The following is a 72,089-nucleotide window of genomic DNA, read 5'->3' on the forward strand; positions in this document are numbered from 1 at the left end:
CTAAAGCCTCTTTTCTGTGTTGCCGGCTCTCCTGATTAGAAACTTCTTGGCAGCCTCCCATTATCTTTTCCAGATGTTCCTTGAACCGCAAATCTGCTTTGCCTAAATTGTCGATTCAACGCTGAAATGCTAAACGGCGTATGCGAATGTGTTTATCTGCTCTCACTGCTGAAAAAATGTTTTTCTAACTTAGTTTTTGTCTTGTTTCTGGTGCAAAAATTAAAAAATTCTTAAATAAAGAAGCGGTTTCTAAAAATATTGTCTTGTTCTTGAAAATAATGTCAAAACTAAGTGAGTTTTTTCTTGGACGGATGGACGGATGGATGGAAATAATATATATAGTAAGGACTGAACAAAACGATGGATGGATGGATGGATGGATGGATGGATGGATGGATGGATGGATGGATGGATGGATGGATGGATGGATGGATGGATGGATGGATGGATGGATGGATGGATGGATGGATGGATGGATGGATGGATGGATGGATGGATGGATGGATGGATGAAGAGAGATGGACGGATGGATGGATGGATATATATAGAAAGGACTAAACAAAACGATGGATGGATGGATGGATGGATGGATGGATGGATGGATGGAAAAATATATATAGAAAGGACTGAACAAAACCATGGATGGATGGGTGGATGGATGGATGAATGGAACGGAAATAATATATATAGAAAGGACTGAACAAAACAATGGATGGATGGATGGATGGATGCATGGATGAATGGATGGATGGATGCATGGATGGATGGATGGATGGATAGATGGAAATAATATATATAGAAATGACTGAACAAAACGATGGATGGATGGATGGAAATAATATATATAGAAAGGACTGAACAAAACAATGGATGAATGGATGGATGGATGGAAATAATATATATAGAAAGGACTGAACAAAACAATGGATGGATGGATGGATGGATGGATGGATGGAAATAATATATATAGAAAGGACTGAACAAAACGATGGATGGATAGATGGATGGATGAATGGATGGACGGAAATAATATATATATAGAAAGGACTGAACAAAACGATGGATGGATGGATGGATGGATGGATGGATGGATGGAGATAATATATATAGAAGGGACTGAACAAAACGATGGATGGATGGATGGATGGATGGATGGATGGATGGATGGATGGAAATAATATATATAGAAAAGACTGAACAAAGCGATGGATGGATGGATGGATGGATGGATGGATGGATGGATGGATGGATGGATGGATGGATGGATGGATGGATGGATGGATGGATGGATGGATGGATGGATGGATGGATGGATGGATGGATGGAAATAATATATATAGAAAATACTGAACAAAACGATGGATGGATGGATGGATGGATGGATGGATGGAAATAATATATATAGAAAATACTGAACAAAACGATGGATGGATGGATGGATGGATGGAAATAATATATATAGAAGGGACTGAACAAAACGATAGATGGATGGATGGATGGATGGATGGATGGATGGATGAAAATAATATATATAGAAAAGACTGAACAAAACGATGAATGGATGGATGGATGGATGGATGGATGGATGGATGGATGGATGGATGGATGGATGGATGGATGGATGGATGGATGGATGGATGGAAATAATATATATAGAAAAGACTGAACAAAACGATGGATGGATGGATGGATGGATGGATGGATGGATGGATGGATGGATGGATGGACAAAAATAATATATATAGAAAGGACTGAACAAAATGATGGATGGATGGATGGATGGATCTATTTGAGCTAGTGTTTTGTTTTGTCTTTATCAAAGTGATGCCCCTCACCCCAGTTCTACAAAATGAATAACAGGAAATTATGCAGCCCAAGGGCAATGCAAACAAACACAGGTGTTTCTCAGCAATCTTGACAATGTAGGTGAACCTCTGCTGTTATCCACATCTGGTGAGCTAGACTACAAGAAAACTGTTGTTAGGCTAATGCTTCGTTAACCATGAAGACTTTCATATTTATTTATTTTGCTCAGTCAATTATCCCTTTCCTCAAAATCTGGCTGCAGTAGTTGGCAAAAACACTGATCCAAATGACTAAACACAGCAATATAAATAGACAAAAAATGATAACATTATTCTGAATGTCATTGGAAACAACGTAAATGTACTGAAATAATATGTCTGTGCATAAATACAATCAATGTGCACATGAGTTGTGCATCAAGCTAAACAAAACTTCATCAAAACTTCAATAGCGAGACATTGATTTGTTTTAAGGCTGCACAATATTGAAAAAACATGACTATATACTTATATATATTGCAATATGAATACAATTTCACCAGATAGCTTGAATAGCTCTATTTGGAAAGAATGCCTTAATTTAGATTGATTGGGATGATTTTGCGTGGAAGTGAATGACGCATAAAATAAAATAGACAAAATAAAAACATTGTTAAAAAAGTAGGTCGAAAACAAAAGTGAAATAGACAGAGCTTTATGTTTTTTACTGGAAGTCTAAAAACATTCAAGTAGAGAAATAATCAAGTATAATAATTAATAATAATCAAGTGTAAAAACACTGTGGTGTCTTCATTGTGAAAAATAATTCAATACAATTAACCTTTATTAAAGACACAAATGGTACAATTTGTTGTGCCTAAATGTTTACGCTTTATATAACATGCAACTGATAAACTTTCCAAAAACCGTATGTGTTCTAAACTGTGGCTCCTGGTCAACTATAATCCCAACATATAAACTAGATCCAGATCTTGCAATGCTATTGCTGATGCACACATAGTGATTTTGCTGCTAAAACAGTATATTGTGCTGCCCTGGTTTGTTTTATTCAGGTGAGAAAAGTAGTTTCCATAAACTTGGAGAGATGTTTTGACTTTCTGTTCTATAATGCAAAAGGGCTCACTCTCTTTAGTAGCAATCACATAATGAGACAGCACTTATTTCAAAGAAAATCACATACAGGTACTGTGATGAACAATACACTGAAAACTGGCTGAAAATTACAATTCTCTCAGAGGACTATGATGAAATCAGTCTGGTTTTCTTTACATTGGAGCGGTTTTGGAGTGACTATTTGAATGCATCTACTTGCAGGATTATTGCACCAAAAGCATTTCTGCATTTTACCATTTCTGAATGGTATCCAAAATTAGTACACCAAAATTTATATGCTAGGAAAAAATATTAAATAAGAAAAAGAAACGAAATATGTATCAAATTTGGTTGAAATTTTGAAGTTTCTAATTTTTTTTTTATTCAATATTTAACATGAATTCAAATTTTCATTCTATTTCTAAACATCTTTGGTGACTAAAACATTCATTTTAATAATAATACTTTATATTTAATAAATCTGTTTTGTTCAAATGCAGCAAAATATATTACTTATATTAACTTAAAAAAGTATAAAATATTAACTTTAAAAATAGGGTGTACTCATTTATGTTGAGCACTGTATATTAAAATTAGTGCATGATAATGAATTAATTTATCAATCATTATAGCAAATTGTACGATATTTCCATTCACAGCATCTGTATTTTAACAATACTCTACAATAAAATTGTAAAATATTTAATTAGATCTCATCACAACGATGTGGAAACGGCGTGTAGCAAAAGCTCTATGATTGGTCGGCTTGGTACGGGTGATGAAAATGGGCAGTGCTGCGAGCCCAAAGCGAGTGTTTACAAGTGTGGAGTCCCATGAAGGAGCTCCAGATGGAAACTTTTGTTGTGTGTTTATCTTATGATTAACGCCTATACACATTCGCCGGTTCCTGCCTCTGAATGAGCGAGTTTTAGCTACTTGTAGCATTCAGGAAAAAAACAAAATACTCGTGAATAAACTCAGACACAGAGGAAGCCAGCAAGCGTTTCAGAAGTGTTATTGCAAGGCAACACAAACAGCATGCAGAACTATAAATGCACGACTACATGCAAGGCAGGCACCGTGGGTCACGCCGATCACTTGATGCAGAGGTATAAAACGCAGCCTTTAAAGGGATTTACGTTGACCTATTCATGAAAGCTAAAAACCACTGTATTAAAAACAAATACTATGGTAGTCAATAGGTTCCAGCTTTCTTCAAACTATCTTCTTTTGTGTTTAACAGAAGATAGAAAGTCCAACAGGTTTGGAACACATGTAGGGTGAGTAAATGATGGCAGAACTCTCCGTTTTGGGTGAACAATCCCTTTGACCAGTTTTTTAACATTTTAATGTAGCATTTTGTTTTATGCGTTTAATTTTGGATTCATTCCACTGTTTATTACAAAATTCTAAATACATAGATTGGCATTGTTATGGCCAGCTCGCTCCCGACCGTACCATAAAAAGAATCAGATACACAAAAAGGTATATAATGAAATAAACATTTATTAAAGGGAATAACAAAGTATAACAAACTGTCTAAGGATTTGGAATAAATAAGAAATAAGCGGAAATTCTCTCAACAAAATACAAAACAAAACATAAGACGGCAACACAAAAGAGTTGGAGCAAAATGACCTCTCTGGAATAACAAACACAATCTCACGCCAATTCGTAACTTTTTCATTTAGTGGCTAATTTGTATGAATTCGTACGATCTAATTCGTACAATTTAGTACGATTTGCTTATCCCCCAATGACGGTTGGGGTTAGGGGTGGGGTTAGGTGCCACGCCTCCTTTTTAAAATCGTATCATTTCGTACGACTGAAATCGTACGAATTCGTACGAATTAGCCACTAAACTGGCAAAACGTAAAATACTTACGTTTTCTCGTGAGATCAGGCTGGAATAACGGTCCACCAGAGGAAGCGCCGTTCTTCACAAAAAATTCAAATATATACATTCTCCACCCATAAATTAACTAATTAACGGTGACGTCACATTGCGAGGCCACCGAAAGGTAAGAAAGAGAAGACAGCCTCGTAACAGCATGTAGACTGCCAAATTCAAGATTCACCCACAATGATCTCCCCTATACAAGAACCTTTTAGATCCATTCAGCCAAAAGACGCTATAGAGAACAATTTTCTCCCAGTGTGTCTTTTACTCATTGGTAAGAGCTCCTCTTCTGCCGCTGCACTTAAACTCTCGGTCTCAGCAAGCAGCACTCAGTCTCATCTGTTGTAGTGCATTGTCAGCTTACCCGCTTCCATTTGGAAACATGTCAATACAGCCGAGAACAGGCCTGGCAAGGCACGCAGTCCATTTGGAGCAATTCCTAAGCCATAAACAGTGGGGGGAAAAAATCAAAATGAAAAACAGACAAATTCTACTGAAACATGAAGGCAAGGCAGCAGGCCCTGCCATTTCTGTCAGCTTGGCTGAAGTGATATGACTAAAAGTGTGAAACGACAATAAGTGCAATATTTCTGCTTGGCCCATATTGGTAAGCGAAGCAGTAAACATGAGACTGTGAAAGTAGTCATTCATTTTGAACTCAAGAGCAGATTGTTAATCTTGTAAGTACTTAAAGAAGGATGTAAGGCCATGAATGTGGCAAATAACATTTACTCAGACACACAAAATCACTCACAAACATGAAGCTTTGGCTCAAGGGCCAGATTGCAGCTTTTAGACTGTGTTAAGGACAGTGTCATGGATGTGGGCTTGCCTGGATTAAGGCCTGAAGCTGGACAGAATGTCCTTATGAGAGAAAGCTCATGGGTTTCCAAACCGATCAATACTCAAAAGACAGCGTGCCGAAGAATGTCTAAGTGTAGTTTGGGAAATTGGGCTTGCATCCAGCTGGCAGGAACAGCCACAGTAATTTCAAGACTTTTTTTTCTTGCACTGAAAGTGGCAATTTCATACAGACCCAGGGGATCTGAAGCTCCTGGGAGAACCCAAATTTTACACCAGCTTTTGCTGTTTTCAGCTTCAGTGAAAATATGTACAGCGAGTCGATCAATAGAGTAAATCTTACCTCAGGCAAATAAAATATCCACTGCCATTCAGGAGGGAGGTCAGATGTTTCCTATTGTGCAGTTGCAGTGATTAATCACAGCCACATATAATGCATCTCTTCATGCAAGTGAGTGTGTGCAAAGTCAAAGCATTAGAAATGCACACAGATATGTCTCATTTTCAGACCAAGTAAACCCTAGAGATGGTTGTACATAAAGTTCCCAGTAGATCAAGCCACATTTGTAGTGACTTAAATCACCTTTCTTACTCATTCCGATGCTTAGTTTGAAGTTTGGTAGGCCGTCTTGACCACATTAACAAGACTGAATGCAATGAGTTGTGATTGACTATTCAGATTTTTGCATTAACAATGAGACAAGATCAGATGAACCGGTATATCTAATAAAGTGGCCTCTTAGCCTATATTTGGACTGTTGACATAAAGGCAATCCATATGGTCTTATCTTGATATTTAGAGCATAACAGAATGATTTCTGAAGAATCACAGGACTGGATAACGCTGAAAACTCTTTGCAAATTTTAAATTAACTCAATTAAGACAACTATTTTAAGTTGTAATACAGAAAAATGTATTTTGATTAAAAAGGCAGCTTTGGTAAACAAAGTGTTTTATCTATCAGGAACTCACGCAATCAGCTCAGTGAATTTCTGGCTGGTTGGATGCATGCATTTGTCCTGAGTTTTTGAATGGTGTCCACTGAGAGTTGCTGAAGTGAGCTGTGGAGTTCATTAACTGTACTGATGGAGCTGTCCACCATTCTAGTGCTGAACTAGGAGCTGTATTGAGCTACATGTGGGAACAAATGAAGGAGGAGAAGATTTTACAACAGCCTCTACAGACCAATTTGAATTCTTCTTAGAAGATTTCAGGTCCTCCATATCAGGACACACAGATCAATAGTTAGGACTGATTTTCAACTTATTAATTTATTGTATTAATATTATTGTTTTTTTTTTTTTTTTAAATTAAGGCCTGTTTAAACTGAGAAAACCAATGGCACTTTTTACACCTTGTGTAAACATACATTTCAGTAAACCAGCTTTTCTCAATCCTGGACCCCCCCCCCCCCCCCCCTCTTCACTGTTTATGGACCCTTTTCACGTGATGTCAAGTGGTTTTTGGTTTGACTCGACAAATGATTGCATTTATGAACAACATACTTACCAGGTAATATGAGATGATTTACTAAAGAAATGTACTTGTGCTGGAACATAAATTCATTATTGTGGAAATAAACTGAAATAAGAAGTGAAAACTTTGCAAATATATATACTTTCCATAATAAACAATAGCTTACTCCTATTCTTAATAACTTAATCATTTTTTAAACTCAGAAAGCAGTTCATTATTAAAAGAGAAACCTTGGACACATGCCCAATAATTAAATAGTCTTAAATAACAATGTTTTTCAATGATATTTTCAGTTGTAAATTTTCCAGAGAAGTACCTCATTCATTTAACGGTAAACCAGAACTACCAATACACTGTGTTGCAGAAATGAAGTAACATCATTGTGAAAAGGGTCTATTTTCTATATCTTGTTTAACACACCTGATTTAGTAAACCAGCTCATTGGAAGAGAGCCTCATGAATAGCAGCGAGAACTAGAATTGAGGTAAACCAAGCACCAGTGATCAACAAAGATGCATTACCAGTCCCATATAGTATGGACATGCTCAAATTCAGCTCCTGTGGCCACTTGTGTTCAATTCTCATTCTCATTAAAAAGCTTTCATCCTCTCATTGGAGCTCCCAGTACAACCCAAGAGTACTACTGAATGAAATAACCCATGTAATGTGACTTTTGAATAAGCAGAAAACTACGTGAACAACAATTTTGATAGTAATCTGGATGTACTGGGACAAGTTAGAATAGTATAAATACCTTGTTTTGTGTTTTATCACAACATGTCCCATATCGATTCTTTGGTAGATCACTAGGCAGAGAGTGAGTCTTTATTGGATGTTTGAATGCATTTAACCACATGAATGTTTAAAAAGATGGAAAAACAGGCTGATGTTGTGTATTCTGAACCTGGCATACATATAAACTGACCCATGAAGAAACAGCAATGCGACATCTGTTTGAGTTGGCAGTGGCCATAATTTTTCCTCAGTACCCATTACCAATGCCAGAACCAAATTTTCCATCTTCTCCTTGGCATTATTTTGCTAGGCAAACTGGCAGCAATTAGGCAGGTAATGTGTGCAGAAACCAGCTTTTTTTGTACTCTGGCACTTGTTGCTTGTTTGTCGGTAGGATCTCAGCAATGCAGCAAGTGACTTCAAGCATTCCAAGAAGAATTAACTGTGCAGCGATAGATTAATATCAGAACAGAACGTTTTGCCTGAGGCAGAATACCTCATGCATGCTGGGATAAGTAAGTGGAAATAGATGGAAGCGATTTAAATACACCATGAAAGATGCAGGAACTGGTGCTGCAGCACAACTATCTGTTTAAAGAAATAAAGCCCCTAAGAGCTGATAAACAATACCTGTATTTGTTTAGTGCTCTTGCTATCCGTGCCAATATATCAAGTGATCTGATTGCATTTCAAGTGGTATATGTTCTCGGATCCTGCCAATAAAAAGAGCTGAGAGAGAGAGAGTTCTCCATCTCGCCATGATGCACCGTCTGGGAATCTCAGTAGGAGGTTAATGGTCCATCAGTTTCGATCCACATCCATCTACTATGAGTCAGATCCAGGGAGGGAAGCGGAATTCCGTGTCTGAGTCTAGACATCATCCAAACATCCAGCTATAGATCCCCCTCGTGACTGGCTGAAGGAGAGTTTACACTAGGAAGAGTGTTAGTGATCCATAAAATGCCAAGCTTTTAATAAAACATACAGGCTTTGTTGATTAATAGCCAGAGTTAGTTGGTCTTAAGGGCTCTGTCACAACAAGCACGCTTAACAGCATACGGTACAGAAGGGAATATAAGGCCTCTGCTTGTCATTTCCTTTCTGTTATTTCTGTACGCTAATTAGTTGTGTGGAAAAAAATAAAATCTTTGTGGTCTGGAAATTGGCTGCTGCTTAAAGGTGTCAGGTCGCAGCATCATTACAGAGAAAACAGCAAACAGCAGTGACAGAGCGGCATGGAAGAAAAAAAAAAACTGAATTAAAAATCCGTTCAATATTTCATGCACATTTGTGCCAAGCATAATTTGTCCAACACTTCACAAGCTAAAAGTTCACCAAAAGTACTCAAACCCTTGTCATTCCTAATCTCTATGCTGTTATTTGTTTCAGGAAAACACAAAGAGGCATTTTTTTAAAGAGTCTGCACTACAGACAAGAAAATATTTTAATAAAAGCACCATTAGAAGTCAGAATAATTTAGTTCAAGATGTTTAAAATTTCAGACATCATTAGTTAAGGAAAAGGAGGACATTTTTAATTGTTAAAATCACAGAAAATATTCTTGGCTATGAAGCGCATAACTAATTAGGTAAGAGGATCTGTAAGATTTTATTTTTAATGTTTTAAAAACATCTTCTTTTAGCAAGTTTCAGCATTTACTGAACTTTAGGATTGACTGTGAAAAAAACAGTTAAAACAATTCAAAACAATTAACAAAAAATTATATAATTTCAATTCATTAGTGTGCTAATCAATAAAAATAATCACTGAAGCATAACAAATCAATGTTGAAAGCAATTTTTTTTCAGAAATCATTGATAAAAAGGAAACATTAAAAAGGAACATTATATTTTTATTAAGTTTCTAAAACAGCAAAAACTAAGCCCAATTAGGTGTGGGCCAGTATAAGATTCTGACAGTATGACAATCTTGGATAAAAACATCACTGTATCACGCTATTGTGATTACTGCTCTAAAATAAGTTATTTTTAAATGTCTTAGTAAAAAACTACTTTTTTTTAATCAAACTCAATATATTTCATTTTAAGAAACTTTTATATTATTTTGGAACAGCAAACATGTCAAGCTAAATAATTAAAATAAACCATTGACTTCTGGTATCTTCATTAGTTTCAAAAACAACACATAAACTTTTACATACAGTAAACCCTTAGGAACGGTATAGAACATTCTTGCTGTTTTAATACCTTGACTTTTCCCAACTGTGGTAAACATTGATTCGGTTATCATACCATGCCTAAGTCCAATGTCAATGGGTTTGATAATTTAATTATTTATTCTTCTGGACTCCATTTTGAATATAACCATTGCTTCATATCCCACCCACATTTTAGCAGTCCACATTTTTATTACTCCAAAAAGCCCAATTTCACGTGAAAATCTGTAAAATCATGCAGCGTGACTTGGAGCATAGGACGTGCTTAATTTATTGAAGTGTGCAAGATTTATTTATATTTTTAAAACCCTCTTTTGTTAAGTAATAACAAATAATAAATACACTTTGGTCACATGACCAGCTTATCATTGTAGATTGGACATGAGTGTGTATGAATGTTTCCCAGAATTGGGTTGCAAGATGGAAGGAAATCTACTGTTTAAAACATATGCAGGAATACTTGGTGGGTTGTTCTGCTGTGATGACCCTTGATGAATAAATGGACTGAGCCGAAGGAAAATGAATGAATGAATGAATGAATGAATGAATGAATGAATGAATGAACTCTCATATGATAATAGCTTTTCTAAAATAAATAGATTTTAAATTATTTACCCCAAACAGTCAAATTCCACAACATTCTGATACAGGGTCCAATCCACCTCATTTTTCAACACCAAAGTAACCCTTTTCCAAGAATATCCAAAACTTCAGGTTCATTGGTAGCTATTGTCAATAATGAAGAGAATGACAAAGTGCAGTAAACAGAAGGTTTGTGCTCCACAGCAAGTTAACAACTAAGGCACTGCATTAAACTGTATGCTAAGAACTACCACTTTGCAATATCAAGCAGCATAATGAGCTGTTTTGCACAGCTAAAAATAACTGGAACCGGATGACACCAGACACATTATTGTGAGTCTTCTGATTAAAGTGTGCTGGCTTTAAACATGGAGGAAGCTAAGCTGAGAAAGTCACATCTGGGGAATCACTTCTAATCAGAATCAGTCACGCTGTACGCCACGGTTGTTCTCCATTTGTTTTCCCGCCTTGCTTTAAATAAGAAGCGTGCCTTCAAGACCCTGTGTGACTTACAGCCCCATGCAGTGAAGTGTGGCCTGTTTCTCCTCCCTCTGGCCCTCTCTGAACCCCCATATCCAGCCACTGAACCCTCTGCCCTGCTCTCTAACAGGCATAGCGTTTGCTCGCCGTGGCTTTATTTCCACTCTTGCCCACCCAGGCCTCAAGGGAAAATCCCTTTAAGGGCTTAGTGAAGGTGGGATCCCAAATTCCAACAATAGCGTTATCTGGCGAGCTGAGCCTGTGCATGACCCGCAGCACAACGCACAAACACACACAAAAATAAACATGTAAATAAATCATGCATTCTCCACGCACGCCGGCTAAGCTGCTTTTCAGATACTCTTCTGAGGGAATACAATAGGAGAGCTACAAAAAGTTACACACACACACACACACACACACACACACACACACATATATAAAAGCGAAGTGACATCTGCAGCAGCATTTAAAAGGAAAAAACAAGCGTACACGATAAACAGAGCGCCGCAATTCAACACACTATAGCACAATATGGCTTTTTGTGCCCTGCAAATGAGCATTTTCATCATGTGTGAATGAGCTGAGCGAACTCGAGCATCGTCACGTAACCTTACAAACATGAACTCGTGGTGAGAGGCAGTCGGGGGAGCGTTTCATGCCAATGCAGGATAAATCTGATTAATCATTTATTGCTTCTTGCTGCAGCAGATTACTGTAATTTGAGCTTTGTTTGTCTGTACAAACAGAGCACTGAAAACCGCAAATCACAGGAGCTGGCGGTGTGGAAATGAAGGCTGACATGTTTGTATTATTTAGTTCTGTCTGATAGACAGTTTGTATGAGATGATTATTACAGGTTTATGGAGCTTGATGTGATAATGTATGGAGAATGAGCAAACCTGGTAATATAGCTAAAATAGTGTGGTTCGCATATACAGTACACTGGAACACAAGTATTTTCAATATTTTAATTGGTTCCAATTAATTTTTCTAAGGTCCTACACAACAATTTGACTTAAATATACACTACCTGACAGAAGTGGTCACCAATCCAAGTTTAAGGAACAGCAAATAATAACTTGACTTCTAGTTGATCATTTGGTGTCAGAAATGGAAGGCAAACACCTCTAGATTACACATATTTTACCAAAATAAAATATGATCAAGTCTTGATTTTTTTTTTTTTTTATTAGGACCGTAAAATCTGACTTTGACAAAAGTCTTGTCACTCAACAGAAATAATGTACAGTATAGAATATAAAGTCATGCTGCAGTGGAAAAAGAATTAATATTGTGCATGACTCCCATGAGCTTGGAGGACTGCATCCAACCATCTCTGCAATGACTCTAATAACTTATTAATAAAGTAAACTGAAATGGCAAAGAAAGTGTTCTTGCAGGACTCCCAGAGTTCATTAAGATTCTTTGGATTCATCTTCAGTACCTCTTTTTTCATCGTACCTCAGACATGCTTAATAATGTTCATGTCTGGTGACTGGGCTGGCCAATCCTGAAGCACTTTGATCTTCTCTGCTTTCAGGAACTGTGATGTGGAGGCAGAAGTATGAAAAGCAGCACTATCCTGCTGAAAAAATTGCCCTCTATTGTGGTTTGTAATGTAATGGACAGCACAAATGTCTTGATACCTCAGGCTGTTGATGTTTTCATCCCCTCTGCAGATCTCTCACACACCCCCATACTGAATGTAACCCCAAACCACGATTTTTCCTTCACCAAACTTGAATGATTGCTGTGAAAATCTTGGGTCCATGCAGGTTCCAAAAGGTCTTCTGGAGTATGTGTGGTGATTGGGATGCAGTTCAACTGATAATTCATCAGAAAAATCTACCTTCTGTCACTTTTCTAAATGATCAACTAGAAGTCAAGTTATTATTTTTTGCCTTATAACTGGTATCGAGGACAAGACTTTTGTCAGGTAGTATACTAATTGGTACTGCAATTTTAAAAAGTGTCCATTTCCTGCTAACATTTGAGCATTGTAAACATCGCTGATTGGCTATTGTGTTTATGTGCTCAACAGAAATGACTGTGATTGGCCGTAAAAGTCATCAGTTCACCACTCTCCAATGCTTTTCACCAAGAACCAACAGAGATACAGGCAAGCATGTCACAATAATCAATATATCAACTTATCGCACAACACATGGACATGACCTCAATCAATTTTGGTGATGCAATATATATAACACAAACATAAAAAAAACTCTATTGGAGGTGTCAGTGTCAGTATGGTTAAAAAAAAACAATAGAAGTCGGCCAATCAACAATCGAATGGGCCAATCAAAGTCCTTTCTATATTCTTCATATGCATCATTCAGCACATTTTTTATTTATTTATGCAAACACTTGATGTCTGCTTGCACCATTGAAAATAACAATATATTACAAACTATCAGACACCCGAAAAATTGGCCATGAAATTGAAATAAAGGTTGTCCTTTTTCCTCTATCATGACGTTTACTTGAAGCAGTCCTGAAATTAAAATAAAATGTAAGGCGGTGCATGATGGCGTGGTTTAAAAACAGATAAATTGTTGGAAGATACTGTAGGTGTTGCTAATTTTTTTTTTAAAATAAATCAATAAAATGACGAATGGATGAAAAAGGCAACTTGGTGGCTCAGTGGTCGCCTCACAGCAAGGCAAAGCAAGGCAAGGCAAGTTTATTTATATAGCACATTTCATGCACAGTGGCAATTCAAAGTGCTTTACATAAACAAGAATGAAAAAAGACAAGTATAAGAAAATAAAAAAAATAAATAATAATGATTAAAAACAGATTAAAATATGTTAAAACAGGTTATAAAAGAATGAAAAAGCACAGAAGGTTGCTGGCAGCAAGAAGATTACTGGTTCGAACCCTGGCTGGACCAGATGGTGATTCTGTGTGGAGTTTGCATGTTCTCCCAGTGTTGGCGTGAGTTTCCTCTGGGTGCTCCGATTTCTCCCACTGTCCAAACACATGCGCTATAGGTGAATTGAATAAACTAAATTGGCCCTAGTGTATGTGTGTAAATGAGTGTTTATGGATGTTCCCCAGTACAGGGTTGCAGCTGGAAGGGCATTCACAGTGTAAAACATATGCTGATAAGTTGGCGGTTCATTCCACTGTGGTGACCCCTGATGATTAAAGGGACTAAGTCGAAGGAAAATGAATGAATGAATGAATGAATGAATGAATGAATGAATGAATGAAGGTAAGGGCAAAAACAACCTCAGTTGTCCTGATAGCCCATCCCAAATGCAATCCATGTAATAAGAAGTGAAAAGTCTTTTTGAAGCAGAAGTTGATGATATTTGGTTAAAGATTCTAAGAGCAAATTCATTTTTACAAAAATAATGAAGTGCACAGATACATCACTACTACTGTATTTGCATATATAAACAAGAAGTGTAAATGTCATCATAACTTTAAATCACAAGCACACAATTCTATCATGTTTGGGACACAGAGACCGAGCTACAAGCATGTACAATGTGTTTTTTGCTCAGGTCAAACTGTTCCCAAACAGATCTAACCTTTCCACACAAGAAACAGTCATCTTGACAAAAATTGAAGAGCACTTTTAATTTAGGGTGCAATTGTGGAGCTTTGATTACTTCTGAATAAAAAAAAAAGTGAAATGTATTATTGTTTACACACAAAGGTCTCTGAGACCCAGAAAAAAAATTAAACAAAAACGCTCAAGTACATTTCAACACAAGGATCAACTTCAACATCAGTGCTTGAAAGGAACTATATCCACACTGCTCAAGATTACATTTGTTTATGGCATACTAATGCATTTCACAAAGCCAATGCCAACTGCACACTCCCCAACCTCGCGTGTCCACTCTAAAAAACACATCTTGCATCAGGCCTACAGCCTCTGGACTCCTTTCACTCTCCATTACTTCAAACTTCTGTGTGACAGCCTCCAGACTCCAGTAACAAAGCAATTTAGGCTGAGAGGAAGAATGCGGCTCTGAAGATGTAATTGGTGCACTGGGCTCTTGGATCTCTAAAGCACATTGGTGGGGATATTAGCTTTGAGTGTCTGCCCCTCGCAGGCAGGCCTCGTGGTGATGGATTTAGAAGTAATGTGTCCATTCACCTGTGAAATGCAACCAGCCGGTTTACACTGGACCTGCAGATATGACATATTGAGCTGGGATATACAAACAGCCTGACTCCAGAGAAACAGACTTGCAGGCAGAGTGCTTGCAGTAAGAGGCATTAGATAAATGCTGTGTGGGTCAAAATTACCAACTGAGAGTAAAACACAGGAGGGACATTTATTTTTTATAATGTGTAATATAAGTCTCTGGTGTACCCCATATTGTTCCACTCAAAATATTTCATGGACAAATGCAGCCTTGTGTTTTTTGTCTTAGTTTTTATATATATTTGAGCAATATCACACGAGTAGCAGTGCAATATGGCTGTATATTCACACTGGTGGGAGGCGTGCGTTGGCTCAAGGCCGCAGGCTGAGTGCCTTAGTGTCCTACCGAATTGCTACGAGTGTGATACTGTGTTTATACAACAGTTCGACGGCATAATCATGTATATAAAACAGAGAATCAAACACAGAGTGTACAAATCCTTTTGTATGAGGTACTACTTTCTTCAGTATATTTCAGTGCAATATCGTGCAACAAAAAAAAAATATCGTGACGGACATGAAGTGATTCATAGCTGTGCAGATCATTGGATCACTTGTATGTCAGCTCATAGAGAGACCAGCTGATCTCTGTGAATTTAAAACTAAAGCTGGGCCGATAAACGATATTATATCGACTTGCAATAAAATTTGTGTCAATAACAATGATAAGCTCTGAACTTTATTGGCCGAAAATATGCTATGCAATTTAATAGATGCTCCAATTTTTGTGGTTTCAGTCATTGTTTAAGTACTCTTTTAAATCTGGAAGAATTAGCAACTTATATTGAAATATATATTGCCATATCGCACTGCTACGAGTGTGATATTGTTTATACAACAGTTTGTTGACATACTCGCGCATATAAAAAATGCAGAGTCTAAAAATCCTATTGTATGAGGAACTACTTTCTTCTGCCATTCATACACATCTGCAGAGGACATCAGAACAGCAGAAAATGTTGATAATTCACCAACATTACTTTAGAGCTAGTGTTTGAATGATTCTCTAGCTTAATATCTAAAGTGATGACAAAACAGGTGATATTGCTCACATTTTAAGATTATAAGGCTGAACGGCATTAAGTGCCATCAGTCTAGAGACATTTCCCAGTATTTCTCTGTTGGGTCTAATTAGGATATCACAATAATTAACCCTGAAAAAGGTAAAGCAAAGCAAACAGTACCAGATTATTATGGCATAAATACAGCACTTCAACATCGAAATGAGAGAGATCGACTTAGAAAGTCATTTACCTGTTTTATAATGTTTTGATTTTTTAAATTATGCAGTGTTTTTCTCCGGTAAGGTCTTATTATGCAGTTTCTGCCGCCATCTCGTGGTGGAATGTCATCCATCTTTGCTCTGCTCAGTATGACAGGCTGATGGATGCAAACATGTTGTATCACCGAAATTATAGAAATAGTAAACACTTAAATATTCCATTCAAAAAATAGATTTATTTATTTTTTTTGCATGGTGACATGAAGTGCATTTAAAGATTTAGTTTAGACCCCATTACCTCCCTGTTTCCAAACCTATGAGTTTCTTCTGTTAAAATAAAAGTAGATATAGTGAAAAATGTTCCAACATTCTTCAAATTATCTTCTTGAGCATGGTTGAATTGTTCCAATAAACCTTTTTTTTTCTTTAGTTCTTGTTATTTGTTTAAACGTTTTTAATGTTAATGCTGATTTTATAACAACATAAAAGCTTTTTAATAAAAATCAAGTTTTAAATGTATATTTTTTATGAAAATATGTGAGTGTATGCACCATAATCCTTATTTACATATGAATTTACAAATGAATTACATAGGATTGAATTACATATAAATTACGTATGAATTTCCAATTTTTATCTGAGATGCATACATTTTTTTACCAGTATCATAAATAATATATACATGACTTCCGACAGCCTGATCTAACCAGCCGTTCTTTTACAAAAAGATCAAAATATCCAATATTTTAAGATTCTCGACAGACGAGGGCCTGCACTGCAGGCGTCCTCTCTATGGTGTAATTTCCTGTTTAATGTTTTTTCTTTCAGCATGTTTTTTTTTATTTCCATTTAATCACCCTGTGGTGGTGTTGAGAGTTTATGTACTTCATATACTACAAATCACCATTCAGTCATGAGTTTGCAAGAGCTGCAGATGTCTGGTCGGACGTTTTAGTGTGATTGCTGTAAACTTCCTCACTTCACGCAAATCTCTTAGCTACTTGAATCATTTCTCATTACAGCTGCACAAACCTTTAGACAAACATGAACTGCTCGCTCACACATGCACTCCAACACAAAAATCACATGCGTATAGACTACAATAAACACATAAATCACAAGTCGTCACATTTGTCTGTCCTCCCAAGACACTGTTCAACACTATTTATCATGTGTTTCGTTTTTGGGTACAAATCAGATGTGGCAAATTGCCACAGTTAGAATTCTGTGCTAACTTGCTCTGGGTCGAGTCGCAGAATTAATAAATCATATTTGTTCATACATAAATAAAACTGGATGCAAATAAGCGGGTCTGGGATCTTTGTAAACCAGCAAGAGATTTGCCCCATCAATATTTCAGCAGCTCATACACATCAGTCAGACTGAGAAGCTGTGATAGAGTTTGTCGGAGAAGACTCGTCGATCAGTAGACTTGTTATACCTGACTGACTGCTGAGGCCGTCTGAAACCCAATCAACTGCTAAATAAAGACTAGCATATATCATCTTTTAAATGAGTATGCATCTATTATCTCCTGAGCCACTAAAACACACACACCTCTCTTCCTGGTCTCTCAGGGCTGTAATCAAATACACTTTGCTTTTCCTGAGAGGCGTAATTTATTTCCGATCATGCAGACGATTTTATTAGATAAGACTGTTTGGACAGAATCCTTTCGGCAGGGTTTTAAAACTTTAAAATGAGTATAAGAGATGTGATTTAAACTGCACAGCGACTGACATTTTATTCATATACAATTTTCTGATGTAAACAGTTTCGCTGTTTTTTTATAGAAATAGAAATATCAATCAAAATGGAAAGATTGAGGGTAGGTTATGTTTATGCTCAAACGATGTATTATAAATGTTTTGGTTTTCTTTCGTACATATGACAAAGTTGTCAATACATTCCCTTTTCAAATGGATCTACAATGACTATAAATGCTGTATTATGCATGTCAGACCATTAGATATAGCAATGTCACTTTGCAAAAAGACAGTATCTGTGTGTATACGGTCATGCAGTTTTGCCATTGTTGTTTTGGTTGCCAAGTACTTGACTAGAATGTTATCTTTATAATTATTGGTACTGTCTTGGTGTAACCTATAAAAATGCAAGTAATTCTTTTTTTAAAAGTTTTTTTTTAATATGATTGTAATGTGCGCGCATATACTCACCGGCCACTTTATTAGCCACACCTTACTAGTACCAGGTAGGACCCCTTTTTGCCTTCAGAACTGCCTTAATCCTCCGTGGCACATATTAAGGCATGATAGCATCATGAAGTTGCTGAAGATTTGTCAGCTGCACATCAATGATGCAAATTTCTGCTTCTATTACATCCCAAAGGTGCTCTGTTGGATTGAGATCCAGTGACTGTGGAGGCCATTTGAGTACAGTGAACTCATTGTCATGTTCAAGAAACCAGTCTGAGATGATTCATGCTTTATGACATGGCGCGTTATCCTGCTGGAAGCAGCCATCAAAAGATGGGTACACTGTGGTCATAAAGGAATGCACATGGTCAGCAACAATACTTAAGTAGGCTGTGGCGTTGACATGATGCTCAATTAATACTAATGGGCCCCACATGAAAATATGCCCCAGACCATCAACCACCACCACCAGCCTAAACCAATAGGATGTATCCATGCTTTCATGTTGTTAACACCAAATTCAGATCCTACCATCCAAATTGCGCTGCAGACTCATCAGACCAGGCATTGTTTTTCTTATCTTCTATTGTCCGTTTTGTGTAAGCCTGTGTGAATTGTAGCCTTAGTTCTAAGCTGACAGGAGTTGGCACCCGCTGAGGTCTTCTGCTGCTGTAGCCCATCTGCCTCAAGGTTGGATGTATTGCGTGTTCAGAGATGCTCTTCTGCATACCTCTGTTGTAACGAGTGGTTATTTGAGTTACTGTTGCCTTTCTATCAGCTCAAACTAGTCTGGCATTCTCCTCTGACTTCTGGTATCAACAAGGCAGTTTCTGAAATATTCTGGCCAGCCCATCTGGCACCAACAATAATGCCATGTTCAAAGTCACTTATATCACCTTTTTTCCGCATTCTGATACTTGGTTTGAACTGCAGCAGATTGTCTTGACCATGTCTACATGCCTAAATGCATAGAGTTGCTGCTATGTGATTGGCTGATTGGAAAATTAACAAGCAGTTGGACAGTCGTACCTAATAAAGCAGTCAGTGAGTGTATTACACATCAAATGTTGACTAAATTGACAAAATATGTATTTTCAGCCCGCCAAAACATTGTTACCATTTAAATAAACAGTGAAAATTGCAGTGAAATTTAATTTTTGTGTAGATTTTTTTTTTTTGCTGAAAATGGCAATATATTAACACACCCTTAAAGGGATAGTTCACCCTGACTGAAAATCATTCACTCACCCTTTACTTGTTTCAAACCCGTTGAGCCCAAAAAAGAAACTTTTCTTAAGAAAACTATGTGCTTTTTTTTTTACAATGGAAGTCAATGGTTACAGCTTTTAAGCTTCCTTCAAAATATCATCTTAAGAGTTTAACAGAATAAAGAAACGCAAAAAGGCTTAGAACTACCTGAGGGTAAGTAAATAATAAGTATATTATAATTTGTGTCTGAACTATTCCTTTAAGTAACCATATTTATGTAATTCTCCTAGTTTAGAGGCAATTTTAAAGAAAAATGGGACATTATATCATTCCTCACCTCATTCTCTCAAGTTAATCTACGGTTTTCTAAATGCTATGCTAAGCCAAACTGAGTGAGTGCTTTCGAAAAGTGCAAACGTTCAGGTGTTACCCTCAGGAGTGTGTGTGAGTGTGTGTGTGGAGAGCATAACTACAGCCCTGTAATTGAATTTTTTTTCCTGCTGTAATGAAATGCCAACAATTTGCGTTTTTTATTACAGCATTAGGCCTTTCCCCACATGCCTCTAAAACAAACTGTGATAATAAACAGAGGAATGCTACGCTATTAGCAACAGGTAAACATAAACCTGCAGGTGTAGTCACTGTAGGATTACTGATCATATGTGTGCATGTATTTTAATGAGATTGTCTTATGCAAGCAGCTATTCTTCTAAAGATTAAAATCTGTCAATCAAATGCACATTTCAAAGCAAGGGTTTGGATCTCGAAGTGTTTTGTCTGAGCTCCTGAGAGGTCCCATGCTGGAATAAATAAAGGTTTCCTTTTTTTAAATCAATCAAGCTAAATTACTACTCTGCAGTGCATTCACATACGCAGAATCTGGAGATTGATTTTACTGACTGGACTAATTTCACCTCCCTCAAAACATCACAATTCTGCTTTTCTGAACCATCCATACTTAATATTAGATAGGCTACAGACTACTGAGCACTTCACTATATGAATCCAAAGCAAATTAATAGAAACTATTACATCTAAACAATATTGGCTGCAAAGGCAGTTACTGTATATGACAATAATATCACAGAGACTGTCGAACAAATGATTTATGAGCACTGAAGGATCAAGTTACAGTAAAGTTAAGCCTACACTATCGGTCAAAAGTTTGGGGTCAGTAGGATTTTTTAATGTTTTAAAATAGCTGATCCTGCTCACCAAGGCGGCATTTAATTAATAAAAAATACAGAACAAATAGTAAAATTGTGAAATATTGCACTATAAAATAACTGTTCAAATGTAGTTCAAGATCATTTAATCTAATATTATATTCCAGTGATTGTAAAAATCAATTTTCAGCTTCATTACTCCCGTCATCAGAGTCACATGAGCCTTCAGAAATCACTCTAATATTAATTATTATGATTATTATAGGGCTGAGCGATTTGGCCTACAATAAAAATCTCGATTAATTGAACATTTTAACTCGATTACGATTAATGAATGATTATTTTATTTATTTTTTGCGCTCATAGTTCACTGTACAGTAACTATGTTCACATATTACAAGTGCTAGATTTTTGTATTACTTGATTTTAAAATAACTGATAAAAACACACTATCTACTGTCTTCGTCTATTTATTGAATATCAACATTAAACAACTTAAATTCAAACACAGATTACCTAAAACAAAGTACTTTTTTCTTATAAAAAAAAGTGAAAATAAACAATCTTGCACTTTTGGAAACAATATTATAAACTATTTTCAATGTTTTCCAGATTAAAAGTAGAGAACAATCAACAACTCTTCTAAATAAAATAACTCAAGTTTAGCCTTGCAAATAAAATTGTAAACTGGACTTGCATCTTCTGTAAACAAATATTTTAATGTAAATAATAATTTTAATGTAAACGACAATATGCCGTCTTAAAGCATCTCTAGCTCGTCAATGTAGTGCAAAGTAATGCCCAAAAATGGGTCCATCATCCTGCTTGACTAGAGATCAGATGTGGCTGCAAAATGGCCACAGAAGAATAAATCAGCCTCAGCCTTTAACAGAGTGGTGTCACGCGTTCCACGCGCGGTAGGGAAATTAATTGGGGAAAAAAAATCATCTGGAAAAATCTGTGAATGATTACTTTTCGATTAATTGCCCAGCCCTAGATTATTATTATTATTATCTTTATTATTATTATTATTATTATTATTATTATTATTATTATTATTATTATTGGTAATAGTAATAAAAGCAATAATGGCTGAAGTAATACAATAAGAAAGCAGTCCTTCAAAATTTTTATAAATATTTAACTTTTTTTTTTACATTTAATAAATGCTGCTATGATGAACAGAATAAATTTCTTAAAACAAAAAAAAACATGAAAAAAAAACTGACCGCAATCTTTTGACTGATAGTGTGTATGTTGTTAATAAAAATGGGGTAAGTTAGGAGACAAATATGCATTCAAGGTTAAATTTAATGCAAAGTGACAGGACTCACAGAAACATGTGGACAATTGTAAATTTATTTGTATTATATATTTGTGATATTTATTTGTAGAATTTATTTATAATTTCATGTTTTATCAACTGATGTGAATGATAACAAATTAAAGTTGCTATTTCTAAATAACAGTTTTTAGCATAACAAAACTATTAAAGCTGTATGTTCAATTGGGCTGAGGATAAGGACAATAACAGTTTAAACATTTGTAAATTTATTTTAATAACAAAAAAACAAAAAAATCCGAGAACCAAATTGATATATTTCTTTAAAGAACAACTCTCATAAATCAACCATCAGTCCATTTTAGAAATGTTCGGGTTTTCAAATACTTTTTATGAATGTATTTATTTCAGAGACAGATAATTTACGTTTCTGATAGAATGCCCCTAATGTTTTGAAGTCATATTTACAGGCGACGTCAGACCGAATAATCAAAATAGCGAGGTAAACAACATTAGGGACCATGTCACAACTTGTCACTATTCCAAAATGAACAAATGTGCCAATAAAAAAACAACATTACCTCAGTTAAATTCCTGTAGTACTATCACTCACTCGCTGTTCTTACATGCAATGGCAGAACAGTGTTTAACGTGTATTAATAACACAAAATAACATCTTACTGCTCGGCGGCAAGTCAATAAACACCTGCCTTACCTTACTGTCTGTCGATGAAAAGTGTTGTTCGGTGTGTTGCATATCATAGACGTGTCCAGTCTCCTGGTATAGAATGTGTTGTCCGTGTTTTTAAAAACATTTTCCACGTACACATTCGTCCGTCGGTAAAGTTTTCAGCGTCTAAGTTAGCCTTGATGTTTGTGATTAACAATCGTATGTGAGTGACTGTAGGACCGCCAATCAGTTGAATGCTTGATTTTGATTGGTCAGTTACGAATTTGGCGTCTATTTCCGACCCTCAATTAAACTGCCATCTTAGCACTCACTTATCACTGTATAGATCATTTTAGTGTGGTCAAGTCTTTGGCCCATGAACATTTTCTACTTGTTATCAAACTATTTCATTACTGTAACGAGGCAATTCAATCAAAACATAATGTTAAAACAGTGGTCATGATGTCATTTATCAATATTTGGCTCCATTTGTATTCCTAGAAGCTATAAAAATTAAAAATGTAAAAGAGGAAATGCGTGGGACCTTTGTTTTTGTTCACACCCCTTAAAATGTCTGCAGATTTTTTTCTGTAACTCCAAAAGTAATCATTTTGTTTTTTTTTATTCAAATTTTTATGTCTTCTTTATAATAAACCTTATTCTTTTTTATGCAGATTTTGTAAATTCATAAACGTAAATTTTCTAATTGCAAGCCAACATTTATAGCATTTATAAAGAGATTAAAAACCACTTACAATTGCAGATTCACTTAACAAGAAAGCACTCAAAACATATACCATTTGCACAACCTTTAATATATAATCTATTAAATCTCTAAATTGCTGTTATATTCTTATGTTGCCCTCTTCACTCTCAATTTCTTTAATCTATCCACAGATCAGATAACCCACTGATATTTCATAGTTTTTTTTTTTTAATTTCTTTTGTTTTTTCTTATTTCTTCTTTTTTTTCGTTTTTATCGGCACCATCGTAAATAATATAATGATTGTTATTGTTAATGTTGTGTACCAAATGTATCTTTCTGTTATACAATAAATGTAAAAAAAAAAACTTATCAACTGTAGATACAACCACATATAAGTTTTATTTAAATAACTGTCTGTATTTGATTAAGTAGCATTTTCTTTGAAAAATACAGAAAATTAATATCTATGACTAAATTTTACATTTTTTTTTATCAGTTTCCAATCAGGCTATGAAATAAAAAGGCATAAAATAAAAAGATGGCATGTTTTCAGTCATGTGTATAATTATTTTAGACAACAGAGTAATGTTTTAACATCAGAAGAGAAATCATATTTGGTTGAATAACCCTGATTTTCAATAGAAACAAATGAAAACATTTTGTATTCTGTCATTTTCTGGAAAGAGGGAGGGTAAAAATAAACACAAAATAGCAATTATTAATTGAAATTTATAAGAAACTTTATTAGAATAGGATTAAACAAATATAATTTTAGCATGAAAATGAGCTGAACACATTTATGCATGCTTTTGGATATTTTTGAAACAAAAAGTTTATGCATGACCAAGCACGTGCATGACTAAATTGAAAAGCAATGGATATTTCCAAGCCTGGGAGAAACAGCTGCTGAAATGGGAATGCAACCATGACAGAAATGAGCCCTTGAGTGAGCAATAACTGGCAGATCAATAAAGAGCTGGGGAACAGCAGAAGAGAGAAGAAGAAATGTGTTTAGAGTCTCGCCTCTTTAACGGCATCTGTGAGAGCCATCAGATCAAAGTACACATGACTTGTCCCTCAATTGCTCATTTAAGGTAGTGTTAGTGCTTGTCTGGTCTACAGTAAAACACACAAAGCAAGACAACACAGTGAAAAGGAGAATGCACTTGAGCATTGGCTCTTTAATGTTTTCATTCTACTGCCCTGTATATTGTTTTTGAATTACAAAAAAAGCATTAGGAACTCTTCCTAAGGCACTAGCTGAAATTGAACTTTACAAGTGAACAGTTTTAGGCAGAAAGTATAAATAGCGCTTCACAGTCTTTTTTTTCACATTTAAATGTTTTAAATATGTGTAGCTTTATTACCACTGCTTCTAATGCAAAGTCAATAATCCTGCTGCCTCCAAAAACACCATCTCTAATTTTGACCTCATTCTTGGCCAGAATTGCATGTATCATTCATGCTGAAACTATCACAGACTGCACTGCCATAAACTGCGAAAACGTAAGTAGGTTGAGAGATGAGAAAAATGTTGATGTAAAATTAAAAACATATATATATTTTTGCCCCCTCAAAATGTGTGCTTTTAGCTTGATCTCAAGAGGACAGTAACTATTTTACAATGTGTCAGTTTAGTGGCTAATTTGTACGACTTTGTACGAGTTCAGTTGTACAAAAATATATGATTTTAAAAAGGAGGCGCGGCACCCCACACCTAAACCTAATCATTATTTGGGATGCGCAAATTGTACTAAATTATAGGAATGAGATCAAAAAAATTCATACAAATAAGCCACTAAAGTCAAAAAGTTACAAATTTCCGTGAGATAGCATTGATATTTTATGCTTAACCAACATTTCTCAAAATGGATAAATCTAATTTTGCAACAAAACTCTTCATTTACAAAAAAAAACAAAAAATAATCAGTAGATCTGCTACGTGTAAGTTTAAAAGCTTGCAGAGTTATATAATGTGTACTGACTCTCACAAGTGTATCTCCAGTTATTTTGTGTGATTAATATATTTTAAATAAACTGCAAACAAAAAAGTAAATAAACTTTCCTCTCTGTCTAATGGCTCATTATGCTGCTCATTATGCAGGTCTTTGTCTTTTCAGGTGTGACTCACTGCATAGTAATGATAGTTCACGCCTTCCCGCATAAACCAATTTCACTCAAAAAGTGACTTTGAAATTTTAATTCATTATATTGTTTTCTATGAGCAAGTGAACAAGATGATTCTCACATCATTTTGAAGTAAAAACACTAGGCTTCCAGATCCAGTTCTCAAAGTCGTACCGTACGTTCACACCGAAAGTGGCGAGAGCGTCCAAGGTCGCTCTGGCCGCCCTGGCGACAACGCTCTCTGCCTTCAGCTCCTGCGGCGAGAGCGTCAAAACTCGCTACATTGATCTCTTATTTAAAGGAGCCGTTGCAGCATATCAGTTACATTCCTGCATAAGACATGTTTTTAGCGTGAAAATGTTGCGCACTTCTTATCAAATTCATACAACAATGGAAGATCAAGTTGCGTGTGGTGCGGCTTTGCTCTATTTATCCAATATGTGTCCATATGGCTGAAATATCCTGAAGCAGCAGTACTGTTTTGTACTGTCACATCGCGTGAGATTCCCGCTTTTTTAAGATAAATTTATATAACATTAATGAACATCAGTAACTCGCCAGTAACTTATTTAATGCATGTTCCTGTAGGAAAAAATTGTAAATAATTGGAAATCCGGCGACCGCAATAATTAAACCCTTGGGAACAACTGTGGTCGGAACCAAAGTTCACAGGTCTGTGTTCTCTGAACTGCTATCAAGCGATGGACGTCTTCATTCTGATTGCTTGCCGCTGAAACGCGTCATAGCTCATTACCATAAAGTTGACTTCATTTCAACTCTCCTCGACACTCACGCCGGCAAAGACGCGCCGCGCTGCTCCTCGCCGCTTATCGCCGCCGGCTCTCATTGAAAATGAATGACTTCCGGCTACTTTGACGCTCTCGCCGCTTTCGGTATGAACGTACGATTATGCACAAATGTTCTCTGTGTGTTTCACGGCCTTGTTTCAGTGACTTTAGAATTGTAGTTTTTCACTAACCACGCATAAATGTTTCTTTCTCAAAAACACAAGCACATAAAAACATGCTGCTTATGTATTATTGTAGCCCAACTTGTGCTGTTTACAGTGTTATCACACTTTAGCCATTCATATGTTTTTAAGATACTGAAAACAACACAAATGTCAGTGCATGTCAATACTTCTCCAGAGCCCCAAAACACCATCAGACCCCAGAAGGGTAAGGTGTGATCACTTCAGCCCAGTCTAATGAGGAAACTTAACTTATTTACGTTTGTTCAGTTTAGTTACTTATTTGTATGCCCTCATACAATTTCAGACTTAAAAAACAAACCCCACCCCTAAACCCAACCGTCATTGGGAGATGAGAATATTGTTCTAAAATGTATAAATGAGATCGTACAAATTCATAAAAATTAGCCACTAAATCAAAAACGTACGAATTGTTGGCCTGAGATGAATTCAGACATACTACTAGGCTTGCATGCTGTTTTTAGCGTACTATAGTATGAAAGTATGCAATGTTGGACTCACCACAAGCATCTTTCTGTTAGTTAGAAACTGAAATCGAACTGTAAACAATAAATAAGTGCTATATTAGCTTAGCGACTTGCTAATGTTAAACTGCATGGGGTAAAAATACATATAAAATAAATATCCAGTGGTATTTCTTATACATCCCGTAACATTTACATAAATGTGAATATACACTCAGTGGCCACTTTATTAGGTACCGGGTTGTATCCCATTTTGCCTTCAGAACTGCCTTAATCCTTTGTGGGATAGATTCAACAAGGTACTGGAAATATTCCTGAGATTTTGCTCCATACTGACATGATATCATCACGCAGTTGCTGCAGATTTGTCGGTTGCACATCCATGATGCAAATCTCTCGTTCCACCACATCCCAAAGGTGCTCTATAGGATTGAGTTCTGTGAAGGCCATTTGAGTACAGTGAACTCATTGTCATGTTCAAGAAACCAGTCTGAGGTGATTCATGTTTTAATGCATGGCGCCAGGCCCATGCAGAGACTGTCCAGAGGGCATGAGCAGGTGAAGGATTTTTTGAAGAGCGGTTGGGGGGGGGGGGGGGGGGGGGGGGGGGGGTTATCGCGCGCGTACTGAAGAGCGGTGTTGTCGCGCGCGTACTGAAGAGCGGTGTTGTCGCGCGCGTTCTGATCAGCGGTGTTGTCACGCGCCTACTGAAGGCCGGTATGTGTCGCGGGGGCACTTTTTTTCCAAGACTAAAAAGGGCATGTGCACCGCACAGGTTGAGCCCTATGTGTGCTGTTGTAAAATAGGAATCATTTTTTTATTATTTTTGTTTCTTTTTCTTTTAATCAAACAATTATTTGTATTGGTCATGTAAGGGTCATATATTAACTGAATTTCTAATGTTGTGTGTGAGTGCTGTGCATACTAATTAGCATTTTTGGAGAAGTAGATAGATGTGGGTCCAAAATTAAATTCAGCAGAAACTTCCTGTCTGAAGAGAGGTGTTAAAACTGAACACAGAACACAGAAAGATGTATGCTTTGTTGTTGTGAAGAGAGAATTCGTTGAAAAAGAGGAAGTATGTCGAAGGTGCGGCCAATGGAGGACTGAACAATGACTGACAAGTGACGTTACACCAAAACTCCACCTGTTAAGATCAGTTGTGTATATATGCTGGAGTCAGGAAATGTATGTTAGTTGCGAACCTCTTGAATGTAATTCTTGTATTGCATTGGGGTAATGTAACCCAGAGCTCTGTCATCGAATTATTCATGTGTATCTAATAAATTACTAATATTTTTGGCATTGAAGAAAACCATCTCCAGACCTTTTCTTATTGAACACGCATGGAATTGGCTAGATATTCCAACAGTGCACGTGCCTGCATGGCGCGTTATCTTGCTGGAAGTAGCCATCAGAAGATGGGTACACTGTGGTAATAAAGGGATGGACATATACTCAGGAAGGCTGTGACGTTGACACAATGCTTAATTGGTACTAATGGGCCCAAAGTGTGCCAAGAAAATATCATACCATTACTTCACCACCACCAGCCTGAACTGTTGATACAAGGCAGGATGGATCCATGCTTTCATGTTGTTGATGACAAATTCTGACCTTATCATTTGAATGTTGCAGCAGAAATCGACTCAGACCAGGCAACATTTTTTCCTATCTTCTATTGTCCAATTTAGGTGAGCCTGTTTGAATTGTAGCCTCAGTTTCCTGTTCTTAGCTGACAGGAGTGGCACCCGGTGAGGACTTCTGCTGCTGTAGCCCATCTCAAGGTTAGACATGCTGTGCTTTCAGAGATGCTTTTCTGCATACCTCGGTTATAATGAGTGGTTATTTGAGTTACTGTTGCTTTTCTATCAGCTCAAGCCAGTCTGGCCATTCTCCTCTAACCACTGGCATCAACAAAATGATTTGCACCCACAAAACTGCCCACACTGGTAATCAGTTGGACAGGTGTGCCTAATAAAGTCAGTGTTTATGTAAATATTTGTTGTAGACCTTGCATTCAGAAACAAAGTAAAAGAAAAACAATGACAGCAGCAAGAAAACAGCAATAAAGAAAGCATCAGATCACAGCGATGAGGATATGTTTGTGCTAGCTCTACAATTCAACATCTAAGTAAAGTCACATCACATTTATTTTTGTTAAACTTTATTTGATACCCTTATGAAAATCATCCATTCTTTTTTTAAACTAAAACATTTAGTTAGTTACTTACTCCCAGGGCCATTTATGTCAAAGTTGATACTTAGCCGCACCACATTGGTGTTTTGTAACATCTAATTTTTATTTTTTTACAAGGTGGGTCATTAGCCCAATGCTCAACCCCTAACCTGGAGGACCAGGACATACACACATACACTATGGACAATTGAGCTTAACCAATTCACCTATAGCGCATGTCTTTGGACTTGTTGGAGAAACTCGACTGACCCAGCGACCTTCTGAAACTGCAGTCACACTAGAGTTTGAGCTTGCGAAATTCTGTTGTATGGCGTTGCGAAAGGGGCGGGATTAAACAAGATGATTAGACATTAAAAAAGAGAGCGATTGCTCTATGTTTTAAATTTCTGTCCAGAGAGGTCATGATTTAATCCTTGATCGGTCTCATGTAATCTTGTACGCAGCGAATTGTGAAACTTGAAGCTTGCGTTTCCGGTCTGACCCATTTGCGCGCGCATGAATGGAAGTCTATGGGCAGAAAAGTCCAGTGTGACTGCAGCTTCACTGTGAGGCAACAGCACTAACCATGCGCCACTGTGCAACCAAAAACAAAACAAAACATTTAGTTACTTTTGTAAATAGTTACCACAAATTCACCATTGTTTTGTTGCACCATTTGTAGTTATACTGTATTTGAGTTTACAGAGCGATTTATTTTAATAAAGTAGTTCTTTAACAAAGGTTGAGTTGAACGAGTTAATTTTGTTAAACATGGTATTTGTAGTAAATATGTGGTTGGTAATGTTAAAAAAAAGTTACCATGCTTTATACAATAACAAAACTGGTTAATTATTGTCAACAATGGTGGAGCCACCTATTATGTCATCACCACAAAGTAATATCATGTGTACTAGCCAGAGTACTTTCAAACTCCAAAACTAACTTAGAATAAACTTTTTTGTTTGTTTGTTTGAGCCTGATTTTGCTTAAAATTACATCACATCAGTATGTTCTTTGATTTCAATTGATTCATATCAAGGCCCTTGCTCTTTTCCTCCACTTTTCAGTATCAGTTCCTTCATTTTCCAGGTAAATTCTTCTCTTTTCTTTGCTCTCTCACATTCTGTGTGTTCCCTCGCTGATATGCTGCATTAATAATGGAGTGGGTGTGAAGATCTTCCTGCCGGAACATTCTCCGTCATTAATCCCAATATGTAGTGTGCTGGAGATCTGACAGGGTTCATTTCAGCTTCGGACACGCTCGTGCTCAACTCCGCTATACAGCACACGCAGCAAACACGCACACACATTCATAAAACACACACACACAGGTTAGTTTTCTCAATGAAATACTACTAGCTTACTGAACACACTGCTATATATTGAGGCGTGCTTTTTTTAAATATTATGTGAAATAATTATTCCATGATGATTGTATCCTCAGACAGTTTTGTATAAAATGTCTTAAGAGTTAACAACAATTTTCTAAATTTTCGTGATTTCATGATTCGATATTTATATATTGATATTTTATAATCTATTTAAAAAATGAACAATGTTGTATCTGTGGTGTAAAGCATGCTTTTAAAAGTGACTTCATTTGCCCTTTTTAAAACAATATATGTATATAACAATGTATATAATAATGTATAAAATGTCCTAATATTTAACATCATTTTTTATTAGGAAAAAATCTGCCACATTATTACAGTTTCATTACACTGAAAATTAAAGTATTGTACCATACAGTAATTATACAGTAAACTTTTACATTTTAAATGGTACAAAATAAATACTGTATGCAGCAATTATTTCATTTATTTATAAAAAATTTGTTTAGCAATAATTCAACTTATTTCTAAAATAATAGTGTTTAATAATGGAGAAAAATTACATTACCCATGTGATCATGTACAGAAAATGACACCAATCAGCATCACAGCAAGCATTAATAGCTCAATTTACTCTCATTAAACACAACGAATAGTGCAATCAGTTGCTTTACTAACTCTTTTGAAATACAGTACATGTTTGTATATAATTATTATTTAAAAAAATCTGCTTTTCACTTTATAAATACAACCATTATTTAATTAATTAATCTACATTTTTCATTTTGATTGTGTCATTCGCAAAAAAAAAAAAAGAAAAAAAATTTTTTTTCAGGACTCAGGACTGAATTTGGACAACCCTGGCTTAAAAGAATAGTTTAGTTCACCCAAAACAGAAAACAGATTCTTCTCAGCCTCATGTGGTTACAAACCTTAAGATTTTTATTTTTATTTTGTTGCATAATAAAGAAGATATTTTGGGAAAAAAATAAATAAATAAAATAAATATACAGGTTTTTAAATATATATATATATATATGTGTGTGTGTGTGTGTGTGTGTGTGTGTGTGTGTGTGTGTGTGTGTGTGTGTGTGTGTGTGTGTGTGTTAAAAAAGACAGAAAGAAAGTAAAACAAATACTTTTTTTAAGAAAGATGAAAATCTGTAATCCCTCAAAGAAAAACGAATACTATTTAAGTCAATGATTACAGGCTTCCATTTTTTATTTCTCAAAATATTTATTATTGTGTTACTACACAATAAGACAAACAAATAGAATGGAAGTCTATGGATACAGGTTACAATGGTCACTATTTCTAGTGTGTTAAAAGACAGAAAGAAAGTAAAACAAGACTTAATTTTTAGAAAGCTGAAAACCTGTAACCATTGATATCAATAAAAAGAAAAACAAATACTATGGAAGTCAATGGCTACAGGTTTCTATTTTTTTTTTTTTTTTTGTTAAAAAAGACAGAAAAAGTAAAACAGGTACTTTATACAAAGAAAGCTGGAAATCTGTAAGCATTGACTTATGTAAAAGGTAAAACAAATACTATTGAAGTCCATAGTTACAGGTTTTCATTTTTCATATATCTTCTATTGTGTTAAAAGAAAGAAATAAAGTAAAACAGGTACTTTATTTGAGGAAAGATGAAAATCTGTAACCACTGACTTTCATAGAAAAAAAATCAAATGGTTACAGGTTTCCATTTTATTTTTTTTTTTCCAAAATATCTCTAATGTGTAAAAAAAGACAGAAAGAAAGTAAAACCGGTACTTTATATAAAGAAAGCTGGAAATCTGTAACCACTGACTTACAAATACTATGAAAGTCAATGGTTGCAGGTTTTCATTTTTTTCATATCTTCTATTGTATTAAAAAAGGAATAAAGTAAAATCGGTTTGGAACAAGTAAAACATTAATAAATAATAACAGAATTTTAAGTTTTGGATAAAAAAAAACTTGATCGCTTTAAGAGGCATCAGCAAATATTTCGCTATAGAAATCATTCATTCATACATTCATTCATTCATTCATTCATTCCTTTTCATTCAGGGGTCACCACAGAGAAATGAACCAACAACTTATCCAGCATATGACACAGCCAATTCCAGCTGCAACCCAATACTAGAAAACATCCATACACAGTCATTTACACACATACACTGGCCAATTTAGTTTATTCAATTCACATATAGCGCATGTCTTTAGACTGTGGGGGACACCAGAGCACCTGGAGGAAACCCACGCAAAAACGGGGAGAACATGCAAACTCCACACAGAAATGCCAACTGACCCAGCTGAGGCTCAACCCAGCGTCTTTCTTGCTGTGAGGCAAAAGTGCTACCCACTTCGCCAAATGTGAACCTCGCCATGAAAAAAGGTTTTCACCAAAAACCCTTTCTAAGTTTGTTTGAGCAGGCTTGTATTTTACAGTACGGAAATACTCAAAAATGTATCTGTCAAGGTTTTTTCAAAAATTATATTTGTTTTACAAAAGTCACACAAATGGAAATTTCACATCTGTCACATCCATAACAGAGCGTTTTCCTCATAAATGCAAAAAATGTCAAATAAAATATATTAAAATCAATCATTTTAGTTCTATAGTGAATCTGGTAATTCACAGAATCTCTAGAAGCTATGTTGAATACTGTAAACTTGCAAACCTTTTTGGGTTTTGATTTGAAATATGAAAAATTGTGATTGATTTTTTGAATTGTAATTGTGATTAATTGATTGTTTTTTTCTGATCTCATAGCTCTGTGGTTAGTAATTTAATAAAAATAAAAAAGATGTTTCAATATAATGTTAACATATACTTTCTCTGTGAATTTATGTTTTGAGATTTTACTGCAAACGTCACATCCATTATGCTGGAATTGCTCATATTTCTGTGCAAAGCAGATTTCGCCGTCTATTTCGTGACTTCAGGTCAAATGCTCTGTTTTAGTTCACTCCACATCATTTCATTAAGGTTAAAGTTAGATTAAGATTTGTAAAACACAAGTTATTTATTTATTTATTTATTTATTTATTTATTTATTTAGCTCTGGTGTGTTAGATTTCCAATCATAAATTCTTATGATTTTACTTTACATAATGTTCAATTGTTGAAACATTACTCACTGAATAATTCTGAGTGTCTGGAATTTTAAAGCCATTGTTTTTTAATATGCTACCTAACTACCTACCTACCAACCTATATAACTATCTACAGTTATCTTCTTATTAGCTTCCCTGTTATTTTTCCCCAATTTCTATTTAACAGAGAGATTTTTTAATACATTTCTAAACATAATAGTTTTAATAACTCATTTCTAATAACCGATTTATTTTATCTTTGCCATGATGACAGTAAATAATATTTGACTAGACATATTTTAATATACTTCTCTACAGCTTAAAGTGACATTTAAAGACTTAACTAGGCTTATTAAGTTAACTAGGCAGGTTAGGGTAATAAGACAAGTGATTGTACATTGATGGTTTGTTCTGTCCACTATCGAAAAAATATAGCTTAAAGGGGCTAATAAATTTGACCTTAAAATGTTTTTTGTTTTTTATTAAAAACTGCTTTTATTCTAGTCGAAATAAAACAAATAAGACTTTCTCCAGAAGAAAAAAAATATATAATATCAGACTTATTGTGAAAAAATTACTTGCTCTGTTAAACATAATTTGGGAAATATTTTTTAAAATAAATTCCACTTTTTGCTCAAAGAAAAACAAAAACATGCAGAAGAAAGCTGGCAGCCAAATCTGCAAGGTCTGTAAAACTGAATTATGAATTTTAATTTTAGTGAACTAAATGAACATTTATAATCAACTGACAACCCTAAATAATATAATATAATATAATATAATATAATATAATATAATATAATATAATATAATATAATATAATATAATATAATATAACATAATTTATTATAATATAATATAATATAATATAATATAATATAATATAATATAATATAATATAATACAATATAATATAATAAATATAATTTAATATAATATAATATAATATAATATAATATAATACAATATATTATAATATAATATAATATAATACAATATAATATAATATAATATAATATAAAATAATATAATATAAAATAATATATTATAATATAATATAATACAATATATTATAATATAATATAAAATAATATAATATAATATAATATAATATAATATAATATAATATAATATAAAATAATATAATATAATATAATATAATATAATTTAATTTAATTTAATATAATATATAATAATATAATATAAAATAATAAAATATAATATAATATAATATAATATAATATAATATAATATATTATAATATAATATAATATAATATAATATAATATAATATAATATAATATAATATAATATAATATAATATAATACAATATAATATAATATAATATAAAATAATATAATATAATATAATATAATATAATATAATATAATATACTAAAACCCTCGACTTTCATTGTGAAAATGTATAGAAGAGTGCTGAAAAAAAATACAACACTGTTGTTCACCTTAACTTTTTTATTTATTAAATTTATTTCTACCTATTTATTTTATTTTGTCTTGTACAGTCGATTGTTCCACTTCCACCTGTATCTTCTTAATTCTGATGTTGTTGGCATTGTCTTCAGTGTATGATCTTCTGTGGTCCAGAATCTGCCGGTTTGTCTTAGTCGGGCATCTCAGCTGAGACCTGTCCACTATGGGTGACCCTGCCGGTATCTGTGAAGTACCAGTGGTGAAGCTCTCAGCATCACTGATGCACACAAGCCCTCACAGCACGTCAAGCTGCAAACCGTGTGAGGGACCCTAACCTAACCTACCAGACACCACGAATCACTAAACGCATCGAAACACCCAGAGGAGTCCAGCGACCGACCAGCGACATGAGAACAACCGCTCAGAAAACCACCTGATGACCACACCGCAAAGCATTAAAAACCATGAGCAAACCAACTGGCAATCACCAAACACATCCTATTGATGAAACAAGAGTGTGTGAAAAGGAAACTTACTTGTAAACTTGCTCTAGAACTATATACAGTATTTACAGTATATACAAATGCAGCATGTGGTGTGATTCTGCATGTGAGGACTCAGTGTCTGGGCCTCTTTCTTCTGGGCTCCACAGGCAGCGGCTCTTCACTGATGTCTACCTGGATTCGAGGAGCGATGCTGGAACCAGACCTGCTCTCAGTGATGATTACTCGTCCATCGGCCTGCACTGTCTCCTCCACTACAGGACACCCGAGTGTTTCCCACAGCCGCTGCTTGATACCCAGGCCCAGCTGCAGGCTGTATGGACGGCGGTGACCACAGCGGTTCTTGGTCATGGGCTCCACCACAGAGCGGTAGATGTCCTGATAGACTTCAACGCTGCAGCCATGGATGGAGAGAGGCTCTGCCTGCTGACCTGCATCCACTGAAGACACTGTGACTGCTGGACGGAGGTCAGGAAGGACAGCCGTGTTCTTCAGGTGTCGCTCCTCCAAGCCTGAAACAGAGACACAGCTGTAAGTGTGGTCTAACCTGACCACAGCTGCAGGATCCAGAACAGAAGAGACGCCCTCCACCCAGAAGTCTTTCAGGCGTGCAGGAAGAGCTCTGGTTCTTCTGAGGCGACGCTGCTCCATGAAGATCAACTTAAATCAGACAAACTGATGAAACTTGTCAACTTGGAGAGTTAAAAGAGCTTCAAGCAGAGGATTCAAGACTTTCAGACAGTTGTGTGGATTTAAAGTGTAAACTCAGGTTGCCGTGGTGACAGAATATTGAAGTGGTTTAAATGTAAACAACTCTTGATCAGCAGTAAGTCAATCAGAGCAGGAGAAGAGTTCTTCTCCATTACTTCTCTAGTACCAGTGTTGTATTTTTTACAGCAAATATACATACATGTGGTGTAAACTCAACTAAATTAGTGATACAGAAACATAAAGAAACATTTTGATTTAAATATGACTCAAATTAATTAGGCTCAGTAGATATTTATTATGATTCATTATTTTAAATCCAATATCAACTAAAGATCTCTTGAAAAAGCTTTTTAAAATGTCCACATGCAATGAGATATATGCACACAAACTTTTAATTTCTCTTTCATTTAATTTTTTTTTAATTAATTTGAAAATAACCCATAGAAAAAGTCAGTAAGAGCAAGCGGAATCCTCTGTCGGCTGTGGCTTCAGTGTGACTTCAGCTAATCAGTTTTGGCCAGTGCAAACAAGTTTTCATGAGTTTAACAACCAGCAAGAAAACACACAATCTGACGTAAGTGAAGTCATCTCTCACTACTGTATTGTTTTTAAATGGAGGAAAGATTTTACAAGTAACTTTTTATTCTAAATCTTGGACGTTATTCTTGAAACAAAAAATGAGCAATAATAAGGTGTGAAGCACCAAAAGCGGCTCATATTAAAATGAATTTGAATAGTAATTTGGCTATTATTGTTTATTCTAAATATTTAACTAATATCTTTTGGAACATTATGATGTGTGGTTTTGATGGCCATCCCACAAGCTAATCCAGCTAAAAATAGTGCTAAAAATTGCACTTAAATGCAATATTTAAATTTCACCATTAAATAGAAAATGATGCGAATAACTGCAAATAAGTCAATTTTTGAGAAAAAGAATCACCCCTTTCACCAGGCTGGCTTCAGGCCTGGATCATCACTACCTGGCTGAGATACAATATTAAGTAGGTTTCAGACCAAACAAGAAGCACTGCATTAAATTCCATTTTTCTGCACCATCTTTAAAATATGGAAATTCATTTGACCCCAGTATTTTCAATGAAACTTTTGCGCTAGCCTGCTGCTAATGACGCTGCTTGCGTCTTTTTTCACACTTTAACAACCAATTGCATGCTTAAACCTTTTTAACTGATTATATTTGAATTACATCACAACATCCATGCTGTAAAAGGAACCATATCAGATTAAAAATAGTCACATTAAGGCAAGCTTTTACCGAGAGTTCATCATTGGCTGAAAAACACTATCTGTCCATATACTGTATAGCTCATTGAAGTCAAAATGATCAGCCCTCCTATGTTTTTTTTTTCTCCAATATTTTGCAGGTCAGAGTTTGCCAAACTAGAACTTTACAACGCAGCAACATGCAAAACTTGTCGCACAAGCCTGCGTTTCCTGTCTTCTGCTTTCGCATGCGTATGCATGGAAATCTATGGGGCTAAAAGTGCAGTGTGACCATGACTTTAGGCCCACAGCTATTTTTAGTTTATATGCTACGCCACGTTATCATTATTAGAAAACATCAGGTTAATTATATTTGTCATACAGATGCTATTTATTACAGGGTGTCCGCGGGGTCTTGAAAAGTATTAAAAGTTGATAAATCAGTTATGAGAAAATTAAGGCCCTTAAAAGGTATTAAAAAAATAATTGAGTTTTTACAAAGTCTTAAATTTTGTTCAAGCGATGTCCAAAGCGTTCGACTCCAAAAAAGCATACATACGTTTATGTTTCTCCTAATATTAACAATGGCATGCTCAATTCATGCGTTTGGTTTGGGCTGGGGTGCATCTGGCCAAGCTCCTCCTCTGCAGCAGGACATATTGTATATAAAGAGTTTATTTGCAAAAACAGAGAACACCTTTTTTTTTTTTTTTTTTTTTTAAGAGAAGTGCATTAAAGAGAACACTTGCAAAAACTAGCATGATGTATGGAAATGACAAAAACTGTGGATTTTAGTAGTTTTCAGAAATTATGTTTTTATATTAAGTATTAAAGATTTGTTTAAAGATAATTATGTGAACAAAAAAAAATAATAACCTCTTCGTTAAAATATAAGACGTTAAGAGATGGTGTCTATTTCACTGGCCACACAATGGATGAAAACAATGAAGAGATATAGTAGTATGTTCCAACTCATTATCTGCATTAGATGGTTTTTACAGTGATTAAAGAGATCATCTTTAAGACAGGACTTTCTATATGAAATTTGTACAAAATTTATACTAAATTGAAAGAGAAACAATGTTTATGAATGCCTACTCATGTACAGGAGTAGAGGTGAATGAGTTGGCAGAGAAGCTGACTTAAAACTTGCTCAGAGAAAGGCTGTTGTTATTTCACAAATCAGTTTAATGGTGAAGGGATTGATCCAACAGGTCTATTGATCGAAGGTTTGTGAAGAAATGTCACACTTCCTTGTAAAAGTATTTTGTATAATTTTCTAAATAGTTTATTTTAATACATTTGTGGCTGCTGTTTTCTTTAGTTTATTTTACATACATGTAAAATTGAGGTATTTGGTATTTTATTTTAAAATACATTTGAGTGCACAGTATTATTGCCCATCCCTGGCGATTCTTCATCATGAGCTCAGCTGCAGAGTGACAGATGTCCAGATAGACCTCAACACTGCATTTCATGAAATATCAACTAAACAGCTCTCGTGAAAAGACATTTTAACATGTTCATATATATAAAGCATTATGACGTATATGTCTATTTTGGTTGTTTAAATTTACCTACAGTGTGATCAAGTTTGTATACACTGTAATAGTGGCTGTTTTAGCATATGAGCAATTCCATAAATAAATTCCATTCATTTATTCATCCATTCATTCATTTCCTTTTCAGCTTAGTCCCCTTATTGATCTGGGGTCGCCACAGCAGAATGAACCGCCAACTTATACAGCATATTTTTTCATGCAGCGAATGCCCTTCCAGCTGAAACCCATCACTGGTAAAACATTCGTACACAAACTCACACACACACACCTACATTATGGTCAATTTTAGCATACTCAATTCACCTATATCACATGTCTTTGGACTGTGGGGGACACCAGAGCACCTGGAGGAAACCCACGCAAAAACGGGGAGAACATGCAAACTCCACACAGAAATGCCAACTGACCCAGCTGAGGCTCAACCCAGCGACTTTCTTGCTGTGAGGCAAAAGTGCTACCCACTTCGCCAAATGTGAACCTCGCCATGAAAAAAGGTTTTCACCAAAAACCCTTTTCTAAGTTTGTTTGAGCAGGCTTGTATTTTACAGTACGGAAATACTCAAAAATGTATCTGTCAAGGTTTTTTCAAAAATTATATTTGTTTTACAAAAGTCACACAAATGGAAATTTCACATCTGTCACATCCATAACAGAGCGTTTTCCTCATAAATGCAAAAAAATGTAAAATAAAATATATTAAAATCAATCATTTTAGTTGTATAGTGAATCTGGTAATTCACAGAATCTCTAGAAGCTATGTTGAATACTGTAAACTTGCAAACCTTTTTGGGTTTTGATTTGAAATATGAAAAATTGTGATTGATTTTTTGAATTGTAATTGTGATTAATTGATTGTTTTTTTCTGATCTCATAACTCTGTGGTTAGTAATTTAATAAAAATAAAAAAGATGTTTCAATATAATGTTAACATATACTTTCTCTGTGAATTTATGTTTTGAGATTTTACTGCAAACGTCACATCCATTATGCTGGAATTGCTCATATTTCTGTGCAAAGCAGATTTCGCCGTCTATTTCGTGACTTCAGGTCAAATGCTCTGTTTTAGTTCACTCCACATCATTTCATTAAGGTTAAAGTTAGATTAAGATTTGTAAAACACAAGTTATTTATTTATTTATTTATTTATTTATTTATTTATTTATTTATTTATTTATTTATTTATTTATTTATTTATTTTGCTCTGGTGTGTTAGATTTCCAATCATAAATTCTTATGATTTTACTTTACATAATGTTCAATTGTTGAAACATTACTCACAGAATAATTCAGAGTGTCTGGAATTTTAAAGCCATTGTTTTTTAATATGCTACCTAACTACCTACCTACCAACCTATATAACTATCTATAGTTATCTTCTTATTAGCTTCCCTGTTATTTTTCCCCAATTTCTATTTAACAGAGAGATTTTTTAACACATTTCTAAACATAATAGTTTTAATAACTCATTTCTAATAACTGATTTATTTTATCTTTGCCATGATGACAGTAAATAATATTTGACTAGACATATTTCAATATACTTCTCTACAGCTTAAAGTGACATTTAAAGACTTAACTAGGCTTATTAAGTTAACTAGGCAGGTTAGGGTAATAAGACAAGTGATTGTATATTGATGGTTTGTTCTGTCCTTTATCGAAAAAATATAGCTTAAAGGGGCTAATAAATTTGACCTTAAAATGTTTTTTGTTTTTTATTAAAAACTGCTTTTATTCTAGTCGAAATAAAACAAATAAGACTTTCTCCAGAAGAAAAAAAAATATATAATATCAGACTTATTGTGAAAAAATTACTTGCTCTGTTAAACATAATTTGGGAAATATTTTTTTAAATAAATTCCACTTTTTGCTCAAAGAAAAACAAAAACATGCAGAAGAAAGCTGCAGCCAAATCTGCAAGGTCTGTAAAACTGAATTATGAATTTTAATTTTAGTGAACTAAATGAACATTTATAATCAACTGACAACCCTAAATAATATAATATAATATAATATAATATAATATAATATAATATAATATAATATAATATAATATAATATAATATAATATAACATAATTTATTATAATATAATATAATATAATAAATACAATATAATATAATATAATATAACATAATATAATATAATATAATATAATATAATATAATATAATATAATATAAAATAATATAATATAATATAATATAATTTAATATAATATAATATAATATAATATAATATAATATAATATAATATAATATAATATAATATAATATAATATAATATAGTATAATATAATATAATATAATATATTATAATATAATATAATATAATATAAAATAATATAATATAATATAAAATAATATAATACAATACAATACAATACAATACAATACAATATAATATAATATAATATAATATAATATAATATAATATAATATAATATAAAATAATATAATATAATATAATATAATATATTATAATATAATATAATATAGTATAATATAATATAATATAATATAATATAATATAATATAATATAATATAATATAATATAATATAATATAATATAATATAATACAATACAATACAATATAATATAATATAATATAATATAATATAATATAATATAATATAAAATAATATAATATAATATAAAATAATATAATATAATATAAAATAATATAATACAATACAATACAATATAATATAATATAATATAATATAATATAATATAATATAATATAATATAATATAATATAATATAAAATAATATAATACAATACAATATAATATAATATAATATAATATAATATAATATAATATAATATAATATAATATAATATAATATAAAAGAGTGCTGAAAAAAAATACAACACTGTTGTTAACCTTAACTTTTTTATTTATTAAATTTATTTCTACCTATTTATTTTATTTTGTCATGTACAGTCGATTGTTCCACTTTCACCTGTGTCTTCTTAATTCTGATGTTGTTGGCATTGTCTTCAGTGTATGATCTTCTGTGGTCCAGAATCTGCCGGTTTGTCTTAGTCGGGCATCTCAGCTGAGACCTGTCCACTATGGGTGACCCTGCCGGTATCTGTGAAGTACCAGTGGTGAAGCTCTCAGCATCACTGATGCACACAAGCCCTCACAGCACGTCAAGCTGCAAACCGTGTGAGGGACCCTAACCTAACCTACCAGACACCGCGAATCACTAAACGCATCGAAACACCCAGAGGAGTCCAGCGACCGACCAGCGACATGAGAACAACCGCTCAGAAAACCACCTGATGACCACACCGCAAAGCATTAAAAACCATGAGCAAACCAACTGACAATCACCAAACACATCCTATTGATGAAACAAAAGTGTGTGAAAAGGAAACTTACTTGTAAACTTGCTCTAGAACTATATACAGTATTTACAGTATATACATATGCAGCATGTGGTGTGATTCTGCATGTGAGGACTCAGTGTCTGGGCCTCTTTCTTCTGGGCTCCACAGGCAGCGGCTCTTCACTGATGTCTACCTGGATTCGAGGAGCGATGCTGGAACCAGACCTGCTCTCAGTGATGATTACTCGTCCATCGGCCTGCACTGTCTCCTCCACTACAGGACACCCGAGTGTTTCCCACAGCCGCTGCTTGATATCCAGGCCCAGCTGCAGGCTGTATGGACGGCGGTGACCACAGCGGTTCTTGGTCATGGGCTCCACCACAGAGCGGTAGATGTCCTGATAGACTTCAACGCTGCAGCCATGGATGGAGAGAGGCTCTGCCTGCTGACCTGCATCCACTGAAGACACTGTGACTGCTGGACGGAGGTCAGGAAGGACAGCCGTGTTCTTCAGGTGTCGCTCCTCCAAGCCTGAAACAGAGACACAGCTGTAAGTGTGGTCTAACCTGACCACAGCTGCAGGATCCAGAACAGAAGAGACGCCCTCCACCCAGAAGTCTTTCAGGCGTGCAGGAAGAGCTCTGGTTCTTCTGAGGCGACGCTGCTCCATGAAGATCAACTTAAATCAGACAAACTGATGAAACTTGTCAACTTGGAGAGTTAAAAGAGCTTCAAGCAGAGGATTCAAGACTTTCAGACAGTTGTGTGGATTTAAAGTGTAAACTCAGGTTGCCGTGGTGACAGAATATTGAACTGGTTTAAATGTAAACAACTCTTGATCAGCAGTAAGTCAATCAGAGCAGGAGAAGAGTTCTTCTCCATTACTTCTCTAGTACCAGTGTTGTATTTTTTACAGCAAATATACATACATGTGGTGTAAACTCAACTAAATTAGTGATACAGAAACATAAAGAAACATTTTGATTTAAATATGACTCAAATTAATTAGGCTCAGTAGATATTTATTATGATTCATTATTTTAAATCCAATATCAACTAAAGATCTCTTGAAAAAGCTTTTTAAAATGTCCACATGTAATGAGATATATGCACACAAACTTTTAATTTCTCTTTCATTTAATTTTTTTTAATTAATTTGAAAATAACCCATAGAAAAAGTCAGTAAGAGCAAGCGGAATCCTCTGTCGGCTGTGGCTTCAGTGTGACTTCAGCTAATCAGTTTTGGCCAGTGCAAACAAGTTTACATGAGTTTAACAACCAGCAAGAAAACACACAATCTGACGTAAGTGAAGTCATCTCTCACTACTGTATTGTTTTTAAATGGAGGAAAGATTTTACAAGTAACTTTTTATTCTAAATCTTGGACGTTATTCTTGAAACAAAAAATGAGCAATAATAAGGTGTGAAGCACCAAAAGCGGCTCATATTAAAATGAATTTGAATAGTAATTTGGCTATTATTGTTTATTCTAAATATTTAACTAATATCTTTTGGAACATTATAATGTGTGGTTTTGATGGCCATCCCACAAGCTAATCCAGCTAAAAATAGTGCTAAAAATTGCACTTAAATGCAATATTTAAATTTCACCATTAAATAGAAAATGATGCGAATAACTGCAAATAAGTCAATTTTTGAGAAAAAAAATCACCCCTTTCACCAGGCTGGCTTCAGGCCTGGATCATCACTACCTGGCTGAGATACAATATTAAGTAGGTATCAGACCAAACAAGAAGCACTGCATTAAATTCCATTTTTCTGCACCGTCTTTAAAATATGGAAATTAATTTGACCCCAGTATTTTCAATGAAACTTTTGCGCTAGCCTGCTGCTAATGACGCTGCTTGCGTCTTTTTTCACACTTTAACAACCAATTGCATGCTTAAACCTTTTTAACTGATTATATTTGAATTACATCACAACATCCATGCTGTAAAAGGAACCATATCAGATTGAAAATAGTCACATTAAGGCAAGCTTTTACCGAGAGTTTATCATTGGCTGAAAAACACTATCTGTCCATATACTGTATAGCTTATTGAAGTCAAAATGATCAGCCCTCCTATGTTTTTTTTTTCTCCAATATTTTGCAGGTCAGAGTTTGCCAAACTAGAACTTTACAACGCAGCAACATGCAAAACTTGTCGCACAAGCCTGCGTTTCCTGTCTTCTGCTTTCGCATGCGTATGCATGGAAATCTATGGGGCTAAAAGTGCAGTGTGACCATGACTTTAGGCCCACAGCTATTTTTAGTTTATATGCTACGCCACGTTATCATTATTAGAAAACATCAGGTTAATTATATTTGTCATACAGATGGTATTTATTACAGGGTGTCCGCGGTCTTGAAAAGTATTAAAAGTTGATAAATCAGTTATGAGAAAATTAAGGCCCTTAAAAGGTATTAAAAAAATAATTGAGTTTTTACAAAGTCTTAAATTTTGTTCAAGCGATGTCCAAAGCGTTCGACTCCAAAAAAGCATACATACGTTTATGTTTCTCCTAATATTAACAATGGCATGCTCAATTCATGCGTTTGGTTTGGGCTGGGGTGCATCTGGCCAAGCTCCTCCTCTGCAGCAGGACATATTGTATATAAAGAGTTTATTTGCAAAAACAGAGAACACCTTTTTTTTTTTTTTTTTTAAGAGAAGTGCATTAAAGAGAACACTTGCAAAAACTAGCATGATGTATGGAAATTACAAAAACTGTGGATTTAAGTAGTTTTCAGAAATTATGTTTTTATATTAAGTATTAAAGATTTGTTTAAAGATAATTATGTGAACAAAAAAACAAAAACCTCTTCGTTAAAATATAAGACGTTAAGACATGGTGTCCATTTCACTGGCCACACAATGGATGAAAACAATGAAGAGATATAGTAGTATGTTCCAACTCATTATCTGCATTAGATGGTTTTTACAGTGATTAAAGAGATCATCTTTAAGACAGGACTTTCTATATGAAATTTGTACAAAATTTATACTAAATTGAAAGAGAAACAATGTTTATGAATGCCTACTCATGTACAGGAGTAGAGGTGAATGAGTTGGCAGAAAAGCTGACTTAAAACTTGCTCAGAGAAAGGCTGTTGATTTTTCACAAATCAGTTTAATGGTGAAGGGATTGATCGAACAGGTCTATTGATCGAAGGTTTGTGAAGAAATGTCACACTTCCTTGTAAAAGTATTTTGTATAATTTTCTAAATAGTTTATTTTAATACATTTGTGGCTGCTGTTTTCTTTAGTTTATTTTACATACATGTAAAATTGAGGTATTTGGTATTTTATTTTAAAATACATTTGAGTGCACAGTATTATTGCCCATCCCTGGCGATTCTTCATCATGAGCTCAGCTGCAGAGTGACAGATGTCCAGATAGACCTCAACACTCACTGCATTTCATGAAATATCAACTAAACAGCTCTCGTGAAAAGACATTTTAACATGTTCATATATATAAAGCATTATGACGTATATGTCTATTTTGGTTGTTTAAATTTACCTACAGTGTGATCAAGTTGTTATACACTGTAATAGTGGCTGTTTTAGCATATGAGCAATTCCATAAATAAATTCCATTCATTTATTCATCCATTCATTCATTTTCTTTTCAGCTTAGTCCCTTTATTGATCTGGGGTCGCCACAGCAGAATGAACCGCCAACTTATACAGCATATTTTTTTTATGCAGCGAATGCCCTTCCAGCTGAAACCCATCACTGGTAAAACATTCATACACACGCTCACACACACACACCTACATTATGGTCAATTTTAGCATACTCAATTCACCTATATCACATGTCTTTGGACTGTGGGGGACACCAGAGCACCTGGAGGAAACCCACGCAAAAACGGGGAGAACATGCAAACTCCACACAGAAATGCCAACTGACCCAGCTGAGGCTCAACCCAGCGACTTTCTTGCTGTGAGGCAAAAGTGCTACCCACTTCGCCAAATGTGAACCTCGCCATGAAAAAAGGTTTTCACCAAAAACCCTTTTCTAAGTTTGTTTGAGCAGGCTTGTATTTTACAGTACGGAAATACTCAAAAATGTATCTGTCAAGGTTTTTTCAAAAATTATATTTGTTTTACAAAAGTCACACAAATGGAAATTTCACATTTGTCACATCCATAACAGAGCGTTTTCCTCATAAATGCAAAAAATGTAAAATAAAATATATTAAAATCAATCATTTTAGTTCTATAGTGAATCTGGTAATTCACAGAATCTCTAGAAGCTATGTTGAATACTGTAAACTTGCAAACCTTTTTGGGTTTTGATTTGAAATATGAAAAATTGTGATTGATTTTTTGAATTGTAATTGTGATTAATTGATTGTTTTTTTCTGATGTCATAACTCTGTGGTTAGTAATTTAATAAAAATAAAAAAGATGTTTCAATATAATGTTAACATATACTTTCTCTGTGAATTTATGTTTTGAGATTTTACTGCAAACGTCACATCCATTATGCTGGAATTGCTCATATTTCTGTGCAAGGAAGATTTCGCCGTCTATTTCGTGACTTCAGGTCAAATGCTCTGTTTTAGTTCACTCCACATCATTTCATTAAGGTTAAAGTTAGATTAAGATTTGTAAAACACAAGTTATTTATTTATTTATTTATTTATTTATTTATTTATTTTGCTCTGGTGTGTTAGATTTCCAATCATAAATTCTTATGATTTTACTTTACATAATGTTCAATTGTTGAAACATTACTCACAGAATAATTCTGAGTGTCTGGAATTTTAAAGCCATTGTTTTTTAATATGCTACCTAACTACCTACCTACCAACCTATATAACTATCTATAGTTATCTTCTTATTAGCTTCCCTGTTATTTTTCCCCAATTTCTATTTAACAGAGAGATTTTTTAACACATTTCTAAACATAATAGTTTTAATAACTCATTTCTAATAACTGATTTATTTTATCTTTGCCATGATGACAGTAAATAATATTTGACTAGACATATTTCAATATACTTCTCTACAGCTTAAAGTGACATTTAAAGACTTAACTAGGCTTATTAAGTTAACTAGGAAGGTTAGGGTAATAAGACAAGTGATTGTATATTGATGGTTTGTTCTGTCCACTATCGAAAAAATATAGCTTAAAGGGGCTAATAAATTTGACCTTAAAATGTTTTTTGTTTTTTATTAAAAACTGCTTTTATTCTAGTCGAAATAAAACAAATAAGACTTTCTCCAGAAGAAAAATATATATATAATATCAGACTTATTGTGAAAAAATTACTTGCTCTGTTAAACATAATTTGGGAAATATTTTTTAAAATAAATTCCACTTTTTGCTCAAAGAAAAACAAAAACATGCAGAAGAAAGCTGGCAGCCAAATCTGCAAGGTCTGTAAAACTGAATTATGAATTTTAATTTTAGTGAACTAAATGAACATTTATAATCAACTGACAACCCTAAATAATATAATATAATATAATATAATATAAAATAATATAATATAATATAATATAATATAATATAATATAATATAATATAATATAATATAATATTATATAATATAATATAATATAATATAATAAATATCATTTAATATAATATAATATAATATAATATAATATAATATAATATAATATAATATAATATAATATAATATAAAATAATATAATATAAAATAATATAATACAATACAATACAATACAATTCAATACAATACAAAATAATATAATATAATATAAAATAATATAATATAATATAATATAATTTAATTTAATTTAATTTAATTTAATATAATATAATATAATATAATATAATAAAATATAATATAATATAATATAATATAATAAATATCATTTAATATAATATAATATAATATAATATAATATAATATAATATAATATAATATAATATAATATAATATAATATAATATAATATAAAATAATATAATATAAAATAATATAATACAATACAATACAATACAATACAATACAATACAATACAATACAATACAATACAATACAATATAAAATAAAATAATATAATATAATATAATATAATATAATTTAATTTAATTTAATTTAATTTAATTTAATATAATATAATATAATATAATATAATATAATATAAAATGATATGATATGATATGATATAATATAATATAATATAATATAATATAATTTAATTTAATTTAATTTATTTTAATTTAATTTAATTTAATATAATATAATATAATATAATATAATATAATATAATATAATTTAATTTAATTTAATTTAATTTAATATAATATAATATAATATAATATAATATAATATAATATAATATAATATAATATAATATAATATAATATAATATAATATAATATAATACAATATAATATAATATAATATGATATAAAATAATATAATATAAAATAATATAATATAAAATAATATAATATAATATAATATAATATAATATAATATAATATAATATAATATAATATATTATAATATAATATAATAATATAATATAATATAATATAATATAATATAATATAATATAATATAATATAATATAATATACTAAAACCCTTGACTTTCATTGTGAAAATGTATAGAAGAGTGCTGAAAAAAATACAACACTGTTGTTCACCTTAACTTTTTTATTTATTAAATTTATTTCTACCTATTTATTTTATTTTGTCTTGTACAGTCGATTGTTCCACTTCCACCTGTGTCTTCTTAATTCTGATGTTGTTGGCATTGTCTTCAGTGTATGATCTTCTGTGGTCCAGAATCTGCCGGTTTGCCTTAGTCGGGCATCTCAGCTGAGACCTGTCCACTATGGGTGACCCTGCCGGTATCTGTTAAGTACCAGTGGTGAAGCTCTCAGCATCACTGATGCACACAAGCCCTCACAGCACGTCAAGCTGCAAACCGTGTGAGGGACCCTAACCTAACCTACCAGACACGGCGAATCACTAAACGCATCGAAACACCCAGAGGAGTCCAGCGACCGACCAGCGACATGAGAACAACCGCTCAGAAAATCACCTGATGACCACACCGCAAAGCATTAAAAACCATGAGCAAACCAACTGACAATCACCAAACACATCCTATTGATGAAACAAGAGTGTGTGAAAAGGAAACTTACTTGTAAACTTGCTCTAGAACTATATACAGTATTTACAGTATATACAAATGCAGCATGTGGTGTGATTCTGCATGTGAGGACTCAGTGTCTGGGCCTCTTTCTTCTGGGCTCCACAGGCAGCGGCTCTTCACTGATGTCTACCTGGATTCGAGGAGCGATGCTGGAACCAGACCTGCTCTCAGTGATGATTACTCGTCCATCGGCCTGCACTGTCTCCTCCACTACAGGACACCCGAGTGTTTCCCACAGCCGCTGCTTGATATCCAGGCCCAGCTGCAGGCTGTATGGACGGCGGTGACCACAGCGGTTCTTGGTCATGGGCTCCACCACAGAGCGGTAGATGTCCTGATAGACTTCAACGGTGCATCCATGGATGGAGAGAGGCTCTGCCTGCTGACCTGCATCCACTGAAGACACTGTGACTGATGGACGGAGGTCAGGAAGGACAGCCGTGTTCTTCAGGTGTCGCTCCTCCAAGCCTGAAACAGAGACACAGCTGTAAGTGTGGTCTAACCTGACCACAGCTGCAGGATCCAGAACAGAAGAGACGCCCTCCACCCAGAAGTCTTTCAGGCGTGCAGGAAGAGCTCTGGTTCTTCTGAGGCGACGCTGCTCCATGAAGATCAACTTAAATCAGACAAACTGATGAAACTTGTCAACTTGGAGAGTTAAAAGAGCTTCAAGCAGAGGATTCAAGACTTTCAGACAGTTGTGTGGATTTAAAGTGTAAACTCAGGTTGCCGTGGTGACAGAATATTGAACTGGTTTAAATGTAAACAACTCTTGATCAGCAGTAAGTCAATCAGAGCAGGAGAAGAGTTCTTCTCCATTACTTCTCTAGTACCAGTGTTGTATTTTTTACAGCAAATATACATACATGTGGTGTAAACTCAACTAAATTAGTGATACAGAAACATAAAGAAACATTTTGATTTAAATATGACTCAAATTAATTAGGCTCAGTAGATATTTATTATGATTCATTATTTTAAATCCAATATCAACTAAAGATCTCTTGAAAAAGCTTTTTAAAATGTCCACATGCAATGAGATATATGCACACAAACTTTTAATTTCTCTTTCATTTAATTTTTTTTAATTAATTTGAAAATAACCCATAGAAAAAGTCAGTAAGAGCAAGCGGAATCCTCTGTCGGCTGTGGCTTCAGTGTGACTTCAGCTAATCAGTTTTGGCCAGTGCAAACAAGTTTTCATGAGTTTAACAACCAGCAAGAAAACACACAATCTGACGTAAGTGAAGTCATCTCTCACTACTGTATTGTTTTTAAATGGAGGAAAGATTTTACAAGTAACTTTTTATTCTAAATCTTGGACGTTATTCTTGAAACAAAAAATGAGCAATAATAAGGTGTGAAGCACCAAAAGCGGCTCATATTAAAATTAATTTGAATAGTAATTTGGCTATTATTGTTTATTCTAAATATTTAACTAATATCTTTTGGAACATTATAATGTGTGGTTTTGATGGCCATCCCACAAGCTAATCCAGCTAAAAATAGTGCTAAAAATTGCACTTAAATGCAATATTTAAATTTCACCATTAAATAGAAAATGATGCGAATAACTGCAAATAAGTCAATTTTTGAGAAAAAAAATCACCCCTTTCACCAGGCTGGCTTCAGGCCTGGATCATCACTACCTGGCTGAGATACAATATTAAGTAGGTTTCAGACCAAACAAGAAGCACTGCATTAAATTCCATTTTTCTGCACCGTCTTTAAAATATGGAAATTAATTTGACCCCAGTATTTTCAATGAAACTTTTGCGCTAGCCTGCTGCTAATGACGCTGCTTGCGTCTTTTTTCACACTTTAACAACCAATTGCATGCTTAAACCTTTTTAACTGATTATATTTGAATTACATCACAACATCCATGCTGTAAAAGGAACCATATCAGATTGAAAATAGTCACATTAAGGCAAGCTTTTACCGAGAGTTCATCATTGGCTGAAAAACACTATCTGTCCATATACTGTATAGCTCATTGAAGTCAAAATGATCAGCCCTCCTATGTTTTTTTTTTTCTCCAATATTTTGCAGGTCAGAGTTTGCCAAACTAGAACTTTACAACGCAGCAACATGCAAAACTTGTCGCACAAGCCTGCGTTTCCTGTCTTCTGCTTTCGCATGCGTATGCATGGAAATCTATGGGGCTAAAAGTGCAGTGTGACCATGACTTTAGGCCCACAGCTATTTTTAGTTTATATGCTACGCCACGTTATCATTATTAGAAAACATCAGGTTAATTATATTTGTCATACAGATGCTATTTATTACAGGGTGTCCGCGGTCTTGAAAAGTATTAAAAGTTGATAAATCAGTTATGAGAAAATTAAGGCCCTTAAAAGGTATTAAAAAAATAATTGAGTTTTTACAAAGTCTTAAATTTTGTTCAAGCGATGTCCAAAGCGTTCGACTCCAAAAAAGCATACATACGTTTATGTTTCTCCTAATATTAACAATGGCATGCTCAATTCATGCGTTTGGTTTGGGCTGGGGTGCATCTGGCCAAGCTCCTCCTCTGCAGCAGGACATATTGTATATAAAGAGTTTATTTGCAAAAACAGAGAACACCTTTTTTTTTTTTTTTTTTTTTTTTTTTTTAAGAGAAGTGCATTAAAGAGAACAATTGCAAAAACTAGCATGATGTATGGAAATGACAAAAACTGTGGATTTTAGTAGTTTTCAGAAATTATGTTTTTATATTAAGTATTAAAGATTTGTTTAAAGATAATTATGTGAACAAAAAAAAAATAACCTCTTCGTTAAAATATAAGACGTTAAGAGATGGTGTCCATTTCACTGGCCACACAATGGATGAAAACAATGAAGAGATATAGTAGTATGTTCCAACTCATTATCTGCATTAGATGGTTTTTACAGTGATTAAAGAGATCATCTTTAAGACAGGACTTTCTATATGAAATTTGTACAAAATTTATACTGAATTGAAAGAGAAACAATGTTTATGAATGCCTACTCATGTACAGGAGTAGAGGTGAATGAGTTGGCAGAGAAGCTGACTTAAAACTTGCTCAGAGAAAGGCTGTTGTTATTTCACAAATCAGTTTAATGGTGAAGGGATTGATCCAACAGGTCTATTGATCGAAGGTTTGTGAAGAAATGTCACACTTCCTTGTAAAAGTATTTTGTATAATTTTCTAAATAGTTTATTTTAATACATTTGTGGCTGCTGTTTTCTTTAGTTTATTTTACACACATGTAAAATTGAGGTATTTGGTATTTTATTTTAAAATACATTTGAGTGCACAGTATTATTGCCCATCCCTGGCGATTCTTCATCATGAGCTCAGCTGCAGAGTGACAGATGTCCAGATAGAGCTCAACACTGCATTTCAAGAAATATCAACTAAACAGCTCTCGTGAAAAGACATTTTAACATGTTCATATATATAAAGCCTTATGACGTATATGTCTATTTTGGTTGTTTAAATTTACCTACAGTGTGATCAAGTTGTTATACACTGTAATAGTGGCTGTTTTAGCATATGAGCAATTCCATAAATAAATTCCATTCATTTATTCATCCATTCATTCATTTTCTTTTCAGCTTAGTCCCTTTATTGATCTGGGGTCGCCACAGCAGAATGAACCGCCAACTTATACAGCATATTTTTTTTATGCAGCGAATGCCCTTCCAGCTGAAACCCATCACTGGCAAAACATTCGTACACACGCTCACACACACACACCTACATTATAATCAATTTTAGCATACTCAATTCACCTATATCACATGTCTTTGGATTGTGGGGGACACCAGAGCACCTGGAGGAAACCCACGCAAAAACGGGGAGAACATGCAAACTCCACACAGAAATGCCAACTGACCCAGCTGAGGCTCAACCCAGCGACTTTCTTGCTGTGAGGCAAAAGTGCTACCCACTTCGCCAAATGTGAACCTGGCCATGAAAAAAGGTTTTAACCAAAAACCCTTTCTAAGTTTGTTTGAGCAGGCTTGTATTTTACAGTACGGAAATACTCAAAAATGTATCTGTCAAGGTTTTTTCAAAAATTATATTTGTTTTACAAAAGTCACACAAATGGAAATTTCACATCTGTCACATCCATAACAGAGCGTTTTCCTCATAAATGCAAAAAATGTAAAATAAAATATATTAAAATCAATCATTTTAGTTCTATAGTGAATCTGGTAATTCACAGAATCTCTAGAAGCTATGTTGAATACTGTAAACTTGCAAACCTTTTTGGGTTTTGATTTGAAATATGAAAAATTGTGATTGATTTTTTGAATTGTAATTGTGATTAATTGATTGTTTTTTTCTGATCTCATAACTCTGTGGTTAGTAATTTAATAAAAATAAAAAAGATGTTTCAATATAATGTTAACATATACTTTCTCTGTGAATTTATGTTTTGAGATTTTACTGCAAACGTCACATCCATTATGCTGGAATTGCTCATATTTCTGTGCAAGGAAGATTTCGCCGTCTATTTCGTGACTTCAGGTCAAATGCTCTGTTTTAGTTCACTCCACATCATTTCATTAAGGTTAAAGTTAGATTAAGATTTGTAAAACACAAGTTATTTATTTATTTATTTATTTATTTATTTATTTATTTATTTTGCTCTGGTGTGTTAGATTTCCAATCATAAATTCTTATGATTTTACTTTACATAATGTTCAATTGTTGAAACATTACTCACAGAATAATTCTGAGTGTCTGGAATTTTAAAGCCATTGTTTTTTAATATGCTACCTAACTACCTACCTACCAACCTATATAACTATCTATAGTTATCTTCTTATTAGCTTCCCTGTTATTTTTCCCCAATTTCTATTTAACAGAGAGATTTTTTAATACATTTCTAAACATAATAGTTTTAATAACTCAATTCTAATAACTGATTTATTTTATCTTTGCCATGATGACAGTAAATAATATTTGACTAGACATATTTCAATATACTTCTCTACAGCTTAAAGTGACATTTAAAGACTTAACTAGGCTTATTAAGTTAACTAGGCAGGTCAGGGTAATAAGACAAGTGATTGTATATTGATGGTTTGTTTTGTCCACTATCGAAAAAATATAGCTTAAAGGGGCTAATAAATTTGACCTTAAAATGTTTTTTGTTTTTTATTAAAAACTGCTTTTATTCTAGTCGAAATAAAACAAATAAGACTTTCTCCAGAAGAAAAATATATATATAATATCAGACTTATTGTGAAAAAATTACTTGCTCTGTTAAACATAATTTGGGAAATATTTTTTAAAATAAATTCCACTTTTTGCTCAAAGAAAAACAAAAACATGCAGAAGAAAGCTGGCAGCCAAATCTGCAAGGTCTGTAAAACTGAATTATGAATTTTAATTTTAGTGAACTAAATGAACATTTATAATCAACTGACAACCCTAAATAATATAATATAATATAATATAATATAATATAATATAATATAATATAATATAATATAATATAATATAATATAATATAATATAATATAATATAATATAATATAATATAATATAATAAAATATAATACAATATAATATAATATAAAATAATATAATATAATATAATATAATATACTAATATAATATAATATAATATAATATACTAATATAATTTAATATAATATAATTTAATATAATTTAATATAATATAATATAAAATAATATAATATAATATAATATAATATAATATAATATAATATAATATAATATAATATAATATATTATAATATAATATAATATAATATAATATAATATAATATAATATAATATAATATAATATAATATACTAAAACCCTCGACTTTCATTGTAAAAAATGTATAGAAGAGTGCTGAAAAAAATACAACACTGTTGTTCACCTTAACTTTTTTATTTATTAAATTTATTTCTACCTATTTATTTTATTTTGTCTTGTACAGTCGATTGTTCCACTTCCACCTGTGTCTTCTTAATTCTGATGTTGTTGGCATTGTCTTCAGTGTATGATCTTCTGTGGTCCAGAATCTGCCGGTTTGTCTTAGTCGGGCATCTCAGCTGAGACCTGTCCACTATGGGTGACCCTGCCGGTATCTGTGAAGTACCAGTGGTGAAGCTCTCAGCATCACTGATGCACACAAGCCCTCACAGCACGTCAAGCTGCAAACCGTGTGAGGGACCCTAACCTAACCTACCAGACACGGCGAATCACTAAACGCATCGAAACACCCAGAGGAGTCCAGCGACCGACCAGCGACATGAGAACAACCGCTCAGAAAACCACCTGATGACCACACCGCAAAGCATTAAAAACCATGAGCAAACCAACTGACAATCACCAAACACATCCTATTGATGAAACAAGAGTGTGTGAAAAGGAAACTTACTTGTAAACTTGCTCTAGAACTATATACAGTATTTACAGTATATACATATGCAGCATGTGGTGTGATTCTGCATGTGAGGACTCAGTGTCTGGGCCTCTTTCTTCTGGGCTCCACAGGCAGCGGCTCTTCACTGATGTCTACCTGGATTCGAGGAGCGATGCTGGAACCAGACCTGCTCTCAGTGATGATTACTCGTCCATCGGCCTGCACTGTCTCCTCCACTACAGGACACCCGAGTGTTTCCCACAGCCGCTGCTTGATATCCAGGCCCAGCTGCAGGCTGTATGGACGGCGGTGACCACAGCGGTTCTTGGTCATGGGCTCCACCACAGAGCGGTAGATGTCCTGATAGACTTCAACGCTGCAGCCATGGATGGAGAGAGGCTCTGCCTGCTGACCTGCATCCACTGAAGACACTGTGACTGCTGGACGGAGGTCAGGAAGGACAGCCGTGTTCTTCAGGTGTCGCTCCTCCAAGCCTGAAACAGAGACACAGCTGTAAGTGTGGTCTAACCTGACCACAGCTGCAGGATCCAGAACAGAAGAGACGCCCTCCACCCAGAAGTCTTTCAGGCGTGCAGGAAGAGCTCGGGTTCTTCTGAGGCGACGCTGCTCCATGAAGATCAACTTAAATCAGACAAACTGATGAAACTTGTCAACTTGGAGAGTTAAAAGAGCTTCAAGCAGAGGATTCAAGACTTTCAGACAGTTGTGTGGATTTAAAGTGTAAACTCAGGTTGCCGTGGTGACAGAATATTGAACTGGTTTAAATGTAAACAACTCTTGATCAGCAGTAAGTCAATCAGAGCAGGAGAAGAGTTCTTCTCCATTACTTCTCTAGTACCAGTGTTGTATTTTTTACAGCAAATATACATACATGTGGTGTAAACTCAACTAAATTAGTGATACAGAAACATAAAGAAACATTTTGATTTAAATATGACTCAAATTAATTAGGCTCAGTAGATATTTATTATGATTCATTATTTTAAATCCAATATCAACTAAAGATCTCTTGAAAAAGCTTTTTAAAATGTCCACATGCAATGAGATATATGCACACAAACTTTTAATTTCTCTTTCATTTAATTTTTTTTAATTAATTTGTAAATAACCCATAGAAAAAGTCAGTAAGAGCAAGCGGAATCCTCTGTCGGCTGTGGCTTCAGTGTGACTTCAGCTAATCAGTTTTGGCCAGTGCAAACAAGTTTTCATGAGTTTAACAACCAGCAAGAAAACACACAATCTGACGTAAGTGAAGTCATCTCTCACTACTGTATTGTTTTTAAATGGAGGAAAGATTTTACAAGTAACTTTTTATTCTAAATCTTGGACGTTATTCTTGAAACAAAAAATGAGCAATAATAAGGTGTGAAGCACCAAAAGCGGCTCATATTAAAATGAATTTGAATAGTAATTTGGCTATTATTGTTTATTCTAAATATTTAACTAATATCTTTTGGAACATTATAATGTGGGGTTTTGATGGCCATCCCACAAGCTAATCCAGCTAAAAATAGTGCTAAAAATTGCACTTAAATGCAATATTTAAATTTCACCATTAAATAGAAAATGATGCGAATAACTGCAAATAAGTCAATTTTTGAGAAAAAGAATCACCCCTTTCACCAGGCTGGCTTCAGGCCTGGATCATCACTACCTGGCTGAGATACAATATTAAGTAGGTATCAGACCAAACAAGAAGCACTGCATTAAATTCCATTTTTCTGCACCGTCTTTAAAATATGGAAATTAATTTGACCCCAGTATTTTCAATGAAACTTTTGCGCTAGCCTGCTGCTAATGACGCTGCTTGCGTCTTTTTTCACACTTTAACAACCAATTGCATGCTTAAACCTTTTTAACTGATTATATTTGAATTACATCACAACATCCATGCTGTAAAAGGAACCATATCAGATTGAAAATAGTCACATTAAGGCAAGCTTTTACCGAGAGTTCATCATTGGCTGAAAAACACTATCTGTCCATATACTGTATAGCTCATTGAAGTCAAAATGATCAGCCCTATGTTTTTTTTTCTCCAATATTTTGCAGGTCAGAGTTTGCCAAACTAGAACTTTACAACGCAGCAACATGCAAAACTTGTCGCACAAGCCTGCGTTTCCTGTCTTCTGCTTTCGCATGCGTATGCATGGAAATCTATGGGGCTAAAAGTGCAGTGTGACCATGACTTTAGGCCCACAGCTATTTTTAGTTTATATGCTACGCCACGTTATCATTATGAGAAAACATCAGGTTAATTATATTTGTCATACAGATGCTATTTATTACAGGGTGTCCGCGGGGTCTTGAAAAGTATTAAAAGTTGATAAATCAGTTATGAGAAAATTAAGGCCCTTAAAAGGTATTAAAAAAATAATTGAGTTTTTACAAAGTCTTAAATTTTGTTCAAGCGATGTCCAAAGCGTTCGACTCCAAAAAAGCATACATACGTTTATGTTTCTCCTAATATTAACAATGGCATGCTCAATTCATGCGTTTGGTTTGGGCTGGGGTGCATCTGGCCAAGCTCCTCCTCTGCAGCAGGACATATTGTATATAAAGAGTTTATTTGCAAAAACAGAGAACACCTTTTTTTTTTTTTTTTTTTTTTTTAAGAGAAGTGCATTAAAGAGAACACTTGCAAAAACTAGCATGATGTATGGAAATGACAAAAACTGTGGATTTTAGTAGTTTTCAGAAATTATGTTTTTATATTAAGTATTAAAGATTTGTTTAAAGATAATTATGTGAACAAAAAATAAATAAATAACCTCTTCGTTAAAATATAAGACGTTAAGAGATGGTGTCCATTTCACTGGCCACACAATGGATGAAAACAATGAAGAGATATAGTAGTATGTTCCAACTCATTATCTGCATTAGATGGTTTTTACAGTGATTAAAGAGATCATCTTTAAGACAGGACTTTCTATATGAAATTTGTACAAAATTTATACTGAATTGAAAGAGAAACAATGTTTATGAATGCCTACTCATGTACAGGAGTAGAGGTGAATGAGTTGGCAGAGAAGCTGACTTAAAACTTGCTCAGAGAAAGGCTGTTGTTATTTCACAAATCAGTTTAATGGTGAAGGGATTGATCGAACAGGTCTATTGATCGAAGGTTTGTGAAGAAATGTCACACTTCCTTGTAAAATTATTTTGTATAATTTTCTAAATAGTTTATTTTAATACATTTGTGGCTGCTGTTTTCTTTAGTTTATTTTACATACATGTAAAATTGAGGTATTTGGTATTTTATTTTAAAATACATTTGAGTGCACAGTATTATTGCCCATCCCTGGCGATTCTTCATTATGAGCTCAGCTGCAGAGTGACAGATGTCCAGATAGACCTCAACACTGCATTTCATGAAATATCAACTAAACAGCTCTCGTGATAAGACATTTTAACATGTTCATATATATAAAGCATTATGACGTATATGTCTATTTTGGTTGTTTAAATTTACCTACAGTGTGATCAAGTTGTTATACACTGTAATAGTGGCTGTTTTAGCATATGAGCAATTCCATAAATAAATTCCATTCATTTATTCATCCATTCATTCATTTTCTTTTCAGCTTAGTCCCTTCATTGATCTGGGGTCGCCACAGCAGAATGAACCGCCAACTTATACAGCATTTTTTTTTTATGCAGCGAATGCCCTTCCAGCTGAAACCCATCACTGGTAAAACATTCGTACACACGCTCACACACACACACCTACATTATGGTCAATTTTAGCATACTCAATTCACCTATATCACATGTCTTTGGACTGTGGGGGACACCAGAGCACCTGGAGGAAACCCACGCAAAAACGGGGAGAACATGCAAACTCCACACAGAAATGCCAACTGACCCAGCTGAGGCTCAACCCAGCGACTTTCTTGCTGTGAGGCAAAAGTGCTACCCACTTCGCCAAATGTGAACCTCGCCATGAAAAAAGGTTTTCACCAAAAACCCTTTCTAAGTTTGTTTGAGCAGGCTTGTATTTTACAGTATGGAAATACTCAAAAATGTATCTGTCAAGGTTTTTTCAAAAATTATATTTGTTTTACAAAAGTCACACAAATGGAAATTTCACATTTGTCACATCCATAACAGAGCGTTTTCCTCATAAATGCAAAAAATGTAAAATAAAATATATTAAAATCAATCATTTTAGTTCTATAGTGAATCTGGTAATTCACAGAATCTCTAGAAGCTATGTTGAATACTGTAAACTTGCAAACCTTTTTGGGTTTTGATTTGAAATATGAAAAATTGTGATTGATTTTTTGAATTGTAATTGTGATTAATTGATTGTTTTTTTCTGATCTCATAACTCTGTGGTTAGTAATTTAATAAAAATAAAAAAGATGTTTCAATATAATGTTAACATATACTTTCTCTGTGAATTTATGTTTTGAGATTTTACTGCAAACGTCACATCCATTATGCTGGAATTGCTCATATTTCTGTGCAAAGCAGATTTCGCCGTCTATTTCGTGACTTCAGGTCAAATGCTCTGTTTTAGTTCACTCCACATCATTTCATTAAGGTTAAAGTTAGATTAAGATTTGTAAAACACAAGTTATTTATTTATTTATTTATTTATTTATTTATTTATTTATTTATTTATTTATTTTGCTCTGGTGTGTTAGATTTATAATCATAAATTCTTATGATTTTACTTTACATAATGTTCAATTGTTGAAACATTACTCACAGAATAATTCAGAGTGTCTGGAATTTTAAAGCCATTGTTTTTTAATATGCTACCTAACTACCTACCTACCAACCTATATAACTATCTACAGTTATCTTCTTATTAGCTTCCCTGTTATTTTTCCCCAATTTCTATTTAACAGAGAGATTTTTTAACACATTTCTAAACATAATAGTTTTAATAACTCATTTCTAATAACTGATTTATTTTATCTTTGCCATGATGACAGTAAATAATATTTGACTAGACATATTTCAATATACTTCTCTACAGCTTAAAGTGACATTTAAAGACTTAACTAGGCTTATTAAGTTAACTAGGCAGGTTAGGGTAATAAGACAAGTGATTGTATATTGATGGTTTGTTCTGTCCACTATCGAAAAAATATAGCTTAAAGGGGCTAATAAATTTGACCTTAAAATGTTTTTTGTTTTTTATTAAAAACTGCTTTTATTCTAGTCGAAATAAAACAAATAAGACTTTCTCCAGAAGAAAAAATATATATAATATCAGACTTATTGTGAAAAAATTACTTGCTCTGTTAAACATAATTTGGGAAATATTTTTTTAAAATAAATTCCACTTTTTGCTCAAAGAAAAACAAAAACATGCAGAAGAAAGCTGGCAGCCAAATCTGCAAGGTCTGTAAAACTGAATTATGAATTTTAATTTTAGTGAACTAAATGAACATTTATAATCAACTGACAACCCTAAAAAATATAATATAATATAATATAATATAATATAATATAATATAATATAATATAATATAATATAATATAATATAATTTATTATAATATAATATATTATAATATAATATAATATAATATAATATAATATAATATAATATAATATAATTTATTATAATTTAATATATTATAATATAATATAATATAATATAATATAATATAATATAATATAATATAATATAATATAATATAATATAATATAATATAATATAATATAATATAATACAATACAATACAATACAATATAAAATAATATAATATAATATAATATAATATAATATAATATAATATAATATAATATAATATATTATAATATAATATAATATAATATAATATAATATAATATAATATAATATAATATAATATAATACAATATAATATAATATAATATAAAATAATATAATATAATATAATATAATATAATATAATTTAATTTAATATAATATAATATAATATAATATAATATAATATAATATAATATAATATAATATAATATAATATAATATAAAATAATATAATATAATATAATATAATATAATACAATATAATATAATATAATAAAATATAATATAATATAATATAATATAATATAATATACTAAAACCCTCGACTTTCATTGTGAAAATGTATAGAAGAGTGCTGAAAAAAATACAACACTGTTGTTCACCTTAACTTTTTTATTTATTAAATTTATTTCTACCTATTTATTTTATTTTGTCTTGTACAGTCGATTGTTCCACTTCCACCTGTGTCTTCTTAATTCTGATGTTGTTGGCATTGTCTTCAGTGTATGATCTTCTGTGGTCCAGAATCTGCCGGTTTGTCTTAGTCGGGCATCTCAGCTGAGACCTGTCCACTATGGGTGACCCTGCCGGTATCTGTGAAGTACCAGTGGTGAAGCTCTCAGCATCACTGATGCACACAAGCCCTCACAGCACGTCAAGCTGCAAACCGTGTGAGGGACCCTAACCTAACCTACCAGACACCGCGAATCACTAAACGCATCGAAACACCCAGAGGAGTCCAGCGACCGACCAGCGACATGAGAACAACCGCTCAGAAAACCACCTGATGACCACACCGCAAAGCATTAAAAACCATGAGCAAACCAACTGACAATCACCAAACACATCCTATTGATGAAACAAGAGTGTGTGAAAAGGAAACTTACTTGTAAACTTGCTCTAGAACTATATACAGTATTTACAGTATATACAAATGCAGCATGTGGTGTGATTCTGCATGTGAGGACTCAGTGTCTGGGCCTCTTTCTTCTGGGCTCCACAGGCAGCGGCTCTTCACTGATGTCTACCTGGATTCGAGGAGCGATGCTGGAACCAGACCTGCTCTCAGTGATGATTACTCGTCCATCGGCCTGCACGGTCTCCTCCACTACAGGACACCCGAGTGTTTCCCACAGCCGCTGCTTGATATCCAGGCCCAGCTGCAGGCTGTATGGACGGCGGTGACCACAGCGGTTCTTGGTCATGGGCTCCACCACAGAGCGGTAGATGTCCTGATAGACTTCAACGCTGCAGCCATGGATGGAGAGAGGCTCTGCCTGCTGACCTGCATCCACTGAAGACACTGTGACTGCTGGACGGAGGTCAGGAAGGACAGCCGTGTTCTTCAGGTGTCGCTCCTCCAAGCCTGAAACAGAGACACAGCTGTAAGTGTGGTCTAACCTGACCACAGCTGCAGGATCCAGAACAGAAGAGACGCCCTCCACCCAGAAGTCTTTCAGGCGTGCAGGAAGAGCTCTGGTTCTTCTGAGGCGACGCTGCTCCATGAAGATCAACTTAAATCAGACAAACTGATGAAACTTGTCAACTTGGAGAGTTAAAAGAGCTTCAAGCAGAGGATTCAAGACTTTCAGACAGTTGTGTGGATTTAAAGTGTAAACTCAGGTTGCCGTGGTGACAGAATATTGAACTGGTTTAAATGTAAACAACTCTTGATCAGCAGTAAGTCAATCAGAGCAGGAGAAGAGTTCTTCTCCATTACTTCTCTAGTACCAGTGTTGTATTTTTTACAGCAAATATACATACATGTGGTGTAAACTCAACTAAATTAGTGATACAGAAACATAAAGAAACATTTTGATTTAAATATGACTCAAATTAATTAGGCTCAGTAGATATTTATTGTGATTCATTATTTTAAATCCAATATCAACTAAAGATCTCTTGAAAAAGCTTTTTAAAATGTCCACATGCAATGAGATATATGCACACAAACTTTTAATTTCTCTTTCATTTAATTTTTTTTAATTAATTTGAAAATAACCCATAGAAAAAGTCAGTAAGAGCAAGCGGAATCCTCTGTCGGCTGTGGCTTCAGTGTGACTTCAGCTAATCAGTTTTGGCAAGTTTTCATGAGTTTAACAACCAGCAAGAAAACACACAATCTGACGTAAGTGAAGTCATCTCTCACTACTGTATTGTTTTTAAATGGAGGAAAGATTTTACAAGTAACTTTTTATTCTAAATCTTGGACGTTATTCTTGAAACAAAAAATGAGCAATAATAAGGTGTGAAGCACCAAAAGCGGCTCATATTAAAATTAATTTGAATAGTAATTTGGCTATTATTGTTTATTCTAAATATTTAACTAATCTCTTTTGGAACATTATAATGTGTGGTTTTGATGGCCATCCCACAAGCTAATCCAGCTAAAAATAGTGCTAAAAATTGCACTTAAATGCAATATTTAAATTTCCCCATTAAATAGAAAATGATGCGAATAACTGCAAATAAGTCAATTTTTGAGAAAAAGAATCACCCCTTTCACCAGGCTGGCTTCAGGCCTGGATCATCACTACCTGGCTGAGATACAATATTAAGTAGGTATCAGACCAAACAAGAAGCACTGCATTAAATTCCATTTTTCTGCACCGTCTTTAAAATATGGAAATTAATTTGACCCCAGTATTTTCAATGAAACTTTTGCGCTAGCCTGCTGCTAATGACGCTGCTTGCGTCTTTTTTCACACTTTAACAACCAATTGCATGCTTAAACCTTTTTAACTGATTATATTTGAATTACATCACAACATCCATGCTGTAAAAGGAACCATATCAGATTGAAAATAGTCACATTAAGGCAAGCTTTTACCGAGAGTTCATCATTGGCTGAAAAACACTATCTGTCCATATACTGTATAGCTCATTGAAGTCAAAATGATCAGCCCTCCTATGTTTTTTTTTTTTTTCTCCAATATTTTGCAGGTCAGAGTTTGCCAAACTAGAACTTTACAACGCAGCAACATGCAAAACTTGTCGCACAAGCCTGCGTTTCCTGTCTTCTGCTTTCGCATGCGTATGCATGGAAATCTATGGGGCTAAAAGTGCAGTGTGACCATGACTTTAGGCCCACAGCTATTTTTAGTTTATATGCTACGCCACGTTATCATTATTAGAAAACATCAGGTTAATTATATTTGTCATACAGATGCTATTTATTACAGGGTGTCCGCGGGGTCTTGAAAAGTATTAAAAGTTGATAAATCAGTTATGAGAAAATTAAGGCCCTTAAAAGGTATTAAAAAAATAATTGAGTTTTTACAAAGTCTTAAATTTTGTTCAAGCGATGTCCAAAGCGTTCGACTCCAAAAAAGCATACATACGTTTATGTTTCTCCTAATATTAACAATGGCATGCTCAATTCATGCGTTTGGTTTGGGCTGGGGTGCATCTGGCCAAGCTCCTCCTCTGCAGCAGGACATATTGTATATAAAGAGTTTATTTGCAAAAACAGAGAACACCTTTTTTTTTTTTTTTTTTTTAAGAGAAGTGCATTAAAGAGAACACTTGCAAAAACTAGCATGATGTATGGAAATGACAAAAACTGTGGATTTTAGTAGTTTTCAGAAATTATTTTTATATTAAGTATTAAAGATTTGTTTAAAGATAATTATGTGAAAAAAAAAAAAAAACCTCTTCGTTAAAATATAAGACGTTAAGAGATGGTGTCCATTTCACTGGCCACACAATGGATGAAAACAATGAAGAGATATAGTAGTATGTTCCAACTCATTATCTGCATTAGATGGTTTTTACAGTGATTACAGAGATCATCTTTAAGACAGGACTTTCTATATGAAATTTGTACAAAATTTATACTGAATTGAAAGAGAAACAATGTTTATGAATGCCTACTCATGTACAGGAGTAGAGGTGAATGAGTTGGCAGAGAAGCTGACTTAAAACTTGCTCAGAGAAAGGCTGTTGTTATTTCACAAATCAGTTTAATGGTGAACGGATTGATCCAACAGGTCTATTGATCGAAGGTTTGTGAAGAAATGTCACACTTCCTTGTAAAAGTATTTTGTATAATTTTCTAAATGGGCAGACACTAAAGCACTCTATTTTAAGAAAACAATACTAAGCTTTTTCCAAAAAAAAAAATAAATAAATAAGTGCATGTTGATTTGCTGACTTCCTTACGGGAAAACAAAACAGATTGTCCATTTACCCATGGATGGTTTCCATATACGAGTGATTCTGGAATAATTAATTATGTGTGGAAAGAATTATATGTGATAAAAATGAGTTGGAGGACGACCAAAAGCAAACATTATCATAGCGAACAGGCTGTGTGAACATACCATCATGCTGAAGTTACTCCAGGCAGTCGTCCCATATGCCACTTCAGTCCATTCACATTTATACGCGCACGACTCAGCATGTGGATTAGAGTTTGCATATTGTTTAAATGTTAATGTCAGGGTCAGGGGTAAAATATTAAATCATTCATTTTGTTTCCATATTTGGTTTCTTCTTACTCATGCTACACATATTATCTAGAACAGTGGTTCTTAAACTGTGGTATGTGTACCACTAGTGGTACGCAGGCTTCCTTCTAGTGGTACGCGGAGGAATGAAATTTGTAATGTACATGCTACACACATTCCAAATTTTATCAAAAATTATGTATATAATATGCCATATATGACATATAGCCTATATTTCTGAGGTAATCTGCCACGTTACCAACTGTTCAGAGTTGTAGCTGCTTTGTTGGGCCTACTACGCTACTGTCTTTCAATACTGCTCATTTTGGTGGTACTTGGAGAGACTATTTTTTTCTGATGTGTTACTTGATGAAAAAGTTTGAGAACCACTGGTCTAGAAAATGGCCTCTGACACCTCTGAAAACAAGGTGAAGCATGTTTATTTACATGGAAATGAGCAAAATTTTTTTATGATTCATTATTAATTATTCAAAGAGGTTGTGAGTTAATGTGTTTTAATTACAAGTTCATCATAAATGAGAAAGTGATTTTTCATATTTTGTCCATAAAATAATATAATGAATATATTTTCAAATGCTTCAAAACCTGCAAAAATAAATCCACTTCTTTTTAAATCAATATAAGAAATGCAATAAAAAGTACTTTGCATGTATGAAGCACTTTATTAATGTTGAAAATATCTTTAATCTGTTCTCTATATCTAACAGACTTTTGGATTATATTTTTTGATTTATGAACATAATTTGACCAATACTATTTGACAAAAAAAAAATCTTAAAGTGAACAATTATGCAAATGAAGATTTGTTCAAAGCAATATTTATGTTAATTCAGCAATTGGTGAAAAAATTAAAAGTGATTTTGGGTTATTTCAGAATTCTATAAAAAAGTTTTTTATTTTTATTTAAAAGTTTGTTTTAAAAATGATTTTTTCATATTCACTAATTAATGACAAGTTACAGATGAAATATGGTATGGTTTCAATAAATAAAAAAACAACAACTAATAACGGTCTCATACAATATTACACAAAATTTGAAAACAATGTGTGTAAAATAGCAGTGCATGAAATATTTACTAAACAATGAACAAACTTGTAAAACAGCAAAAAGCACTAAGATGATCCTAAAGAAATTGGTATCATTTTCTCACGCTATTCCAATCCAGTATTATTTTCTTTCTTCTTCGATCCAAATTGTAGGATCTTAGGGAACTTTCCTATATAATGAGATCTATCATAGAAAACCGATGACCAGTCTTTGAAGTTGTGAACCCAAAAATGTGTGCAATTGCTCCATCCGCAGAGTTAAAGTCCTCACCAGCAAATACGTTTTCTATCCCAGTGCGTTCAGAGACGCATCACTTCCTCGGCGGATTGTTAATGGACGTGCTCAGACAGCAAGACAGTGTGTTAAGTGAAAATATATACAGCAAGTAAAGGCTAATAGAGTGTACAGCACCCCATCAAGATTTAGAGGAACACGCGGACCTGCATTAGAAAGTGTTTTCAGGGAAATTGAATTTTTAAAAATAAATGTGCTCTTTACATTTGAAAACAGTATAATTTAAAAAAGGGAAGAGGAAAATGTGTTCACTGCACCAATACTTTTCTTGTGCTGTTCAGTCCAAACATCTCAAATCAAGAAGTGTTTTCTAGACAAGTATATCAAATATTGTTTTGTTTTCAGAAATAATGTCAAAAATATGTATGTTTCTCCCTTTAAATAGCTAAATTATTGAAAATGTATTATTAATTAATCTTGTTTCAAACCAAAAACAGATACAAAGGCAGATATATTTACTTCTTTTAGGACAAAATTTAATGACTAATATTTGAAAGCAATACAATATACATATATATTTTTTGCTGTTTCGATAATGTAAGAAAATTGGATTAACAATTTTATACTTTTTTTAATTTGTTATGGAGAAAAAGAAAAAGAAAAATATATCAAATGGAAGACAATTATATAGCAACAGGTAAAAAAAATAATACTTACTTCCAGGAAAGCATTTTTAACCGGATTGACCGTCAGGCCTGCAGGAAATGTCCCGGTGCTCCTGATTCTGAGTTTATAATGTATTTAGTTTGTGTCACAATTGAGATTACATCTTGCTTTCTGCCCTTTTTTGTTTTTGTTTTACAATTATGAGTTTATATTCTAAATTCTGACTTAATTTCCTCACAATTTCGACTTTTTCATCACAATATTATGTTTATATACTACAATTCTGATATTTTTTCCTCACAATTAATTTCTCTCACAATTAAAAATTTCCCGCTTACAGTTACAAGTTATACTAGCTTTCCAGTATTATACCAGCATACCAGCTTTAATTATACTACAAAACGTTTCAGAAAATTATCAGTGATTCTTGTTTAAAAAAAAATTTCTCTGCTTTTATTGTTTACTTTTACTATTTTATTTTCTATTAACCTTGAGGAAAAAAGTCCATTTGCAATTTATTCACATCCAAAACAAACAAAAGTAGCTTTAAGGGTATTGGAACTCTTTTATTTAAGATTATTTATGTATGCAAACAAATCATTGTTCAAGGCACTGGAAAAAGTAGTGAAAAAAATTAAAAAGCCTTTATTTACATGGCTAGCATCATAACTTTTTTGAATGCCTTGGACTGTGTATTAGTTTGTTTTATTGTTAGTACTTTATGATGAAAATAAGCACTTGTACCAGTTTTACAGTAATTCTACTAGAAAAAGATTTGAGATTTTTTTTTTTAGCATTTCTTATAAACAGTTTTGATTTAATTTCTCTTCTTTTATATATACTCTTTTTCAATTTTTTCCTGATAACCTTGATGGAAAAAAGTCCATTTTCATTTTATTAACGTCCAAAACAAACAAAAGGAGCTTCAGAAGTATGTATCGGCACTGTTGGGGATTACTCATGTGCTGTACTGTATGTGTAATGGTTGTACTGAAACTACACACTATTGGACCAAACAATAAAAGACTACACAGTAAGTAAAAGGAGGTGGGAGTGGAACTGAGCAATAAACAAAAACAAAAAGTTGGTTTTAAATCTTAAGAATATTTGAATTGGGATTGTATGATTCTTACTTTTTTTATTTTCCAAAAACACTCTTCTGTATTTCCCTGTTAACCTGTCTCATCTATGATCTGTGCCTTTCTAATGTCAAGCAAAAAAGAGACAGAGCCAATGACCAGCTCCTCTAGTTGTTATTTTTTTCTTAAACTAAATTGGGATACATTATTTATTTGGTAACACTTTATTTTGATGGTCCATTTGAGTATTAGTAGACTATCTGCTTAATATCTGTTGAGACTGCTCCTTGAACAGATATTTAACTATCTGACTATAAGAAACGTTGCAATTACATGTTGTCAACTTACACTAACCCTAACCCCAACAGTTTACTTATAATCTAATGAGAATTAGTTGGGATGTAGATGAATTGTAACTTAAGTTCAACAAATGGAAAAAAAATAAATAAATAAAGTGTGACCATTTATTTGGCTTATTAAGACTTGTAGATATGTAAATAGTTCAATTATATTGTTTAAAACGATATTATAAGTAATTATTTAACTATTTAATGAATTATTTCACTAGAATTACAAATGCAAACAAGTTATGAGTTCAAGGCACTAGAAAAAGTTTTCATTTTTAAAAATGATTTTCATGGCTAGTATACTAACATTGTGAATAAAGGCTTCTGAACTTTTTATTTTTATTTTTTAGGTTCATCTAAGGTCAGACATTAAAATATACATAATATTGATACATATAGATACAATCCACTAAACAAGAAATTACCAGGAAAACATAATTATACACTAAATAAGTGAATAAATGAAAGGTAAGGCTTTTAAACTTGTTTTGCGCTACTTTTTTCTGTGCCGTGGACTGATTATCCTATATATATATATATATATATATATATATATATATATATATATATATATATATATATATATATATATATATATATATATATATTTTAGTACTTCATGGTGGATAGAAGCACTTATACCTGTTTTTATTCTATTAAAAATGCTTGAAATTAGGGTCTAAGACACTCTTAAATACAGTTAATAAAGTCAGAATTATTAGCCCAAATATTTCTCAAAATTTGTTTAACAGGAATTTTTCACAGTATTTCCAATAATATTTTTTTTCTTCTGGAGAAAGGCTTATTTGTTTTATTTCGGATAGAATAAAAGCAGCATTTTTTTTTTTGCCATTTTAAGGTCAATATTATCAGCCTCTATAAGCAATATTTTTTGATTGTCTACAGAACAAACCACTGTTATACAATGGCTTGACTAATTAACCCAAGTAACCTAGTTACGCATTTGAATTGCACTTTAAGCTGAATAATAGCATCTTTAAAAAATATCTAGTAAAATTATTTACTGTCATCAAGGCAAAAATTAAATAAATCAGATATTAGAAATTAGTAATTAAAACTATTAGTTAGAAATGTGTTCTTTCTGTTAAACAGAAATTGGGGGAAGGAATATACAGGAGGGTTAATAACTCTGAATTCAACTGTAGCAACGAGCTTAAGAAATAACACAGCTTCTGAGGTGAGAAAAAAAAACAACTACACAGCAAGAATAAGAAGCACTATCAAATGTGCTTGGAGAGCAAATGTTGGATATCTGAAGCGGAACATGTGGTCTGGCCTCTGCCTTGACAGGCCATTATGGTAATCTGTGTTACTTAGAAAGACACCAAGAAGCTAAATATGTACTATCCACTTTATCAGCATGAATAGAGCATATTAAAAAGCAAACCCGGGCGTCGTCTCTGGTAATTCTCAGCCATTTATTTTTATTAGACGCCTTATAGGAATTTATTGTGTACGCCTATACCCAAATACGCACACACAGAGTCACTTCTTCCCAATTAGTTACAAGGCATGGCAGACGTGTTCATTTTCTGAGCCGTTAACTACACAACACAATGATGCCATGATTCCCCGAGCATGAAGCCGGTAAGAGTACTGAGACTGCTGCTCTCTTGTTCCCTATTCTGAGGAATCTACTCAATAATGCTTCGCTCAGGACCAACACATTTAGTAGAGAACTGTTGGGTTATATCTTAGCCATACAACAACAAGGCCTGAGATGCAATTCGGTGACATGTAAATCAGCATGTGGTTTTAATAAGCTGTATATCCATTGTTTGTAAGCAGACATGTAGTGTAAGCTCTAGAGAGCACCTTTAAAGACCGTCTAAATCAGTGGTTCTCAAACTTTTTTCATCAAGTACCACCTCAGAAAAAATTGTCCCTCCAAGTACCATCATAATAAGCAGTATTGAAATACAGTAGCGTAGTAGGCCCAGTAAAGCAGCTACAGTTCTGCTCAGTTTAAAAACGTGGCAGATTAACTACTATTATTAGGAGCATTTTTTTTTTATCAGCCGCTTTATATACTATAAAAAGTTTAAACATTAACACTGTACTGTGCTTATATGTAAAAAAAAACAAACAAACAAACAAATAAAAATGTCAACGTTTAAATTAAAATGTGCTTTTAAAAGTAAAAAATGGTAGGTTACTGTTCTTAAAAAGTAAAAAAAAAAAAAAACTGCTGTACTTAAATGTAAAGTGTTAATCTGTAGTATCCTATTGATCAAAACCTGCAAATGTTGCTTGGACCTCATAAATATAGGCTATATTTCATCATATTTATATATAAACCATTTTAGATACGTTTTGAAATAAATGTTGCTTGTACATATGACATATTGGATTATTCTGCACACCGC

General features: G+C 33.6%; 2 protein-coding genes and 1 long non-coding RNA gene across 3 annotated transcripts; 1 reads left to right on the forward strand and 2 right to left on the reverse strand.

Moving 5' to 3' along the window:
* The first annotated feature begins 19,760 nt into the window (after window positions 1-19,760).
* Window positions 19,761-23,070, forward strand: LOC148679818 (uncharacterized). Its single transcript, XR_015945489.1, has 2 exons — window positions 19,761-21,780; window positions 21,833-23,070. It is a non-coding gene; the product is annotated as an uncharacterized LOC148679818 (long non-coding RNA).
* A 12,192-nt stretch (window positions 23,071-35,262) lies between these two features.
* On the reverse strand, window positions 35,263-39,330 carry LOC148679819 (uncharacterized). The gene is made up of 2 exons (XM_088651532.1): window positions 35,775-39,330; window positions 35,263-35,671 (listed from the first exon to the last, which is right to left on the reverse strand). The coding sequence occupies exon 1, from the start codon at window positions 36,390-36,392 to the stop codon at window positions 35,856-35,858; it is 537 nt and encodes a 178-aa protein (XP_088507658.1). The 5' UTR covers window positions 36,393-39,330; the 3' UTR covers window positions 35,263-35,671; window positions 35,775-35,855.
* Window positions 39,331-62,234: 22,904 nt separating this feature from the next.
* On the reverse strand, window positions 62,235-63,578 carry LOC147832632 (uncharacterized). The gene is made up of 2 exons (XM_087295967.2): window positions 62,747-63,578; window positions 62,235-62,643 (listed from the first exon to the last, which is right to left on the reverse strand). Exon 1 carries the CDS (start codon window positions 63,362-63,364, stop codon window positions 62,828-62,830), a length of 537 nt encoding a protein of 178 aa, XP_087152093.1. The 5' UTR covers window positions 63,365-63,578; the 3' UTR covers window positions 62,235-62,643; window positions 62,747-62,827.
* Window positions 63,579-72,089: the final 8,511 nt, after the last annotated feature.

The sequence above is a fragment of the Danio rerio genome, chromosome 19, assembly GCF_052040795.2.
Source record: "Danio rerio strain M-AB ecotype USA chromosome 19, GRCz13ab, whole genome shotgun sequence".
Taxonomy (NCBI): Eukaryota; Metazoa; Chordata; class Actinopteri; order Cypriniformes; family Danionidae; genus Danio; species Danio rerio.

Coding starts and splice junctions, on each gene's coding strand:
- LOC148679819 (XM_088651532.1), bottom strand. CDS start 36,392: ATGGAGCAGCGTCGCCTCAGAAGAACCAGAGCTCTTCCTGCACGCCTG.
- LOC147832632 (XM_087295967.2), bottom strand. CDS start 63,364: ATGGAGCAGCGTCGCCTCAGAAGAACCAGAGCTCTTCCTGCACGCCTG.